At 39.9% G+C, this 56,055-nt stretch overlaps 1 protein-coding gene across 8 annotated transcripts; it reads left to right on the forward strand.

Moving 5' to 3' along the window:
- Positions 1 to 5,348: 5,348 nt before the first annotated feature.
- On the forward strand, positions 5,349 to 44,141 carry LOC116265698 (serine/threonine-protein kinase BSK5-like). 8 transcript variants are annotated; one of them, XM_031646503.2, is made up of 13 exons: positions 5,349 to 5,751; positions 5,902 to 6,102; positions 7,147 to 7,382; positions 7,469 to 7,686; positions 15,968 to 16,103; positions 17,192 to 17,325; positions 17,422 to 17,527; positions 33,956 to 34,041; positions 36,110 to 36,298; positions 41,049 to 41,213; positions 42,801 to 42,914; positions 43,319 to 43,580; positions 43,697 to 44,141. In XM_031646503.2, the coding sequence occupies exons 3-12, from the start codon at positions 7,307 to 7,309 to the stop codon at positions 43,565 to 43,567; spliced, it is 1,473 nt and encodes a 490-aa protein (XP_031502363.1). In that variant the 5' UTR covers positions 5,349 to 5,751; positions 5,902 to 6,102; positions 7,147 to 7,306; the 3' UTR covers positions 43,568 to 43,580; positions 43,697 to 44,141. The 8 variants fall into 8 exon arrangements, with proteins under 8 accessions (XP_031502363.1, XP_031502362.1, XP_031502361.1 ...); XM_031646502.2 differs by having other exon boundaries at positions 7,163 to 7,382; positions 43,319 to 43,585; XM_031646501.2 differs by having other exon boundaries at positions 7,163 to 7,382.
- The last annotated feature ends 11,914 nt before the right edge of the window (positions 44,142 to 56,055 follow it).

Genomic DNA, 56,055 nt, shown 5'->3' on the forward strand with positions numbered 1-56,055 from the left:
TTGATTCATACAAAATCACATTTATGTGTACTACAAAAATGTCTCAAACCATATAATTGATGTCTAACAAAAACAAGACATCAATACAATCAAACCAAGACGCGCCGGCACTACAAAAGAAAACAAAACTCAAAACCTCCCCAGTAGAACGTGAGTAAAGTCATCTGATCAACCTGCTACCCCTGATCTGCCAAAACCTGAAAAAGAAAACAACTGAAGGCTTAGTCTTCGCAGTATGGCAGCAAGCCAATAAATCCCCCAAACCCTTTAGGTATGGGCTCAACTATGAGAACAATCATAAACACGATCTATCATCATGTCGTGTCAGGGCTTAGCCACATCATTTGCCAAGAAAACCCCTAACATAGACCACGACATGTAAAGGCCACTCAAGGGCCACAGTAGCACAATTTCAATCACATGCAAGGCATGCTTAAACATATTATTTCATTCATATCATTCACATGCACATCAAACACATGCATCACATTCATATACTTTTCATTTTCATTAACTTTAGTGAATTGACAGTTCCTGTGGATGCAAACACAAGCACGTGCACACCACGGGCGGCCTACAGCCAAGAGACAATCTCCGTGGTGGCCCAGAACAATATGGATCCATTCACCCACTGCAGTGGTAGAGCACTCATCCATGGATGTGTGAATTCCAAGGAGAGATACTCAGTCTTCCATAAGACACCCAGGTTGGGAAGGCGGGAGCCCAACGCTCCAAGCACAACACATAACAGTACCCTGGGGCCTTGCACCGCCTGCGCTCCGAATAGGCGAGACCAGTGGCAAAAGCGGAACGTCTCCCAAACACATGGCCATATCTCACTGGCCTCTCATCTCTTATTCATTTTTAGTTAATATTATGGAAACACAATCACAAAATGACCAGCTAGCTCATGAGGTTTGTTCACTCCTCGAGTGCACTCATATCTCCAAATGCCTCCACACGATGGCTACACATATAATTTACTTTCTTAGCTAGCCATCATAGCAATACAGTACAACTACCCTCCAATTCATTCATTTGCATCATTGCCCACGGCAATGTGCATGCAACAAAACACAACATTCACATCAATTATCACATCAATCACATCTTTGAAAACCTTAGCCAAACCACATAGAGTAGTCTCGATTTGTGATTGCCTCGTAGCTTTTCTATGCAATTATCATTGTAGGATACTTTCTGATGCACAATTGGGGTCGATGAGACGCTCAACTTGATACCTCACCTCATCTGTTCTAAACAATTATCAATTCTAGCATGCACATGCAAATGCGTCACATTTTCAAAACAAACTACTAATAGCCTTTCAAAAACAATTCATATCATGTATCAAATCATGTGCATGCATACATACATTCATTGACAAAACAATCAATCAATTCACATCACAATCCTAGGATCCCACGATCCTAGGAATACACATTTGCCCCAGGCAGTGATTTGCCTGGAATGCCGTCATACTTGTGGCGCATTCACAAAACTCTTCAAAATGCCTCGAGCTTCGAATCTGGTAGCTCAAGGTCGATGGTACGTGCCCGGTGTACCTACAGACATAAACAAAAGATCAGATTTCTACTAATTAACTTATCGATCCAAACAAATATAAAACAAAATCATTGAGGCACATGTCATCGCCTCAAGAAGGTGTTGACAGGTAGTGTCAAACTACAAGCCTTCTAATAGGCCACCTCCCAACTTCTTGCCGTTGCCACCAAACGTCAAAACTCAATGCTTCGATCAATCCATTCTTAACACATTCTTAAATGTTTTATATAGTTAAAGCGTCTTCCTCACAAATACACCCAATTTACATGTTCTTCTCCAACTGACACCGCAATACGCCCATTGACAAAAGCTTGTGCCACATGCTCATCAAAACGATTCTAAATTTTCTCACCCACTTCAAATCTCTACCATGCTTCCCTATTGCTTCGAAAATTAACCCATCATACTTAAATGATTATTATAGACATGAATCAACGCTTCTCCAACATAATCCTACACTTTCCCCAAAAAGCAAAGTCGCTAACATGCATCCCAAATCATCAATTCTACCTTCTAGCATGCTCAAACAATAATTATACGTGTTTCAAAGAAAAATATACAATAAAATAGGCTCAATTATACCTTACTCACCCCAAAACAAGAGTCTAGACTGTTGTAATCCTTCCGGCAGCCACCTCACGAGTTAGAGAGGTCCTCAAACAGCTAAAATCATGCAATGCCGCCACCACAATGCCTTCTATTCGCTGCTATGAAGAGAAAGATGCAACCCCAAACTGCAATTCCAATCCAACAGCCACAACTAGTGAGAAAAGTAAAACTATGCTCAAGAGGAGGAGTTCGGCTAATGGATTGATTCTGTTGGGGGAGGCAAGGAACAACGAAGGAGAGGGAAGCTAGGACTGAGAGAGAGAGCACGGGAGCTGTGAGTGGGAGGAGGCTGGCGGTGTGGAGAGGAAGTGCAGTGAGAGAAGAGGGGGCAAGTAGAGAGGGTTCAGACAGTTGGGGAGAAACGAACAGAGGGAGTAAGAGAGACCGTAGAGGGAGGTGCAAGTGAGGAGCACGAGAGAAAAGAGGGAGATGGCCAGAGAGAGGGTGTTGACGGCGAGGGAAAAGTCTATGCAAGGGGGAGGAGGAGAAGAAGGGCGAGGAAGGAGGAAGAGGCGGAGAGATAGAAAGGCTTACCTGCACCACCGCCGCCACCCTGCACCACCACCGTCTTCTTCTTCTTCTCTGCGCTGGCACGAGAGGCATCCAGGAGAAAGATGGGGGAGAAGAGGAAAAGGCGAGGGAGAAGGGCTCTCACGTCGGGCGCCCTTCACGCCAATGATTTTGGGTCCGGGTCTGGGTCCCGATCTGACCTGCCCAGAAACAGAATAACGTTAGATCCTACCTTCCTTAAATAAAATTTCGTCCTCGAAATTTAGATCATACCTCAATGTAAGAACAGATGCAGGTACTTCTTTCGCATATCCTCCTCAAGTTCCCACGTGCTTTTCTTCAACCCATGGTGTTGCCATTCCACCCTTACTAAAGGAATTCTCTTCGTACGAAGCACTTGCTCTCTTTGATCCACAATTCTAATAGGTTTTTCTTCCATTGTCAAATCATTTTGCACCTGAATACCTTAAAAATCAATCACATGTGTAGGATCTGGTACGTACTTTCATAGCCTTCTAGATCCGCCCTCCATTCGCTTCCTTTCATTTAATATCCTTCCCTCCATTTGTCCTTTTCATGGGGTCATGTCTGGACGCTGTGACTTATATTATGTTAGAGACATATTTAGGAGGAGTGCAACAATAGGGTCTCAGGGGTACCTCCTCATCGTTGGATTCTACCGCATGCCTTGTGTAGGAGGATGTCCACTTTACTATTTGGCTATGGCACCGACTTTCGTTTCCTATTGGGTAACTCTACTACTCTGTGTATCCACTCTCTCCTTACCCCTCTTATTGTGTTGCTATCTTGTATATTTCTTTCTTCTATTTTGTTCTTGTAGTTTTTTCTTGTATCTAGGGGACTTCTTGTCATCAAATTTTGTTATAAATTTTCATTTTATCAACAATTCTTTTTCTATCTTTCTAATCTATGTTATTATAAATACAAAGGAAGTGTTATCACCTCAAATTTTTCCAAAAAGATTGTATTTTATTTTTACCCAAACGAAATTTTAAGTTATTTGGATTTAAATTGTCGATCCTCAGCCCAATGCTAGTCCAATTTTAGACCCAAAACAAAGTTGTGACTATTCGATCCAAAATGGATCTCTAAACCCATGTCTGAACATAAATAAAAAATTCAAATTCAAAACCCAACTTTAAACGTGAGATTCAAATCCAAAATCTATCTCCCGGATTTAAATTAAATCCAAAACCCCAAGTCTAGATCCAAATCAAACATTTTAAACTCAAAATCTAAAGCTAAGATAAAAACAACAAAATTTGATGTTATTGAGTGTCTTGTGTGCATGCACTGACCTTCTTTTTTTTATGTTTTTTTTTCACGTCAAAATGTGTTTTGAGCTTAATCACTCACTAGAATGCATCAACGACCAATTAAAACTAATCCAGATTTAAAACAAGCTGGGCGTCACTCAAAACAAAGTCAACCCTCCCATTTGTAACAAAACCTATTTTTATACACATTTTAAAAAAATGGTTTTATGCTTTTTATATGAACATCCCTTATTTATTTATTTATTTATTTTTATTTTATTCTTTTAAAAAAGAAAAGTCACCCGTCGTGCGGTCACGTGTTGCACAGTCGCACGATGCAAAGTCATGTGATGCGATCACGTGATGCTATAGCGCACGATCGTGTGCTCGGGCGGCCAATCGTGGCCCCACACGCGCGCAAATGCATTGAGCAAGGGCCTACACGCTGACAAGCCCCATTTTTAGTATAAAACTACTCTTTTGGGAGGCGGTTTTGGCTCTCTTAGGTGGACATTAGCGTTGCCCACACCCCAAAATGGTATTTGTAGGGCTAATGGCCAATCCTACTTGGGAAGGGTTTTCGTCCCTTGAAACCCTTTCTTCCATGGTTATGGTCAGGTACTTTTTTTTTATTTGTTTTCACACAAAAAAAAAAGGTGGATCATCTACGTTTCCATCAATGTATGGTGGAGTGTTATCAAAAGCAAAAATTTGAATATTGATTCCTCTAGTATTGTGCAATGATGAGATCTAATACACCCTCAAATACTTGCTCCTTTGTCACGGTGTCCCATAAATGTTTCAACTGCTAATGCCCTGAGGCATGGGTTGAATCATAGTGCAACCCATTTATTCCATATATTTCAAGCTATTCTAGACCATCCGAGGAATAAAAGGGTCTCTTAGATTGAATCTAATTGTTACCTAATCCAATTTTATAGAATAAAAATGAGGGGCCTTTGACGGCTATCATCAAAATTCTACCTTAGACTAAAATTGGAATCAAAATTTTAGTTCTAGTTTTGTTTTGTATTTAATAGTATGAATTTTGATTTAATACTTGAAAATGATGTGTTTGATACAAATGAAATTACAATTTTAAAATAAATGAAACCATCATGACATGTAACCTATTGAAAAACGGAAAAAATTCTATAATTTTGGGATCATAATTCGGCATCATAAATTAGAGTCATAATTTAGAATTCGGAATCAAATCTTCTTCCATCAAATATAAGAATTTTAATTTTAGAATCCTACGATTCATGCCTCATCAAACGCTCCGTAACATATTAATTGTTTTACGAATCTTATCTTAAATTGTTGTATATTCATGAAACACATATAAATATATGGATACGATGTTCCGTGTTCATATGATATATTTCATGACAGCACTGCTCTGTCTCAGCGCGAAGGACTACAGAAGCAGTAAAGCAAGTTGAGGAGTGCGGAGCGAAAGTGAGAGAAATAGGGTCTCTGCACTCGCCGGTTGGGAAGAGAAGAGGAGAGAAGAAAGGAGCGGCAATGGCATCTCCTGAATCGTCATTGCTCACCACAAGGGTAAGAGTAGACGGGACGAAGGGCGCGGGGAGCTTGTTGCTTATTGCTGGGTCGGTCGCCACTCGCTTAAGGCCGTCTGTGCCACGCTCTTTCCTGTCCTGAGGTTTTGAAACCGAGGCCGAAGGGAACCTGAAAGCAAGAAAACAAACGAAGAAAAGAAGAAGCGAAGAAAAAGGAGAGAGAGGAGAAGGAAAGCGGGACGGCGAAAGGGAGGTGCTTATGAAAGGTTGGTTTCTTCGACAGTCTCTGTGTCGTTCTCTTCCTCCTACCTGGGGTCTGGTGAAAAAGCTAAACCTCTGACTCCTTTTTCTTTTTTCTCCTTCTCCTCCTCTCTCTCTGTAAGGAAAATTCTAAGTCCCTTTCCTCTTTGTTGCAGCCTTTCACGCAGATTTCGTTGGGAATTTGAGAGGGAAACAGAGGAATTAGTTTCTCTTTCCCGGTTTGCTTTTGGAGGTAGTGGGGGTAAGGTGTTGGGAGGGGAACGACTTCGATCTGGAAAGAAATTCGACCAAGTGCAAACATGCCCCTTCCCGAATATCTGTCAGGATAAGGTGGAGATAAGCTAAGCCTTCTTGTGGTGAGACTCTTTCTCTCTCTCTCTCTATATATATATATCTCTCTCTTGACGGGCTTCTGTTCGGTTATGGTAGCTGCTATGCTTCTTAGGTAGTGGGAGCTTGGTTACTGACAAAGCTTGATCTGCATCGGAATCTTGCATGTAGACTAGCGAAATTTGATTATGAACTGCAAGGGACGTGCTTTATTTACCCAATGTTTAATCTCTCGTCTGGGAAAGCGGCCGAAGCTGAGGTTCTTACCATATGAAGTTTGACCAGGACAGAGTTTTTCTTTTTTTTTTTTGGTGGTGAATTTTATGTCAAAAACTGAATGAGTCAACTGTTTCTATTAGTTTCTAGGCTGGAGTTTCGATTAGGTGGAAATCAGCGGCACAATGGCTATAGAACGTCTAGTTTCATGGAAACCAGATGGATTTTGACAAGAGGGTAAAGAAGCTGGAAGCTGTGCGTGGGGTTGGCACGATTGCTGACCTTGAGAGTAAAAAAGTGGACTTTATGTTTATGTTTTTCCCCTCTGCTGAAATATGTTGTTGAGTGTTGTTTTGTCGTTTGCTTCTGATTAAATTCTCAGTGGCTTGTGAGATTTGCTGATCAAGAGCTTCATAGTCATCCGGTGTCGATATAGTTAACTCTTTTTGTGTGAATATCTTTTTGGGTAACTGTTAACTTCGTTCTTTATGGGGAGGAGTGGAGATCTTGATTTGATGGAAGATTCCAGATATTTTTGTGGAATTTACTTATTTGCATTGCAAACTTCTTCAACACTCAAATTCTCTCTCTCTCTCTCTCTCAAACACACACTCACACTCACTCACACACATTCTGTTTGCAGTAGGTCGTTTCTGTTTGATTGTGGGTACTGATAGTTAGTTTTGCTTGTCCTTGGTTTGGAGGCAATATTATGGAAAGAAGATGAGCTCCTCCTGTTGCATGGAGTTTCTGATCTGTCGTCGGATCATGAATGGGTTTCCTCCATGTTGGAAATGTTTTGAGCAGTGAGAACTTTTCTTCAAGGACATTGTCTTAACTCTTAAGGATTCTAGCTAATGATTGTTTCAGGTCAGTGCAAAGACTGGAAGAGGAATTCTATTTGAAGGAAGATGAGATCATCATACTTTTTTCTTCTGGAGAGTGGAAGACCTTAAATTTTTTGGATGGGAACTTCTCTTTTGGATTCATAATCTTTTTATAGATTGTGCAGAGATGGGTTGCCACAGCTCAAAGTTCACTTTATGCCCTTGCCACTGTAAGGGAGCTGTTCTTGAAGTTTCTGATGCTGGTTGGTATTATCTTGTCTGTGTACAATAGTATCTGTTGTTCGATATTTTGTTTTTGTGTTTATTTTCATGCTATTACTTCTTGCAGAGAATGAGGTTAAGGATGAGGAGGGTCACTTGCCTTTCTTTATGGAATTCTCTCTTGATCAACTCAGGTTTGCTACATCAGGCTTTTCTGTGGAGAACATTGTGTCTGAGCATGGTGAGAAAGGTCCAAACATTGTTTATAAAGGAAAACTGGATAATAAAAAAATTGCAGTCAAACGCTTCAATAGATCAGCATGGCCTGATCCAAGGCAGTTTCTGGTAATTAACCCTCTCCAAGGATCAGTGCAGCTTCTCTCCTTTGAATTGAGAGATGAAAATGTTTGTGAATGCAGTCTGTGTGTACATATGTTGACAGGATCCTGAAATCTTGTGCGCCACTCCTGCTTTCCAAGGTGTCAAGATTCATATCAGGCTGGAAATGTAGAAGAGGGAACATACTTATGCTATAACCAACAACAAGTTTGATAGAGTTGTCTAGTAAATATTATACTGTTTGTGCCATACTCTCTCAAGTCTCTCCTGGAAGCATGCAAAGTTGAACAAACAGGATCATTCTCAGCCAGTTCCTAATGGAAGTCTAGCATATCAAATTTTAAAATAACTAAATAAAATGACCTAGTAGGATGGGCTTGTCAGCTACAGTGTCTAACTCGGCTCTAAGTTAACCAATTTGACTGACTTGGTAATTTAGTTCATAGAGTGGCCAAATGAATGGGAAAACCAGGAATTGATAACAAACACAAAAAAACTATATAAATGATATTGATTTTTTCTTTTTATGCACACAAACTCATGCACATAAATACATACATATTCTATCAAAGTTTCACTATATTACACATAACAGATGCATATACATATATAGTGGTGGAGCATAGATTTTTTCAAGAGGGGGGCCATTATAATTTTCAAAATTTTTACTGGGGCCAAAATAAAATTTATTTAGCAGTAGAATCTATGTCACATGAGTGCGGGGTGCGGGTGCTGACGCTGTGTGTCCCAAAAAATTTGGGTGCAAGGGTGCGGCAAGGATGTATATATATAATATATTTATTATATATATATAAATGTATGTATTCATAATATATATAATTTTAGTTTGTTTCTTAGCTTAATTTGTCCTTTTTTTTTTACTTTTATTACTGTACGTAAAGAAAGAAAGAGGCAATGAGAAGAAAGAAAGAATAGAAAATATTTTGAACATGCATAAGAAAAGATGCGGTTGGGGTGTGTGTCAGAGCCGCACCCGTATCAGCACCAGCTCTAGCGTCGTGTCGACACGGGTGCGGCCCCTTTTTTGAAGAGTCCGTGTGACAGAGTAGAATTTTAATTTTTTAAAAACTTGGTTTCTATCATATACATACTTATACTTGATGTGAGAAAGGAAGTTACAGAAACCAGGCTATCACAGTTGATGTGGCGAGTCACTGGCCAATTCACTCAAAGTCAAGTCCCAACTCCCAAGTCATTCGGTTTTAACTTTTCAAACCTTGGTAAGCTATTTCAAGCTTCTACAAGATTGGGTTTAATAGTCATCTCTTTGTTTCCTTTTCTTTTTTGTTTTCCTTTTACACACCTGTGTTTGGTTTGTCAGTTTTTGGTATATCATATTCACTGCAGTTCTATCTTACAAAAACTGAGGAAGAAGAAGACAAGAGGAGAGAAGGGAGATGACTGCCATAACTTCATGCAGTCTCGACCTTAAACTTTATTATCTCACAGTAGATACAAGGCCAAAATAATAAACCAAAAGGGTACACCAAATTACTTCATATGCCATTAATGAAACATAAAGGCACGTAAGAAATAAAACAGAAATGAAACAACCTATTTTTGATGGGTTTGGTTCTGGAATAAGATCCAAACCCATCTGGTCATCTTTTAACATTCTCCCTCACGTTGTGCATGTTCCTTTTATCACGCACAAATTGTTCTTGAGAAACCAAAATTGATGACTAGTCAAAACCTTCGTAAGTAAATTAGCAACTTGATTATCGGTTTGAATGTAACATGGCTCAGTCTCCTTGTGCTGAACCTTTTGATGAATGAGGTGTTGATTAATCTCAATGTGGTTCATCCTACTATGAAGAATGAAATGAAAAGCTATGTTGATGGCACTTTGATTGTCACACAATAAGGAGGATCGAGTAATAGGCTCTCCTAATTCACCCAATAAATTTTTTAGCCATGTAGCTTCGGCTGGCCCTGCTGTTATAGACATATATTCAACTTCTGTACTAGATCAGACTATGGCTTTTTGTTTTCGACTACTCCAAATAACAAGATTTCTTCCAATAAAAATACAATAGCCTGAAACTGATCTCCTCTCATCTGGATCTTCTGCCCAATTTGCATCTGTATAAGTAATTAGCTCACGTCTTTTACAAGAAGAATCACTCTTGCAATAGACAAGCTCATCTCCAATTGTGCTTTTCAGATACCTTAAGATTCATTTAACAACGTCCATATGACTGTTTTTAGGAGCATGCATAAATTGTGACACTTGATTCACGGAATATACAATATCTGGCCGAGTGAAGGTAAGGTATTGTAACATGCCAACAATGTTGCAATACCTTGTAGGGTCATGATATAAATTCTCTTCCTCTAAGCTCAACTTTTGATTTGATGCACTAAGAGTACTAACAGGCAATGTTATAAGAAGCGTACGCTTCAAGAAAAAAAAAACACAACTCAAGGCGTTTTTGAGAAAAAACGCCTTGAGGCAGGGAGGAGCGCGCATCCCTGAAGCATGCGCCTCACTTGGTTGAGGCGTATGCCTCTACCTGTGGTACGTTCCACGCTTGAGGCGTACGCCTCAAGGACAAAGTCGGAATATTAGTTTTTTTAATTAAAAAAATTTATAATTAAATAAAAATGGTAAAGGGGCTTCACGTGTAGCCCTAATTTAACAGGTTTGTATTCCTAAATCTCTTATCATCAATCTCAAATCACCTGTAAATTCAACCATTCCTGCACCCGTGAAATTATTAGAGGGTGGAGGAAGTTGCGGCTGCCGGAGCCATCGCCAATGTCAAAAATCCATCATTCCATTGCAACTGTAAGTCTCTCTTGTCTCTTGTCTCAACACTTCGGTTCATGGCCGGCGCTGGCCATGGCCACCATCTTTCTGTGTGGCCCATGACTGGCATCCCTCCTGAAGCTATTTTCTCTGCCCTTTCGAGATAAGGTGTCTGATACCGCTCGGCTGTTCATGCCTTCTTTTTATTTCGTGGCCGAAAGAGAGAGGGGGAGGTGGAGGGGAGTTTCGGGGCCGCCCTCTTGAACCTATTTTCTTCACGCATTGCAGTCATATCCTTATCGATAGCAGCAGTGGACTTAGAAATTTGAATCTCCATTGTTTTATTTGGGTTGGGTGGTCTGATCCATTGTATCTGATCCTAAATCAGATTTGCTGTGCTTAGGTGCATAGGTTGATCGTGTTGGTGCATCGATGACCATCCAAATTTCTGTCTTACAAGTAAAGATTAAACGACCAGTTCAATGTAACCCTCCTTACAGTGAAAACAACATTCGGTTATCATTAGCCTGTCCCAAAAAGACAAAAGTTTGTTTTTATGTAAGCATAACAAGATTAACCCAACATCTCGACCTACAATGACGCAAAAACTGCTTGTACATTAGTATGGTTATCAAGTTAAAGAACATGGCGATGGTAATTGATTGATTGTGGTAGACAATCATTATATATTTAAATGAAGTTGATTAGTTATTTTGCATTTAGTTTGTCATATGTTATTACTTCTTAAAATAATATTGTAGTCATGTTGTGTATTGTTCTTTATTGATAGTCTTAGTATTGTAGTCACTTTTTTCAGTTTTGTTATTATTTTTATATTAATTATATAATTCACAAATTTGTCCGTGAAGCTTATGCTTCAATTAACGCCTCGCCTCGCCTCACCTCGTTTTCTCGCCTTTTACAACATTGCTAACAGGTCTAGAATTTATCATGCCTGTCTTGCTCAAAAGATCCAGAGTGTATTTCTACAGTGTCAATGTCAAGGTATCTTGTTGTCTATCAATCTCCACATCAAGAATATATCTTAACTCTCCTAAACCTTTCATTTTAAAACTCTTCATAAAAAAAATTATTTACTTCACAAATATGACTGTCACAACTTCCAGTGATAGCAATATCATCAACATATATGAGAAACCAAGTAGAGATGTTCTTGCTTTGATAAATAAAGAGAGAATGGTCAAAGTACTTCTATGGAAACCATATTGTTAAATTTGTTGGGAAAAACTATCAAACCACGACTGAGACGCTTGCTTTAAACCATAAAGGGACTTGCAAAGCCTACATACCCAATTTGCAGCGTCTTTCTCTGCATACCTGGTGGTTGTTTCATGTATACGTCTTCTTTCAAGTCTCCATGCAAGAATGCATTTTTAACATCTAGTTGGCTAAGCTTCCAACCATGATCCAACTGCCAATGAGACGATGATGTGAATTGAGCCCATTTTCACCACTGGACTGAAGATCACATCATAGTCTTGTCCAAACTCCAAACTGTTGTGTAAAACCTTTATCTACCAATACTTCCATTTGGTTTGTGTTTGATTTTATATATCCACTTGGAGCCAACTACATTCTTCCCTTGAGGCCTTGGAACAATTTCCTAAGTCTTGAATTCATGGAGTGCCTCCATCTCTTCATTCATAGCTTCTACCCATCTCTTCATTCATAGCTTCAAACCTTGGTAAGCTATGTCAAGCTTCTACAAGATTGGGTTTAATAGTCATCTCTTTGTTTCCTTTTCTTCTTTGTTTTCCCTTTACACACTTGTGTTTGGTTTGTCAGTTTTTGGAATATCAGTCTTGATATTCACCGCAGTTCAGTCTTGCAAAAAATAAGGAAGAAGAAGACAAGAGGAGAGAAGGGAGATGACTGCCATAACTTCACGCCTATGTCACACGGGTACTCCTCTTAAGGAGGAGTACCCGCACGGTACCGGTACGCCCGTGTGTGCGCCTCTAGTGCGGTCAACACGGTATCGGGTACGGTCAACGTACCAGGGTTCAATTTTGTCCAATTTCGGACTCGGTCAACTTTGACCGAGTCCATAGTTGTCCATTTTTTATTTTAATGATTTTCAGTTTTTAACGTTTTAAACATCATGTAACGTTAAAATGGTTGAAAACCCTAAACCCCAAAGACGTCTTCTTCCTCCTTCGACGCATTTCTCACCGACTGCAGCAATCTCTTTGGCGACTGGCAACTACAGTGGGCGAATGGCGGCGACGGCAGGCAGCGACCGGCGATGGCAAGCGGCGACGGCAGGCGGCAACCGGTGACGGTAGGTGGCGTTGGCGACGGTATTTTGCTTATTTTTTGTGAATCCTCTCGACTGACGCTTGTGTTTTCGATGGTCGGCGGCAACTTGTTCCTCCGGCGGCGATTACAACCATACGTTCGGTAGTTGGGCAAATCACGCAAGATTTAGGGCAGAAACTGAAAAGAGGGATAACCACGCCAGAAAGGAAAGAATTTAGGGCAGATTAGGGCTAATCACATCAAACTGAAATCACTCACCGGAGGACGATGCAACTTGGCTCTGATACCATGTTAGAATCTTCACAAAGAACTCGTCTCTCCGTATGCAAATCAGATACATTGAAAGGAGAGGATGAAAGAAGACGATGGAGGAAATGGAGCAGCCGGCTTAACACAGCCCTGCGTTCCTTGATCCTTTAATTAATCAATAACCCTAATAGGTTACAACAGATTTGTACATAAAAATATAAAATATTACAAGAGAGCCACCGCCTAGTAACTTTAGGCGTGTGGATATAAAGAGAATGGATCGGGTCTGAACAGACCCGATCCCCATACGCTAACAGCTTGATCTGGTTCTTCAAATCCCATCTTACAGTCCCTTTCTTTGTTTTATTAATCTATTGTATGTCGTTTTGATTTCGTTTGTACGTTTTTTTGTTTTCTTGTTGTTCGTTTAAAATTTTTAACGATGCATCTTAATTTGGTCTGTCTTCTGAATAAGTGAATGTTCTATGGACTGTTTTTATTTGTTTTCTGTCTCTGTTTTCTTGGTGTCGGTCATCAAGACTCTGCCAGAAAGCCACTCAAGGCTTATGAGTGCTGCTAAGCCTGCTATAAATACACTTAGAATAGAAAAATAGCATTATAGGCTATAATGCTATGTTTCTGTTCCAACTGTTATGTTTTTTTAATCATTAAAATGATTAAATCAGTAATTTTTGGCTGCAGCCTGCACCGACTTTTACTGTTTTACAGTTTGACTTGTTTATGTTCTGTTTACCTGTTTAGCATTTCCTCTTTAACCATGGCTTCTGTTTAGCTGAAATATTTGTATGTTAATTACTTCCACACTGAGTTTTGAATCATGATTTATGAATATGCTATTCTGTTTGTAATTTTTTGATATATATATATATATATATATGTGTGAATATGTTATTCTGTTTGAAATTTTTTGATATATATATATATATATATGTATGGCTGCATGTGTGTACGGCCGTACCCCCGCACCCAAATTTTTTGAAAATGGTCCGTACCCGCACCGGTACCCGTACCGGCACCCGTACCCATACCTATGTGACATAGCTTCACGCAGTCTCAACCTTAAACTTTATTATCTCATGTTAGATACAAGGACAGAGTAATAAACCAAAAGGGTATACTAAATTACTTCATATGCCATTACTGAAACATAAAGGCACGTGAGAAATGAAACAGAAATGAAACAGCACCTATTTTTGATGCGTTTGGGTCTGGATCAAGATCCAAACCCATCTGGTCATTCTTTAACATGGTTGACTTGTTCTCTTCATCCAGTTTGTTGTGTTTGAATTTTGAAATAAGATGCACTTTCACTGTGCATGAAGCAGCTGCTTTTCACATTTATCGGGCCATGACTTAACAATATAAATTTTAGTCCTATGTTTGACTTAAACGAACAAGTGTAGTTTTACATGCGTTGGCAGTTTAGCTGTTGTTTGGAGAAAAACTGGAAGAGGGAATCTTAATGGTTCGTCTGCGAACTAGACTCATTGGAGCAAACTTCAAACAGAGTTGTAGTCAAGTACTCTGATGGATGTGAATGGATGGTATACCTGTGTAACATGGACCCACTGAAAGACACACCATATCCATGTTTTCTATGTCATAACCAGATGCATGTTGCAACTAAGAGCACTTGGGTATTAATCAAACTCTGTTGACATCTGTGCCCATGCTCATGCAAAATAGGCTGCCACTCCTGTAGATATGGGACCTTTCGGGGATGTCCTAAATTTATGTCTAGACACCTCACTTCTGTGTTTTTCTAACTTGGAATGTTGAAAAAGGGGTTTATTTACCAAATGGGTGATAAAACTTCTTTCTTCAAATTACTTAAGAGGAAGAATCTCCTATTACCTATAAGACAGAGGACAAGCATGATTGCAGAATCATCAAGTTAAACTGTGTATGATGCTTACCATTTTCCACCTTAGTTGATATGGTCCTATTTGTTAGTCTTTTGTCATCCTTCCTAATCTTTCTTTCCTTCATATTTGATGTTTCTGATTGTTTGTTCCTGAGTGTTGAATCTCTCTCTCTCCCTCTTTGTGCATTACATGTAAGGCTGTAACAAATAAGAAGTTACTCTTATGCTTGGGAAAGAGGATATATGAACTTGTGTAACTTTTGTCAGTTGTCTGGGTCTGTATATATGCAATATGAAATGTATTGGGTATAAACATCTGCCTCGGTCCGCCACGGGTCTACATATATCACCATGTGTTTGGCTTAAAAGCCTTAAAATTAAAGGAGCTTGTGTTCATGTGTGGGGTCTGCATCCTTGCCATAACTGCTGGAGACATGTAGAGATTTTCATGCCTTCGAAGGGAGGAACTACTGGGAGTTTCCATGGAGATGGACAATAGGTATCTCTGGTTGGCAACCCAAACAAGTCTAAAAGGGTTCAGCTGCTTTCTCTTGGTCAACAAAGGATCAATGGACATCTAAATTGTACGTGTATAATGATACATACAGATTTTAATTGATTGTTTTTCATATGTTATAAAATCTTCTAGTTTGGTTGATTCTTTCCCTCATTTGAAAGCCCTTTCACTGAATTTGATTGAAAGGCAAAATTTGCATTCCGCTGATTGCACTATTGATCAGCGTTTTGTGTAACTGGTCTCAGTGGTTGGACTTTTCCTTAACATTCCACGAACCACATACTTCTTCTCGTGATTAATGCATACTTAGTGTTCTGTAAAGTAGTGTTATATTATTTGAGAATAAAAATTGTCAAATTCAAGCAAGAAAGGAAGTTGAAAGAGTGCAACTGCATCTACCAAGAACTAAAATGTGGCACAAACAATGCAAATATCTGAATAATTCATTGTCTGTTACATCGTTTTTATCTGGTCAAGCATGGTCTAGGTTTGAGTCCTCTAGGTTGCACCAATATTGAAAATAATGCTCTTTGTGTCATGTGAAAAAGGTTATTCTTGAATTCAGCATTTTACTTCTTATATACAGGAAGAATCTAAAGCTGTTGGTCAACTTCGCAATGTTAGACTTGCAAATTTGATTGGATGCTGTTGTGAAGGTGATGAAAGATTGCTTGTTGCTGAATATATGCCCAATGATACTCTAGCAAAGCACCTTTTCCATTGTAAGTTGGATTGCTTTGAATCAGTGTGATTCTTGTTCAACAACTATTGTGTCTTCTCTCCACATAATAAAAGTGGATATATGAAGGTGAACTTAAACTGCATGACAACCAACAATTTGCACATTATGTTTTAATTTCTGACAATATTTGTTAAACTATAAATCCTTCACCAGCACGTTGAAGAGGAGTCTCTTAGGATTCCACATCCTTGTAAAATATGTTAAGATATTTAATGTCCTTGTAACATGTGAAGAGTCTATAGTTAATATCCTTGTAATATGTGAAGTCTCCTAGGATTCTATGATGTAATTAATGTCCTTGTAGCTTATGAAATCTCTTAGGATTCTACGATTGGAAACTCTTAAAATTCTGGAAATGAGATTATAAATAGAGGCCGTGCAAACCATTTTGGTTATGGCTTCTTCTCCTCATCTTCTTCTTGTTCAATCTTTTTCTCTCTATATTCCTGTGTGAATGCTGATTTCAGAACTCAGATATTGGTGCTTGAATTTCTTACAATATTGTGTGTAACTGCTGCACTAAGTAATAGAGTTGGGCCTCATTAAATGTCATTCTACTTGTGTCTTCTTATCATCAGTTTCCCTTCTGTCAAAAATTCCTGTGCATATTCCTCAGTTTCAAGACTTATCTTGGCTGTAAAAATTAGAAATTTGTAGACTTTAATTTTGAGCATTATGTTGACCTTGTAATCTACTCTGTATATTCAGATGGCCAGTTTCTCATTTTTCTCTCCTTTAGTAACTAGGTACATGCTTTGCTTGCCTGAACATAGTCATAGAACTATATCAAGGTGATTTTGGGCCCTTGATGTATATGCATTCTTGGTGTTGCTTGTTCTTTAGGGTTTCAAATGACTAAACCAGTGTAACCCTATGGTATCTTTACATATAAATATGCTAGAACCATCCATAGCAGTTTTTACTAGTCTAGGAGTTGCTTGCTTCAACTCTTATATCGTTTGCTTTAGCTTTTACAATGAGATGCTTACAGAGTGCCTTGTTTGTCTGTTGTCCTGGTGTTATCCGTATATACAAGTTTGGAGATTTTGATCAGTTGTGCAAATGCAGGGGAGACTCAACCTATGCAATGGACAATGCGTTTAAGAGTTGCACTTCATCTCGCACAAGCTTTAGAGTACTGCGGCAGTAAGGGACGGGCTCTATATCATGATCTCAATCCATATAGAGTTTTGTTTGATGAGGTGAGCATCATTGAACGGATATCTGTGATTTGACGGAATATAGTTTTTGGGTTTAATTATTGTAGGATTATCTTATTGCATGTTAGCATTTGACAGGATGGTAATTCGAGGTTATCATGCTTTGGGCTGATGAAGAATAGTAGAGATGGAAAAAGCTATAGTACTAATTTGGCCTTCACTCCTCCTGAGTATCTAAAAACAGGTATATACTTCTGTTCAAAAGATCTTTATTGTGTCACATGGACCCAATACTTATATTCCCTTGTGCACAAGTGATTCTGGAAACAAAAAAATTGTGAAGCAACACACTTGAACAGCAAAAAATTATTAGAAAACATCCTTAATTTCCTTTTAGATTTTTAAAAACAAATCTCAGTTTTTCATGATTAATCAAAAGCAGCCATAAGTTTATTTGTGTCAAATAAACTTTACTCTATAAAAAAAGAATGTGAGAAATACGTTTCATTTTACAAATACAACTAAATCTTTGTTGCATAATTTTCTAGCATTAATGAAAAATCACTAACCAATTAATAGAAATGATGGTTTGGATATAGTTAAAAACAAATTGATAATATTAATGATACTTTGCATTTGTATTCAGAAATGTCATTCTTGGGTTCTTAAGAGTGAGGTTTTTCTTGGGTCTTTTTCAACAAAGCTGTTTTCCTTGGAAAAATTGGGGGTAGAACTCAACAAATTTTTGAAAAATTTAAAAAATATAACAAATGAGAAACTAATAATAAGACATTAAAAAACTAGATAAAATGATAAATATAATGTCTTAATGATGATAAGAATGATAATAAATAATTTATTGAAGTTTAAAAGTGAATCTGTGATGTCTCTAATCTCTGAAAAAAAGAAAAATGGAAAAGGATGGGACAAAACGTGATAAATATAACTTTTTACTTTTTTTTTTTTTCAAATATATCGTGAGTTTGAATGTAGTTGAACATGAATTGATAATGTTACTTCATATGGTTAAAAAGTCTAGCTAATACAAATTAATCAACATATAATTTGTTTATACTTAGGAATTTTAGTCACTATATGTTGTTAGTTCAAGATTGTGATGACCTAGGTTCAACTGATGGGAAGTTATTTTGAATAACATTTCAAAACTTAGGTGTTTTTATAATGACTGATAAATTAGGAGAAGATTATACTTTGATTAACCTCGAAATCTGCCCTAACTCCTCTTTATATAGACTAGAGGAGAGAGAGAGAGAAGATACAAGAGAACCATCTAAAGAAAAAGTTATTTACAAAAGTACCCTCTTAAACCTAAAACTGAATATAAACACATCTTAACACTCCCCCTCAAGTTGGAGCGTATATGTCAAATAGGCTCAACTTGGAACAGCAGCTTTGGAATGGTCCCCTTGCAAGAGCCTTAGTAAAGATATCAGCCGTTTGCCCTGTAGTTGAAATGTGTGAGGTACTTACAAACCCCTTTTGAATCATGTCTCTGGTGTAGTGACAATCTACTTCAACATGCTTGGTTCTTTCATGAAAAACCGGATTATTAGCAATAAACAGTGCAGCTTTGTTATCACATAACAATTGCATAGGAAGAGGCACTTCGACAGTAAGATCCACCATCAGGGATCTAACCCACATAACTTCAGCAGTACCCTGAGCCATAGCTCTATACTCAGATTCTGCACTTGATCTGGCAACCACAGTTTGCTTCTTACTCTTCCATGTAACCAAGTTGGATCCAATAAACACACAAAATCCAGTGGTGGATTTTCTGTCTGAGGGGCATCCCGCATAGTCGGCATCAACATACACAGATATAGTGAGTGAGGTACCATTCTGAAAGAAGAGTCCCGTTCCTGGTGAATTCTTTAGATACCTAAGAATCATCATAGCAGCATCCCAATGAACTTTCTTGGGCTTATCCATAAATTGACTCACTCTGCTAACAGCATAGGCAATGTCAGGTCGAGTAACAGTGATGTATAGGAGCTTCCCAACAATCCCTCTATACTGTCTCGCATCAACATCTTCAGTATCATCATCATATAAGCGGGTATTGATATCCATAGGCGTGGATGCAGGTCGACACCCCAGCATCCCTGTCTCTTGCAAAACATCAGTAACGTATTTCCTCTGGCACATGATAAGACCCTTTCGATTTCTGGCAAACTCAATACCGAGGAAATAACGTAGTTCACCAAGGTTCTTGGTGACAAAGTGTTGTCCAAGGACATCCTTGATGTTGGAAATCCCTTGATCATCATCCCCTGTAACAATGATATCATCAACATAGACGAGAACTATCACCGTACCTGTAGAAGTCTTCTTGACAAAGAGGGAATGATCGGCCGAAGAACGTCTGAAGCCCTCATTCTCAATATTCTCTGACAATTTCTGAAACCAAGCTCGAGGACTCTGTTTCAGACCATAAATCGCCTTTCGCAATCTGCACACTTTCTGACACTCCCCCTCAGCAACAAACCCTGGTGGTTGCTGCATATACACTTCTTCATGTAAGTCACCATAGAGAAAGGCATTTTTGACATCAAGCTGTGATAGGGACCAATTCTTGCTGACAACCACAGCAAGGAGAATCCGTAAAGAAGCATGTCGTGCCACAGGAGAGAAGGTATCAGAGCAGGTTCATGCTCCTAATGAACTTGATATGCCCATTGCTCAAAGGAAAGGCAAACGCAGTTGCACTTTGCATCCTATCTCTGGTCACTTATCCATGGATAGACACTCCCCCTGTCTATCCATGTCTCTGATACCATGTCTATCCATGGATAAGTGACCAGAGATAGGATGCAAAGTGCAACTGCGTTTGCCTTTCCTTTGAACAATGGGCATATCAAGTTCATTAGGAGCATGAACCTGCTCGTGACATTCTCCTGTGTCATCATTACATAAAAAATTGTCAGCAGAGTTTGTGTCAGGAATGACCTTGGGCGTGCTAGGTGAAGGCACAGGTGCACAGTGAGCAGGCGCAACAGGTTTAGTACGACGTTGGTAGACAGCCCCAAAGCGTGAATCAACTGGTTTTGGACAACTCATGAGAGGTAGAGGAAAATGGACTTCATCATTCACTTCAGGCGCCCTTAATTGAGTTCCATTTGGGGAGAAGAAGGAGGTTGACTCAAAGAATGTAACATCAGCACTCACATAATATCGACGAGTAGAAGGATCATAACATCGATATCCCTTTTGAGTGCGGGAATAACCAACAAAGATCGTTTTGATAGCCCGAGGAGACAACTTATCTCTCCCAGGACCAAGCAACTGAACAAAGGCAACACATCCAAAAACACGAGGTGGAACAGAAAACAAGTCTCTGTCAGGAAAGAGGACAGAGATAGGAATAAGGTCTCCCAACACAGATGACGACATACGATTAATAAGATAACATGCTGTGAGAACAGCATCTCCCCAGTAGGAATGAGGAACATGGCTATGTATGATAATGGTTCTGGCAACATCAAGAATATGACGGTGTTTCCTTTCAGCAACCCCATTTTGTTGGGAGGTATAGGCACAAGAGGTTTGGTAGATGATACCCTTATCCCTGAAAAATTGTTCTAAAGAGGAAGCACAGAACTCAAGAGCATTGTCAGAGCGCACAATTTTGACACAAGTATTAAACTGAGTCAGAATTTCATTGATAAAATTTTTGATTACATGACCCACTTCAGATTTATTCTCATAAGAAAAACCCAACTAACACGACTATGGTCATCGACAGCAACAAGATAATATCGATGACCTTGAAGATCAGGTGTACGACTCGGGCCCCAAACATCAAAATGAAGTAACTCAAACACAGAATGGCTACTTCTACTGGGCCGCGAAGGAAAGGATGACCGATGGTGTTTGCCCAACTGACAAGACTCACATTGAAAAGAAGACTTAGGAGACAGCTGAGGAAGAACATGCAGCAGTTTCTGAAACGGTAGATGTCCAAAACGTAAATGCCAAGTATAAGCCTAGGATGAGGATGACCCTGAAGAGGTAGACCCAGCAAAGGGAAAGGGATGCACTAGCCTGTAAAGACCTCCCTGTTCACGGCCACTGCCAATCACCCTGCCCGTCAGTATATCCTGAAACACAAGAGAAGAGGAGTCAAATATCGCACGACAGTTTAAATATCTGGTAATCTGACTGATAGACAGTAGGCTATGTGGGAATTCTGGTGCATGAAGAACATGTTGCAACGGCAATGATGAAGTAAGTTGGACCTCTCCATGTCCAACAACTGGAGAATATTTGCCATCTGCTAGAATAACCGAGCGACCAGGTGGAGTAGGGACATAAGAAGTAAACTGGGCCTTGTCTCCACAGAGATGTGTCAATGCACCCGAGTCAATGAGCCAATCTGTAGTGTCAGTAGCAGGAGTATAGTCAGAATACATACCAGATGAAGACGCACTGGCAGCAGTAGTGATAGTAGAGGTGGTCGGATCAGGAGCTTGTTGAGTTCTATCACCAATCAAGTTTCTCAACTGAGAGATAATATCATCTGCACGTAACTCACTGGAGGAAACAGTATGCTGATTCTGAGGCTGCTCTGGAGAATTAGTAAATACAGTCTGATTTGCAACAGCTGGACGACCATGTTTCTGCCAACACTTATCCACAGTGTGACCAATGCGATGACAAAACTGACATACTGGGCGCGAAGTGGTATTGCCACGACCACGGTATCCTCGTCCTCTGGCAAAGAGGGACCCACCTCTGCCACGAGTAGCAAGCATAGCAGAAGTGGTATCAAGAACAGTCGACGCAGGGATTGGAATTCTGCTTAGCCTACTATAAGCCTCATCAATAGGAGGAATCGAGGGACTAGTGAGCATCTGATTCTTTGCTGATTCATAAACAGAGTCTAATCCAGAGAGAAATACCCCTACCATAAGCATATCTCTATATGCCTTTTGTTGTTCACACTTACATGCAGGAAAGTAGCTATTTAGTCTCTCAAACATGGACTTGAGACTAGAATAATAAGTATGAAGAGGTCGACCATCTTGTCGCATCTGATGAATATCATGATGAAGCTGCATAATTCTTGTTTCATTCCTTGCTTGTGAATAGGTGGCTGCAAGGGAATCCCACATATCCTTTGCACTTTCCTTATGCAAGACTTCATTTGCAATGTCTTGAGAAAGAGTACCAACAATCCATACCATAACCAACGAATTATCTTTAAACCAAGTAGTATATTTTCCTACCTTCTGTACGGGCTCGGGCTCCAATATGAGATGTTCCTTCTCATGAGCGATCAAGGTTCTTTTTACCTGCATGGCCCACATCTCGTAATTTCCCCCATCCATTTTGGTGATAATGCTGGAAAATGGGGAATTCTTCATCTCTCCCGACGATGCAAAGGAAGAGGTATTAGCTCCACTGCTAATTTCAGACATCTTTCAACACAAAGGAGGACACCGAGCCACGGAATAAGAAGTGCAGGCAACAAGGAATAGAATCACATATGTAAAGACAACATGCTGATCATCAAGCAATAGCAGTCAAACGCACGGAGTAATCCATAAGGCTGATCGGCTGGAAGAGGAGGTAATAACAAGCTGACAACGCTGATCAGACACAAGCCGACGAAGAAGAACAAGGAGAGATACCAGAGACGACAGCGAAGCAGCGGTGGCAGGCAGCGGCAAGCAGCGGTGGAGAGCAGCGACGGTGCAGGGCAGCAGCGAAGCAGCGGCGGTGCAGAGATGCTGCGAGAGCAGGCAGAAACGACGGGCGAAGATGGCAGCGACGGGCGGAGATGCTGCGAGACGCGAGCAGGCGGCGGCGGGCGATGCTGGTCGTGGTCAGGCGGCGACGGGCGGAGAGAGCAGCGATGCAAGCGGCGGCGATGGGCGGAGATGGACTGGCGGGCGGAAGAGCAGCGACGGTCGTGATCAGGCAGCGGCTGGCACCGCTCAATCAGCGACGACGCGCTGAGGAGGAGGCGGCTGGAGCTCTGATACCATGATAAATTAGGAGAAGATTATACTTTGATTAACCTCGAAATCTGCCCTAACTCCTCTTTATATAGACTAGAGGAGAGAGAGAGAGAAGATACAAGAGAACCATCTAAAGAAAAAGTTATTTACAAAAGTACCCTCTTAAACCTAAAACTGAATATAAACACATCTTAACAATGACAATATAGAATAATTAGGTTTTGTGAGAATCCCCGAATCTTTAATATGTTGTTGAATATTCCCAAAGAAATATGTGTTTTACCATATTTTTCTTTGCGTTTTGTATAATTAGGTGATTTTTCATTTTTTTTTTGCATTATTTTGTTTGCATATTTTTATATTTTAAATTATGATATTTTTTGACATTTTTATAACCATATTTTGTTGAATGTTTTTTTAATAAAATGAGTAGAAACCTTAAACTGTCTTAAGTTTCTCTCTCTCTCTCTCTCTTTCTCTCTCTCTCTCTCTCTCTCTCACACACACACACACACACACACACACACATATATATATATATATATATATATGTAGTTTATGGAAACATATTTGTTTCCCTCTTTCTCACTCTCTCTTCTCCTTTAAAGGGTATTTCAGACTCTTAAGAAAATGTCTTAACTTCTTTATTTGCAACTTAATCTCTACTGTTTGATACCAATGCATCAACAGCCTAGATGATTCACATCAAAGTCTGGTATGTTGGGAAAACAAGTAGCTATTACACTCTAATTAATAATGGAAAACATATGGGTGTTCAATTCTAAGCAGATAAGACCGTAGAAATTAAGTTGATAAGATGGAAGCCAAGTTGTTTTTTGAAGAGACTAAATTACCTCTCAAAGAAGGGGAGAGAGAAAAAGAGAGAAGGAAACAAATCAGTTTCTTTAAACGACAACAATTGCCTCCTTTGAAGGGTATTTTAGTCTCTTGAACAAACAACTTGGCTTCTATTTTTTTCAACTTAATCTCCATCATTTGATCGGCTTAGAATTGACGACCTAGATTATTCTCATTGAGTCTGGTATATGAGTCACCTGGTTCCCAATCAATATTGTAGAAACACAAGCACAAAGAAAGAGAATACGAGGAACACGATGTAACGTGGAAAAACCCTCAACAAGAGGAAAAAAACCACGGATGAGGAGGAGCTGGTTGCCCATTAACCGCCAGACTCTCTCTCTCTTAAGATTTCATTAACCATAAGGATTAGGGTTACAGGACTTAAGTAATGCCCAACAAGGGCTACAAGATGGATCAGGTATGGATCCGGACCCGGTCCCGAGACCCGTTTAACATACTTCAACACTCCCCTTCAAGTTGGGCATACATATCAAACATGCCCAACTTGGATACATTTCTCTCGAACGAAGTCGAAGATAGAGCTTTAGTCAGAACATCAACTGTTTGGTCTTCAGATCTCATGTAAGGAAGTACAAGTTCTTTAGCATCAATTCTCTCTCGAATGAAATGCCGGTCAATCTCAACATGCTTTGTTCGGTCATGAAGCAAATGGTTGTTAGCCAAGTTGATTGCAGACTTGTTATCGCAATACATCTTCATTGGTTCTTCAACCTTTATACCAATATCAATCAACAATACTTTTAGTCATAAAAGCTCTGAAACTCCCATAGCCATTGCTCTGTATTCTACTTCAGCACTGGAACGAGAACAAACATCTTGCCTTTTACTTCTCTACACTATGAGATTCCCTCCCAAATAAATACAATAGCCAAAGGTGGACCTCCTAGTGTCAATACAGCCTGCCCAGTCTGCATCTGAATAACCTTCAATCCCGAGAGTGTCTTGCTTGACATACAAAAGACCTTTGCCAGGATTTCTCTTCAAGTAGCACAAGATCCTGTCAACAGCCTTCAAGTGGGCATCTGTGGGAGCATGCATGAACTGACTCATCACATTCACAACAAATGTAATATCAGGTCTAGTGAGAGTAAGATAAATCAACTTCCCTACAAGACATTGATATCTTCTTTTGGCCTCTTCGCAGAGAGACTCCCCATCTCTAAGACTTAGCTTATGACCAGCATCTAGAGGAGTAGAAGCTGGTCTACACCCCAGTTTCTCGGTCTCCTTTAACAAATCTAGAGTATACTTCCGTTGATTTAGCACGAGGCTAGTCCTAGACCTAGCAATTTCAATGCCAAGGAAATATTTCAACTTACCAAGGTCCTTGAGATCAAACTCGATCGCCAACAGTTTCTTTAACTTAATTATTCCATCTTCATCATCACCTGTGACAATCATATCATCAACATATACCAACAAAATAGTAACATTTTTCTCATTTTTCTTCACAAAGAGTGTATGATCTCCATTCCCTTGATGGTATCCACATTGTCTCATGACAAGTCTAAGTCGTTCAAACCATGCTCGAGGAGATTGCTTGAGCCCATATAAAGCTTTCCTTAGCTTGCAACATTTTCCACGTTCCTCATATCCTAGAGGCATACACATATATACTTCCTCTTCAAGGTCTCCACTGAGAAAAGCGTTCTTGACATCAATTTGGTACATCTTCCACTCCTTCATCATAGCTAAGGAGATAATGACTCTGACAGTCTTCATCTTCGCAACAGGAGCAAATGTCTCAAGTAATCAATCCCATATTTCTGACTAAACCCCTTGGCTACAAGACGAGCTTTGTATCTTTCAATACTTCCATCTGGTTTGTACTTGATGGTGTAGACCCACTTAGATCCAACCAAGTGAGCCGCCTCAGGAATCTTTACAACTTCCCATGTATGTTTCTTCTCATGGCTTCCATCTCTTTTTGCATTGCTTAAGTCCACTTGGAATCACTCTGAGCCTCAACAGCATTCCTGGGAATCATAGCCAAAGAAAGAGAAGATACAAAACATTTGTAGTCTTTGCTCAGTTTAGAATATGAAACAAAGTTACCAATAGGATGTTGAGTACATGACCAGACACCCTTTCGCAGGGCGATAGGAAGCTCTTCACTTGCAGCAACAGTCTGAATCTCTTCTTCAACAGGTTACTTCTGAGCACGACTTGGGTCATCCAGGGAAGGACTAACTGGATTGGGAGTAGAATTCTCACAACCTGTCATCTCATCTGTACAGACTCTTCGCCTAGAGTAAACTTGCCCAAACAAACGATTGCATTCCTCTTCTGCCCCAGTAGAACACTCTCCATTTTTCTCTTGTTCAAGCACCTCAATAGAAGGACCAACAGATTCACGCATGTAGTCCAAAAAATCTGTAAACTGAATTTCCTGACTCGGAGAATACTCTTCCTTTGACATAGAATTCTCCCTCCGAAGAGGATTTTCACCAAAATAGGAAGCATGTTCAAGTAAAGTGACATCTTTGGTAACATAGGCAAACACAGCCAACAACTTTTTGAGTGGGAGAATAACCTAGAAATATGCCCTTAATAGACCTTGGATCAAACTTTTTAATGTGAGGACTATGATTGTGAATAAAGCAAACACAGCCAAAGACTCTTGGTGGAAGAGAGAAAGGTTCACGATTCCCCGATAACATAGAGTGAGGCGTCTGCCCATTCAACACACGACTAGGCAAACGGTTTATAAGATACGCACTGGTCAACACAGCATTCCCCCAATACCTTTTTGGAACATGACGTTGAAAAAGAAGAGCTCAAGTCATATTCAATAACTGACGATTCTTTCGTTCAGCAACTCCATTTTGAGGAGGAGTATAACTACAGGAAGTCTCATGAACAATTTCCTTTTTTCGAAAGAAGCTATCAACAGACTGACACATATACTCACGAGCATTGTCAGATCGAAAGGTCTTAACAGATGCTCCATATTGAGTTTCCACATAAGCAATGAAAGTCTCTATGGCAGTAGGAACTTCACTACTGTCTTTCAACAAGTAGACAATAGTGTTACAAGAACAATCATCTATAAAAGTGATAAAATACTGAAAACCATGATAAGAAGGAATCCCTGAAGGCCCCCACACATCAAAATGAATCATGGCAAATACCTCATTAGACCGATGGCTAGACAAAGGATATGAAGCCCTAACATGTTTGGCCAGGTGACAGACATCACAAGACACCATAGTCATATCTAACTTGGAACATAAATCAGGAAACATTTGTCTAAGAATTCCAAAAGGCAGGTGTCCAAGGCGCTTATGCCACCGTAGAAGCAATTGAAGGGACTCCTCTCTGTTCTTCGTTGCTTGACTGACTGCCGTCATGAGAGCCTGAGCAGTATGCATAGGTAAGCGATATAGCCCGTCAGAAGTCAGACCAATCCCAATCCTCTTTCCTGTCACCAAGTCTTGCATAACACAGCGATCAGCAGAAAAAATGAGTTCGCAATTCAACTCTTTCGTAATCTTGCTAACCGACAAGAGGTTCAAGGGAAGATGGGGAACATGTAGAGCATTGTGGACAAAGAACTTGTTCAAAAGTGGGAGACTCCCTTTCCCAGCCACAGAGATAGAGGAACCATCAGCAAGAGAAACACGTTCTTTTCCTGACGAAAGCTTATACCCATGAAAGACTTTAGGATCGTCGGTCATGTGGTGAGTAGCGCCACTGTCGATGATCCGCTCTCCCATAGGGGAATCCACCATCACGTCGATCGAACACCCAAATTTCTCCTGTAGTGACAAAGGGCAGCCGCGGCAATGGGGAGCACGCAACAACTGGCGTGAGCAGAGGTGCTGGAACTCTGCAGCAGATCCCGCAGGAAAACAATGATGCAGGGAGTAGCGGTAGCGCTAGACGGAAAGGCAACACCAGGAAGCAGGTCGGGCGGCGGAAGACGTTGCTGATCAGGCGGAGCAGGTCGGGCGCCGATATCGATGGCGCAAAGGACGACGACAGGGAGCAGGTCGACGGTGCGGCAGCAAGGGCGACAACACGGCAGCAAGGGCGGTGACACCGGTGGCGGAGCCGGCGGCTATGTCATCAGCGTCGTCGGACGACGCAGCAGAAAGGTAACGGCGTCGGACACGGCGGCGGCGGCGGTGACAGCGGCAGCGGCGGAAACGACGACGGTGACAGCAACGGCGGCAGGTGAAGAAAACTCCACGATCACCAAAAAAGTCCCAATCTCGTGGGCTCTGATACCATGTAGAAACACGAGCACAAAGAAAGAGAGTACGAGGAACACGATGTAACGTGGAAAAACCCTCAACAAGAGGAAAAAAACCATGGATGAGGAGGAGCTGGTTGCCCACTAGTCGCCAGACTCTCTTTCTCTCTTAAGATTTCATTAACCATAAGGATTAGGGTTACACGACTTAAGTAATGCCCAACAAGGGCTACAAGATGGATCGGGTATGGATCCGGACCCGGTCCCGAGACCCGTCTAACATACTTCAACAAATATATATATATATAATTTTACATGCACGTTATCTATTGACACACAAAAGACACACAATCCATCTTTACCTGCTGTATGCAGGCCAATGGACATGTCACACTTCCCCTATTTTTTTCACAAATCCAACAATGTGGATGGATGTGTAATGTCCAAAAATATGTTGAAAAAATTGTCATGAAAATTGAATGTGTGGATTAGATTTTTATAAGAATTTTAAGATCAACACACTTATATTACTTATCTCATAAAACAGAATCCATTCTGGACTTCCAATTTTAGTATTGTTGAAATAAGAATGTTTATGTTTCTAGGTGGTTCTTTGTAATATTAAAGAGTTATAAGATCTCTTTAATATTTTCTTTATTTTAGATTGATGTAATCTGTAAATCTTCTTTCTACCCTAATCTCTTTATAATAGAGATTAGGGTTAGTGAATTAAACGTGTTCTTTTCTTCTCAACTCTCACGTCTTCAGCCCTCTCTCTCTCTCTCCACGTTTCAAGGCTGCAACATGGTATCAGAGCGGGACGTGACTGGCGACACAACTTGAACAGCCGGCGATAGGCTGCAGACGTCCGTGAATCTGGCGACGTGACGTGAACAGCCAGCGACCCTCCTTCTCCTTCTCAGGCTATCTCTTCCACCGTCTTGTTCTCCTTCCTCTTCTTCCGTCTCTTCATTCTTCTCTTCTCATCTATTCTAGTTGACTGATTATTTCCATCAACGGAACTAGGTGGAGGAGTCTATTCACGCTAGGAAGTATGCGTTAATAGACTCCAGTCGTCTGGACTCTTATGGGTTGATGTGGTCTATGATCAAGGCAGCCAAGTGGAGGACTGCTCTTTATGATTTTTTTTGTGGCAGTTTACGTTGACTACATTTATCTGATGTCGTTATCCATGATGTGTGAAAATTAATGTGTGGTACAGCTGCGTTAGATACATAAATAGACAAGTTGTTGGTTGGTTAAGACTGGATTTGCTTGTTTCCTGCTGAGATCGTGAGGAGGAGCTGCCCTGCCCTGTTCTGAAACAGCCCGTGACAGGCGACAGTCCAACTCCTTGCCTTGACAACGAGTGGACCTTAGGGTGGGCATTTGCCCCCCATCTTTTGGGCGTCTGTAGATAATCATCCCAGCAAGCTTCAGTCCAAAATTCAGCTCGATCCGAGCTCTGGATGAATTTTGGCGGATTTTAGAAGATTCAGCCCTGTTCTGCCTTGAAGCTGCCTGCGACCAGTTTTTTTTCAGATTGCTGTTTTTTGTTGGCCGTGGGTTGCTGTCAACAGTTGGACAGCGGTTTGCTTGCTCTTGTGCATCTAACGTGGCTGTGTGGGAAGTTTGGTCTTGCTGATCAGTCTCTTTTTCAATATATATATATATATAATTTCTCTTGCCTGTGGTGGTTGATCCCTTGTGGATAGATTTGCAATGGCTGAAAATCTCAGGACTGATTTTTCTCATGAGGTTAAACGTGGAGGAAACCCATTGTCTTATGGTTCTACGATAAAGTTAGATGGATCTAACTATGAGATTTGGTCTCGTGTGTTTATGATGTCAGTGATTGGACATGAGAAGGAACATGTTATAGAAGAAAATGAGCCTGTTGAAAAAAGTGGAAAATATGCTTCATAGAAGGGACATAATAATATTGTCATGTCATGGATCATGAATAGTGTACAAATAGTATCAACTATTGCATACTATACCTCGGCCAAACAAATGTGGGATTTCTTGAAACAAACTTACTCAAATGACAAGAATGTTAGCAAGATATTGCAGGTGGAGGAGGAATTACTTAATTTGCAACAGGGTGATCAAAGTCTTGCTCAGTACTTTGCTTCCCTCAAGTCCATCTATGAACGACTTAAAGCATTACGTCCCCCATGTCCAACATGTCATAAAACTCGTGGTGAACAGTCTATGGTTGCGAAGTTTTTACAGGGTCTCTCCCCTGAATATGCTGTAGCAAATGCTCAGATGTTGATTGGAGCAGAAATCCCTGACCTAGCCGACGCCTACAACAGACTCAGTCGTCTTGCTGTGACCCTTTCTCAGCCCTCTAGTGACTTACAGGCTTCGGCCTTGGTAGCCTCAGGAGGTCGTGGACGCGGTTCATTCAGGGGGAAAGGCATTGGTCGTGGGTCAGGAGGAGGTAGGGGAAGATTTCAGTGCACCTATTGTGGTAAAATAGGACATTTAGAAGACAGATGTTGGGATAAACATGGTCGTCCTTCCGGTGCATCCCTAGGAAGAAATGTTGCATCTAAGCAGGGCAAAAATTCTTTACCATCTCCTATTGGGTCTGTTCAGGCAGCTTCATCAGTTGTAGATGAGTCTTTATCAGTGTGGATGTCACATTCTTTGAGTCTCAGCCTTATTATAGCTCCTCTTCCATCCTTCCTGAGATGCCACCATCACCAGACCCACTACCTATTCCTCCTATTCCTTTGGAGTCGTTTCCTTCTGAATCTCCTTCTACTGTAGTGTCCAAGTTTCGTGATCCTCCGCTGGTCTACACACGTCGACAGGACCCTTCTCATAATCCTTCGCCAACGGTTTCTCAGGAGGTAAGTACATCTGAAGTGCATAGCCCTAGTCATTCTGATCCCTGTCAAGACTTACCTATTGCTCTTCGCAAAGTCTGGCGACAATGTACTTTACATCCTATATCTCATTTTGTGTCTACTGATGGTGTTGGTAAAAATATGCAACAGTTCATTCAAGCTCTGGCTGCTCATACGGTTCCTACGTGTCACCAGCAGGCTTTATTAGACACCCAATTGAGACGGGCTATGCAAGATGAGATGGATGCCTTAGTGCAGAGAGACACTTGGGAACTTGTTGATCCTCCTCCTCGTTGTGATATTGTTGGCTCAAAGTGGGTATTCACAGTGAAATATAATTTTGATGGTTCTATGGAACGATACAAAGCTCGGTTGGTTGCTAAGGGCTACACGCAGACCTACGGTGTGGATTTCTTTGAGACATTCTCTCCAGTTGCTCGGTTGGGAACCATTCGTCTTATCATTTCTGTGGCTGTCCACCATGACTGGCACATGTATCAACTGGATGTCAAAAACGCCTTTTTGTACGGTGATCTCGATGAGACTGTCTATATGCAACAACCACCAGGATTTGAACGACAGGAGGAGTGTGGCAAAGTGTGCAAGCTGAAGAAAGCTATTTATGGACTCAAACAGAGTCCTCGTGCGTGGTTTCACAAGTTTTCCGAGGTAGTCTCAAAGTGTGGCTTTGTGAGATCTCCTCTTGATCATTCTTTGTTTATCAAGAAGACTTCCAGAGGTATAACCGTTCTCGTGGTTTATGTTGATGATATTATCCTAACAGGTGACTCTGATCAAGAAATTTCTGATGCAAAACTGTTTCTTCAAAAACACTTTGTGACGAAAGATCTTGGTCCACTTCGATACTTCTTGGGAATAGAAGTTGCTCGCAATAGGGAGGGTGTTGTTCTCTCTCAACGGAAGTATGTTCTTGATTTATTGCAGGACACAGGGATGCTAGGAGCTAAACCGGCTAATTTGCCTATGAATCCACGTATACACCTTCATGTTGACCAAACAGAATTAGTGGATTCTAGATCTTATAGATCCCTTATTGGAAAACTACTCTATGTTACTGTGACAAGACCAGACATTAGTTTTGCAGTGGGGAAGCTAAGTCAATTTATGGAAAACCCACGGAAAGTTCATTGGGATGCTGCTTTGATGGTGGTTAAATATCTGAAATCGTCTCCTGGCAAAGGCCTTTTGTTCACAAAAGGCAAGACTCTGGAAGTGGAAGCCTATAGTGATGTTGACTATGCTGGCTCAGTCGAGGACAAAAAATCTACCACATGATTTTGTGTATTTGTGGGAGACAACCTCATATCATGGAGAAGTAAAAAACAAGGCGTGGTGTCAAGATCTAGTGCAGAATCTGAATATAGAGCTATGGCTCAAACTGCAACAGAAATGACTTGCGTTAGATCCATGCTATCTAGCCTAAGTGTGTCGATTCAATTTCCCATGAAGATGTATTGTGACAATCGTGCATACATTGTTAATAATCCAGTTTTCCATGAGTGAACTAAACATATTGAGGTTGACTGTCATTACATTTGGGATCTCGTTCAAGAAGGAACCATTGCCACTATTCATATCCCTTCAGAAGACCAAGCTGCAGATGTCTTCACCAAAGCTCTACCTATTGGTGATTTCTCTAAATGTTGTGACAAGCTGAGCATGTTTAATATGTATGCTCCAGCTTGAGGGGGAGTGTTGAAATAAGAATGTTTATGTTTCTAGGTGGTTCTTTGTAATATTAAAAAGTTATAAGATCTCTTTAATATTTTCTTTATTTTAGATTGATGTAATCTGTAAATCTTCTTTCTACCCTAATCTCTTTATAATAGAGATTAGGGTTAGTGAATTAAACGTGTTCTTTTCTTCCCAACTCTCACGTCTTCAGCCCTCTCTCTCTCTCTCCACGTTTCAAGGCTGCAACAAGTATCTTTTTTGATTCCTCCATTATTGGGCATGCCTAACCGATCTGAGTGATTAGAACTTAAAATGACCAAACAACACGGCCAGTGGACTTCCACACACACACACACACATATGTATATATATGTGTTTGTAATTTGTATGTAGATATATGTATATATATGTATGTACGTCCCTATGTGTTTATAAATCACTAAAGATTGAAAAACTGATATGTGAAATAACTGAAAAATTGAGTATATGAAATAAAGGCAAACATGTTTAGAATGTATAAAAGTTGATATAAAATTAACTCTGTATATGAATATATTACAATGAACACCTAATTGAAAACTATGCTTAATTGTAGAAGTTTTCATTTCCTCCTCTATGTGATATGTACTTTTTGAGCCACGAATATAACCATGCAATTATGAGTTCTTTTCTTGGTTATCTTAAAAAAAGGTCGCTTTCCTATGAAATGTTCATCGTGATGTTTTTATTATGATATCAAGTATGACATTAGAAGATAATCACAAAACGGCCCTACATTTTTCGAAAAAACCTAATATGTCGACGTTTCAGATTCAGTTGTTAGTAAGAAAAATATGATGATATTTAAAATATTTTCTAAATAGTATATTCCTTGATAGTCTCCTGATATTGTTGCAATGGAATCAGTAAATCAAAACCAATGAGTCTGAGATGGTTGGCCTTTTCCTGGCAATCTGATCATGATTTTGCCTACAAGCAGTCCAGTAAATGATCTTAGACGTATTTGTTAATCCTTCTCCTTTGGCAACACAAGGTTATGATTATCTCTCTCTCTCCAGGTCGAGTGACATCAGAAAGTGTAATATATAGTTTTGGCACGCTTTTGCTTGACCTGCTCAGTGGGAAGCATATCCCTCCTAGTCATGTAAGTTTGACATTTATATTGTTCTCTGATCTCATTATTAGGGAATGAATGGAAACTTTCCTTTAGTTGGAGTTGGCTAAACTGTAAACTGTAAAGTAAATGATCTATTGGTTTATATCAGCCTTACCATTTGTTTCATTTTTTAACTTCCATTTCTGTTTCATGCTTTTTTATGACAAATATCTTTCAGTGTATGACAAAGTCAACAATTTTGCCATACATAGTGCTTTCTCATTACCTGCTTATTCTTTTTCACATTCTGTCAGTTTCTTTTGAGGTCAATAATTGTTATAAGCTAGATGGTTGGAGCTAGCTTCCAAAAAAAAGTGCATACCATTTTACCCCCGGTCTTCTCGCGTGCCTTCGCGAAAGGGCTGGCTTGTTGATATGCTTGTAGCCATAAGGCATAGATGTCAAGTTTTGTGCCTACTTGTTTGCAAAGACTGGAGAACCCCCCACTCACTCTCCAGAGCTATTTTCGGCATTCTTAAGCTTCATCTTTTGTTTGTCTGTCCAACCATTAGTATTTGAGTTGCTATTTTAGTAAATCTGCTTGAATTTGTGTTTGTGTGTCTTCAATAACTGTATGTATCTCAAGGAGCACAATCCTTTGATTATATAAAGGACCATGGTGCTTTATTGTTCGTTATAAGCCATTTTGTCTGTCAATGAAGTACGAAGAGTGAAAAGATGAGAGATAAACTTGTCAAATTCTAATTCTTTCATCTGCATGAGCAGTATTTGAGGAATGAATCTTTGAGGTTCTGCCTTCTAACTTTTCTCTTTGGATCATGGTAATCAGAAGCTTCCCCAAATTTGTCAATGAAGTACAAAGAGTGAAAACAAAAGCGATAAACTTGTCAAGTTCTCATTCTTCAATCTGCATGATGACTTCTTACATTCCGGATTAGCAGTATTTGAGGAATGAATCTTTGGGGTTCTGCCTTCCATATTTTGTGTCTGGATCATAGTAGTCAGAAGCTTCCCCAAATTACATATTGTGAATTAAAAGGAATAGTCAAGATGTACTCAAGTGGAACCATATGCATTTCTTTTGTCCTCTATACTCATTTTAACGGTTGCCTCTTGTTCATACTCTTGGGCCTCCTAATTTCTTCAAACATTCTTATTAATTTTTTTCAAGTGCTCCCACATTTTTCTTCCTCTGCTTGTTATATACCCCATTTATTACTCTAACTATCTAATATTCGTGCATTTATCATAATACCAGAAAAAGGAAAAAACTAAAAAAAAGTGAAATTTTGCGGTACATTGAAATATTGTAAAAGAAATGTATCACGATAACATTGGGGGCATTCTTTTGTATAAAACAGGTTTTCTGAATAACTTCAGAAATGTCAAGAATATTTGAAAATGTTCTGTAATCTCTTGTGGTTTGTTTTCTTGATGTATCAAAGGAGAAAAGTGAAGAAAATAAGGAAGGAAGGTCAGAAATGAACGAAGTGAGGAAGAGGAAGAGGAAGAAAGAAAAGAAAAGGAAGGAAGAAATGAGGAAGGAGAAAAGAAAGGGAAAGAAATTTGGAAAAGGAAGAAGGAAGAAAAGGAAGAAAGAATTAAAGTAAAAAAGTAGGAAAGAAAGAGGAAAGAAAGGAGGAAAGAAGGAAAAAGAAATTATTTTAAGGCTGATTTAATTTTAAAATTTTCATTTTTTTTAACCTAAGACCTTCCCTGGAGAACAACTTCTTAAAAACTTCTATGAAAAACCTTGAGAGAAATTTTGAGAATGGCATTTGTAAATATGTGATTCTTCTTTTTGTTCTTTATTATTGTACGACCGCTGAAAACTGATCCAAATGCCTGGTCTGGTGGATATCAATTAGATGTGCAGCCATTTCAGTTTGCTCCCAGAAGGCAACAAACCGGGACATTTAGGGATATATGCCCCTTAAGTTTTGTCAAAGTCTTTGATATAAGCTATTCTTGAGACGACATAGAAGGTGTTGCAACACCACCATCAGTGCTGCACCTTTTTAGTAACAAAAGTGGTTTCATTTTGTCACTTTCTAGTTATTTTTTTGGTTCTCAAACTTGTTCTGAACTTCTACAGGCCCTTGACTTGATTCGTGGCAGAAACTTCTTGATGCTGGCAGATTCTTGCTTGGAAGGTCAATTTTCTGACGATGATGGGACTGAGTTGGTGCAATTAGCTTCTCGTTGTCTTCAATATGAGCCACGTGAAAGGCCAAATGCAAAATCCTTAGCAGTTGCTTTATTGTCTCTTCAGAGAGAAACTGAGGTGATTTTCCTTTATTTAGGTGGTTCATGGCAATTTCCGTGGGTTTTAGTCTGTGTATATATTTGATTTTACATTTTTCAGGTGAGCTTATTCAAGACAAAAGCATTCATGATCTTTTAAACACATCTCTTGGTTGGTTTTTGAGAGCATGAAGCATTTGCATGCACCTATTTCACTATTTGTACTTCCTTTTTGTTGCAACTTCTGAAACTCATTAAGCTGATGGATTGGGGTTTGACTCAAGGTTCTAAAATCTGGTGATTCAAGATTTGATTCAAAATCAGTTGACTCGTCACGCTGGGTCGCATGACTTGGCTTGGTTTTGGCAACTTCATTTTTCACATAAAGTATATATGCATATGTATACTCTAGTTCTTATTATTCATTGAACTATTTTAAATTATATATAATATGGATAATAACATATATACATATGTTTAAATAAAATATAAATGTTAGCACTGTATCTAATACAAATACATTATTTTATGCACATGCATCTTTTACTTTCAGAATTTGACTGAGTACACATACACAAATGTAAGATGCTTATCTAATATAAACACTTAGAGTGTATACATAAATCACTAGGTTAAACCAGCCTGTGGCGTGGCTGACATGGCAAACTTCCATTAACTGAAATTTGGACGAATCAGCCTGGTCATCCCATGGCTCGGCCAACCCACCAATTCCTTGGTTTTCATTTTCTTGTCTAGGTTGAGAACTAAGTCACTGAATCAGACAAGTCAACTAGATTGACTTGGTTGACGTTTGAACTCTTGGGTTTGACTTCCTTATGCAGGGAATTCCTCTTAAATTCATAATATCTGTTGGGGAAAAGGGGAAGAAGGAACAACTGGCCGAGTCACACAAAAATTTTATTGAAATTATTGCAAGAAAGTCTACATGTATTTGTTCATGTCCTTGGCCTCCAATGATCCATGTTCATAGAACTTGTCCCTAGAAAGTTGAAACATTTATTTCTTTTTTGAGAGATATAACATGCACGAATAAAGAATATGATACTTTGACAATTCTAGGGGCTCCAGTGTCAACATCCAAGACTATTTGACACTAACACTCCTAATTTCCATTTTTTCAAATATTGTAAGTGAAGAAAAATATGAACATGATGCTGCGAGTTTGACAGTCTTAGGTGTTATATAACACAAAGTGTCCACTATCATATATTTCATGTTCAATGCACTTAAAGCCTATTTTCTTTGATTTTCGCAATGGGCAATGTTGAGGGTCATATGTATATGCCTTTCTGGTTTGTTGGCCGGACTCTGGTCATCTTTCACAAACGTAACTGCATTGGTATGCCTGAGCTTATCCAGAACTGTCTCAAAAAGGAAAAATCACCAGCACCGATGTGGAGAAGAGATTTGATACATTCACCAAAATCAATGGTTTTATGTCGACAACACCATAAAACACAATATATATATATTCACTGAACCATGGGTAACGTTTAGAAGACAAGGAAGGGGGAGGGGTTTCTCCCTTTCCCGCTGCTCGACGACTGCACCACCCGACGGTTTGTCGGGTGGTGGGAGGGGAAGAAACCCCTCTGTCTTTGGAAAAGGTTTCCCCCACTCATGCCGCTCGACGGTGGTGCCCAGGCCCTCTACTGCGCCACCCGACGGTCTGCGTGCATCCAGCGGCATGGGCTGATGGCCTGGGCACCGCCGTTGAGCAGAGGGGGGGGGATCCTTCCTCTTTCCCTTGTGTTGAGAGGGAGAAGATCTATCTCGTTCCGCTGCCATCAGCGGTGGCGCCCAGGCCATCAGCCAGCGCTATCCGACGGTCGGTGACCGCAGGGTGGCACCAGACGATGGCCTGAGCGCTGCTGTGGGGCAATGGAGGAGTCATCTCTATTCCTCCTCCTCCTCCATAGCACGATCACTCACCAAAAAAATTAATAAAAAAATAAAGAAGTGAAGAAAAGCACATAAAAAGAAAGAAAAGGAGATCAAATGAGGACCCTCCATCAAAAAGATGGATGGTTCTCATTTGATGTCTCCAGATGTCACTTGAACTTAGTGTTACGGTTCAGTGATTATATATATATATATATATATATATATATATATATATATATATATATATATATATATATATATATATACATACATACATGTGTATGTATGTAAGCAAGGTTTAAGAAAGCAGCAATATATTTATTGCTCATATTTAGGGCTGTACAAGAGCTGAGTCAAGCTCAAGCTGGGATCGACTCACATCTTTCTTGCTCGAGCTCGAGTTGAGCTTTACAAGGTCGACTTGGGCTGACTTAATAAGCTGTGCCCGAGTTTGAGCTAGACTCAGCAGTCTGCTGTAACATCGTTGTGCCGACCCATCACTGGGAGCCTGTGATCTTGCCACTGCTACAAAAGAAGGGAGGGTGGGGATAGATTAGTGTTTTGGGCGACTAAAAGAATCAAAAGCTAAGTTGTTAAGAAGTCCATCGATGGAACAAAGAATTATTGCGTGTTCTCTATCTCTTGCTGCTGACTTTTGATGTCTTCAAGCCCTCTGGTTTGCAAAAAATGGTGTTTGTATCTCGGGCATAAAAAGAAGACGAGAGAGAGAGAGAGAGAGAGAGAGAGAGAGAGAGAGAGAGAGAGAGAGAGAGTGCCACTGCACGTGCCTGGGTGAAGCTTGTCGGTTGCCGGACATGGCCAGGGACAGACATCCATGACCATCTGAAAAAATTCCTGAAGAAGCTTCTGCAGAGAGAAGAGGGGAAAGTCCGTGAAAAAAGTGGAAATTAACTGACGGTTGGTGCAACGTTCTGAAGATCAGCATATAATGAAATTTGAAAAATCAATTGGGTTCAAAATATTGGACAATTTGCCTTTCCCTGTATATATATATATATATATAAGCAAAAGATAGCGGTGAACACTTGCTGGTAAGTTCTTTTGTTAACTAAGCGAGAAACCATACTTGCATCAGTCATCTGTTCTTTTGAAGCTTATTAAGCGTTTCAAATTTCCTTCTTGTATTAATGTTCGCTGGGAACCAGATTAGATATGTTACCGTCGCAAGTTTTTTCTTGATAAATTTCTAGCTCGATGTTCTTTGATTTGGCAATGCAGTAACAGGAAACAAAGAAACAGTAAAGAAGTTAAGAACAAGTAAAAGTAAAATTGGTGAAAGACAAGTTTATAATTGATTTTAGTCGTTTTATTGTCGAACTGTTTTTTTTGGGGTTAAATCTTAGATGGATAAACATAATGATTGAACCAAATTGAATTGTTAAAAGTGACTGAGCCGATTCATTTTACCGATCTGTTAGTGTCTTGTATGATGCAAATATGAAGATGAATTTCCACCTCTTATGGAATGGGTCAAGGTCTTGGTCGAAGAGTAAGAACTCAACAGGACCTCAAATGGCCCAGGGGACAAGGAACCACCCCTTTTTTTTCTAACTTTTGCCCTTTTGTTGTATTTTGCAATATCTTCCCTAGATGTTATCTGGAAAATTTACCACAATACTGATATTTTTTTACTGTGTAGTTATGACTCAATTTTGACTCATAATAATTTGAGGGAAAACCCCTGCTAACATTTAAGAATGTCTTTTGGGGCATTTGCTTTGGCAACCTTGTGGTTTTTGAGAAGGGGATATGGATAGCAAGATTTGAACCCTAGACCATTAATATTTTTTTGAGTGCATAGTTATCATTCAATTTTGTGACTCCTGATAATTTAGTGGAGAACAACTATTCTCATTTATGAATGATTTTTGGAGCATTTGCCTTGGCAACATTGAAGCCTTTTGTTTCTCACAGAATATTTACCAGTAGGTGAATGCCAATCTGGTGCAGCTTCAGGGTAGTTGATACACATTTGTTTCTATAGCGACCATAGGAAGGAAACCTTGAGGGGTTCCAAGGTTGTGACACTTTGGCAACAAACTAGTGGGAGAATTTGGTGTTTCCTCTTTATTCTTTTGTCTGGAGTAGAGTCTTCTTTGGGGGTGCATAAATTGAATTTTGCTTCTGAATTCTTTTGGCATATGACTAAAGGATGTGATTTGTCGGTATGCTGGTCTTGTTTAAACCAGTATATTCTTGACATAGGAAGAAGCTGTCTGGGAGGAGCATTGTCAAATTCCATAGAGAATCACACCATCCCTGCTTTCATCTATGTATAAACCGGTTGAATGTTCAGGGACCCCTTGTCGTGTATCCCTGGCATCCCATATATTCTTATATTTGTAAGTGATTTCAGACTGTCTCTGTGAAATTTTCAGGTAATTTAGGACATATAACCTGCAACAAGGCATGTCTTCAGTTAAGCAACAAAATGTTTGATTGTCTGTAGACTTTTGACATATATTATGAATTTTGTTATGTAGGTTGAGTCTAGATGACCTGCCCAGCCCTTTGCTATCTGAATATTCATGAGGTTTCATTAATTGCTGATCATTTCCAGAATACAGCATTCCACAGTTTGTCTCCTGAAAAATGCTGTCCTAACCTGATCTGTAGCTCTGTGCTCACTGATCTGATGGCTCCATTAACAGGCGTCACTAAACTTGGACTGTTACTCTGGATTGGAATCCTTTTATGTGCATATTATTATTTGTCTTTTTTTACATTCTATTCAGTGTTTCAATTTATTTCTTACATTTTAGAACCGGTTTCATGTATTCCATTATCCAACTTTTGTATTCCATATGCTCTCTCTGTTGTGCAAAATGCAACGACCTGATCATTGGAAGGCTCTTAACAAACAGGTTCCTTCTTATGTCTTGATGGGCATACCACATGGGTCAGTTTCAACATCGGAACAGATGACTTTGTCTCCTTTGGGTGATGCCTGCTCAAGAATGGATTTGACTGCAGTACATGAGATTCTAGAGAATGTTGGATATAAGGATGATGAAGGAACAGCAACTGAGGTCTCTCTCTCTCTCTCTCTCTCTCTCTCTCTCTCTCTCTCTCTCTCTCTCTTTTACTGAAAATCTTCTAGATCGCACACTTAATTTTTGATAAGCAAGACGAATAATATGCCCTGGCCAACTCAGCAAGATATTATGTGGTTACACCTCTTAGGTCCAAGTACCTATGTTCTTATTGGCAGGTAGGGAAAGGTACTTAGTGTGTTTTGAATCAAGGTTGGGTTAGACGAAGTCCAATCCAGTTCATTGAATAGTCAAAATTCTGAAAAAAAAAAAATCTTTTTGAACTTTTTAAAAATTTGAAATTATATATCTAGTCATGATTATATATATATACGTATAACTTCATCATTTGCTAAAATTAGATGTTTAATTTCGCAATTATATATGTGGTTACATTACTTCATACATATTTTTCTAAATCTAGTGCATGTGTACCAGCTGTAAGCATGCGTCACATTTTTCTTGCATTTGCTGCATTGTACCTTCCTCAATGATAATATGACAAAAGTCACATAACCATATGTCTATTTGATTTGACCCCCAAATTCTGAGTTTTTGGTCTTTGTTACATTTGGATGTTTTCTTGGTTAAAGAGGGAAATTTGGTAATCATAATGAGATTATGCACTCCTCTGATTTTATTCGTAAAGATAGGAAAAAGAAGAAGAATATTGACCGTTCCACTATTTCAGATCGAGCCGACTCGATTCTATGTCCAAACATCACATGCCAGCAGATGTGGTAACCATCATTGGTACTCAAGATATTGTGTCTGGAGAGGTAGATAGGTAGGGCTACTAGTTGCCCGATCAGGATAACGCTTTATTGTGAGCCAAAAGAATTGTCTCACGCAAGAGATCAGGTCTCGTAGAGAATGAATTGTTCCCTTTCGTTTGAATTCCCCCGCAGCGAATTAACCACTTTTGGGCCCTATGTCTTCCATCTCTCGAGCCCCGAAGAACCCCCCCCCCCCCCCCTTCTGAGATGCAATTTTTCTATTAAGGTACCCGAACTTGGTTCCAAGACTCTGAGTGTTCTTTTAAGAAAAGATGATGTGTAAAAAACTAAAAATACATGAGTCATCTTTTTGGTTTGGAAATTTCATATGTCCAACTTGACACAACCTGCTCAGAATAGGGCAGATGATGTAATCGGTAAGAGTTCAGAACAAATTGGAAAATTGCTTCTATGGAATTTACATTAAAAATGTACATATATTTAGTATAATAATAGTTGTTGTTTCCATAATTACTATCACAGCAAGAAATAATAAGATATAATTTATAGGTCAGATTTGGCACTTTCATTGGTCAAAGTTATTCATCATGTTCAATGTTGGGTTAGAACTTAGAAGACATGCACGGATGCATCTTAGACATAATTTTTGACCATGTCATAAATGTGTAGTGGATATGAACGCTTCCATCTCGAGATCCGTTAAATGTTTTGGTTTGCGATTATGTATCTCCTATTTTGAGGTTCTATTTGTTATCCAGTGATCAAGTATTACCTACTGAATTGTGGTATGCCTTTGATATGACATTCTTTGTCTATTTATCTATTTATTTACTTTTCTGTATCTCAGCTATCCTTCCAGATGTGGACCAACCAAATGCAGGACACTCTTAACTCAAAGAAACAAGGAGATGCCGCTTTCAGGCACAAGGATTTCAGGACTGCAATTGACTGCTATACCCAGGTTCTGTACTGATTTTTTTCTTGGAGATATTCTATCTTCTACAACTAAAGAAACCAGATTTTATTTTCACCAGAAACAGATAAGTTGATTTTGTTCATTCCTGTTTTATGAAATCATTTTTGTATGGGGACTTAATAAGCTTCTTGGGTATCTTATTGATTTTCTGAAAGGAAAGGGCATGTCATAGATTACCTCTGGCCATGCATTTGCTCTCTTCTGTTTAGAGAAGGTCGTTTGTCCTCTCTGCCTTCTGTTTCCTGTAGTCTTTAAGCATGTCCAGAATGCAAGGGTCAACAACATGGTTTACTCCATCTCTCTCGCATACACTGATACACATGCTGCATGTGTGCATGAGCTGCCATCTTGCTGTTCTCCTTGACCTCTCTAGCTTTTTGCTTTTTCAGTTTATTGAAGTTGGAACAGTGGTGTCACCAACGGTTTTTGCTCGCCGCTGCTTGTCCTACCTTATGAGTGATATGCCAGATGAAGCCCTTCATGATGCAACACAGGCACAGGCTATTTCCCCTGCATGGCCTACTGCATTTTATTTGCAGGCAGCGTCCAAATCTGCACTAGGAAAGAATGATGAAGCTCAAGAAGCACTTAAACAAGCCACTTTGCTAGAAGCCAGAAGGACCACAGGCATCAGCTGACATCAGAAACTTGGTAGGGTAATTTTTCCGCCCTCCATACTAGTCAATTCCTTCAAAATTTGCTTTACCTACTGTTATGCTTATGGCTGAAAGAAGCCTGTCTTTTTAAAATAATATTTCTTCTTCTAGGGTCGTCTTCATGATTTGGAGAGTTTGGGCGCCTTTTGCATCCCATGTTGGTGATATTCATATGATTCCAGTTGGAGGTTTTGTGATTTCCCCTGCAGAGTGGGTTCTCTTGGGGTTCGTGGTATATTTAACACATTCTGTGATGCTTGTCAAAAAGTTGTAAGCTTCTGTACAGAAACTTAATTCTTTTTTGATGCGTGTGGAAAAGCAGGAGCACTTTTTGATTTTTTGTATTTTTGCTTCTTTTCGAGAACAAGTGCATTCAACTGTATTTCTCTTTCCTGAAAGTAGGAAGAGTTTGTATTTTTGGTTCTTTTCGAGAACAAGTGCATTCAACTGTATTTCTCTTTCCTGAAAGTAGGAAGAGGGTGTGAACCTTCCAATTATGCAGTGGTGATTTTACCTTTGGAATAAACGGTGAAGAGGTGAATTTTTGTTTGTTTTCTATTTTGCATGAAACCTGGCTGAATCTTGTGGAGCGTGTTTTTATAGCGTATGTGGGTAACTAGAACAAAGCTCGGACAGAGGAGTGGACTGATCAAAGACCTATCTTGGTAACGTGGGCATGGTTGAAGTCTTGAAGAATGCCTGTTCGCCAGTTAACGCATGCTTCTTACCAGGGATTTCTATCAAGATCCTTCCTGGGTTTGTGATTTCGCATTCTGGATTAAAGTTCGACCATCCTGGCACGAGTTTGGAAGACACTTGCCGGGTAGTAAGCGCATGACTTCTATTACTAAAATAACCTCTTTCTGTGTACGACAAAAAAAGTGGATTCCACATCAAGATAAAAAACATTACAATGAAAGTTTTAGGAAATCCCAACACAGACCACATAGAAAACCTGCCGCAAGGCAAGGTGAGATGCTACTTCTATTTACATCCACTACACCCGTGAAAATACCAAAGTCCTCACATGGTGGGAGGATAGATGAAAACCGTGCCTCCATGAGTTCGGTTGGATTGGTTATTCCTTCGTTCTCCCGGTTTATGTTCTTGCAGTCTGAACATTTCATCCAATTGAGATTCTCTACTCTCTTTGATGGGTCTCCTCATTGTATGTGCAAACGTTGGCAGTTCTGACCTTGGGATTGTCTTTTATGTCCAAGTCCAACCGTACTTCTCGACCTACCCACTTTGCATATTAAAAATCTCTCAGGGAATTGGAATGTCAATGATTCATATTCGAATCGTTTATACCATTATCAGTGTCAAACTTTTTTTTAGATATGTGTCAAACTTTTTTTTAGATATTCACATATTAGTATTCAAATTTGGATTCAGATACGAACAAAGAAATGTCATATTTGAATCTGAATTCAAAATTCAATTTCATAATCCAAATCTGATTTCTATATTCAAATCTGAATCCAAATTTTAAACTGAATCTGATCGATCTTCAAAATGTAAGAGCATTGGATATAGGATATTTATTTAAAACTAAATGCGATCCGAATCCAAATATGAATATGAGTGGATATTTATGTAAATCTGAATTCCAAACTAATTGGAGGTCATTTTTTAAATCCGAGTCTGATCTAATTTTTTAATCTGATATTAGTTTTTTTTTTCCTATATGACTTTTTGGAACAGCTCAGCCGGACATTCATCCAAATCAAGTACATTGACATCTCTACAAAGGAGAATCGAGAAAGGTTTGTTGCAGAAGGGAGTGTTGAGAAAGATTGAGGAATCTGCCCATGAATAGAACTTGGCTGAAGAATCAGAAAGCAAGAAAGCGGGGAGGATGGTTTGGAAAGCTTCTTTGCGAACCTACTGGGTCAGATCAAGCTATGAGGTAGGAGGAAGGTGGTCGACTTTAGTCAAAATCTGGACAGCCTGCTCGATCCTCCTTCATGGAGGAATGAGAATCGGCAAGGACAATGCAGATAGGTTGTTGACCTCAAGAGGATGAGCAGTCTTAGATCCCAGGTGATCAATCTCTATTGCCTGAAATTGATTAGGCAAATTGGACTTGCCCAACAATTGTGATTTTTCATGTACTGGCCATGTTGACCTCCAACCGTCCATCAAGGGCGGGATGATGGCATCAAAATTTGCAGTAGACACCTGACATCTATCAGCAAAATGGCTAGTTGAACCACATGAAGGGCAATATTTGTCCATTTTCTACCCATGCTCTACCTCTTTAATAGGAAAGCAATCCAAAATTACTTCAATAGCATTTTTACATTTCTTAGCCTATGTAATCACTAGTAAAGAATTCTACCTCTAAAAACTTGACTCCTATCAAGGGGTCGAGGTCTATAAAAAACCCATCATTACATAACTTTGTTGGGAGATCTGGTAACCGCATATTCGAGCTTAGCTCGAGCAAGTCCGTCTGTCAATAAGGCAATTATTCTGCAATCAAACCTCGTTATTTCTCTATATAATTGACGATTGATTGACCCCAATTAACACGAGGATCTCTTTAATTTGCCACCAGGATCGCACATGTGAGGGAAGACCTGTACCTTCCATCAGCATCTTCTCCTCCTCCTCATCTCGCCTGCGATTCATTGCTAACCTCGGCGAAAGACACCACCATTAAGCTCCATTCATGCCTCTGTAGTGGCCGCACCTTTTGCCAGCTTTGTTATTCCTGCACCCAAGAACCCATGCACAGATGGCATTGCTGGAGCTGGTGGAGTTTCCCTTTATAACTGGACCCAAGTTCACCTAATTTCAACACTCAATTAAGGTTTCAACGAGGATGATCGCCCCCACAGATACTCCACCTGCCTGCACCCCTGGTGTTGATGTGGATTTCTATGTTCACTAGATTCAGTGAATACCCTTTTCTCATTTTCACAATATTTCTGTCAGTTTCTTAAATGCTGTCAACCCGTGTTCATAATCTTTTATCGATTTCTTAAAAAAATATCCAAGGGAAATAGTGGCTTCTCCTTAGCTCAAACTTCGTCATCTCTCCTTGGACGAGTTGAGCTCTTTTCTCCTTAGTTGAAACTAGTTTAGAAGCCTCCATCAGAAAAGGAACATCCTCTTCTCTCCTTGCTCGAAACGTGCTTCAAGAACCTCCTCCATCACAATGGGGGAAATCCACCTGTATTGTTATTTTTCATGATGGCAGGTAAGATATAAAATCACAACACTTATTTTAAATGGTGAGGACGAAGTCTCAGATTGGTAGCACACACTCTTGGATATAAAGGGAACATAGCAACATTGATGAGCAAAAATGAAGGGTAAATTGCACACTTGTTGACATTTTTTGGAACCAAAACAAGTGGTTGTCGCCTACCCTTTATAAGAATGGTCATTGTCTGTAAATTGGCAGTCGCAAAAATTGCATTGTCGATTAGCTGAGTAGCATGACCATCAAGAGTCTTAGTCCGCAAATAGTTAGCTGATAAGAGGATCAAACCATTTAACTTTAGTGTCACGAACCGATAATAATAATATGGTGGTTGTAGGTGCGTCCCTGGTATCAAATCACAATTGTAGTGTGGTATCAAAACTGTGATCTTAATATGGTATCAAGCGACAATTCTATTGTGGTATCAGATCGACAAAATTTTCACTTTCCAGACAATATAGATATGCGAACAACGAAATTGCATTTACTAAAGTTATGGCCATTGGTTTTATCTATATGAGTGGAAGATGTCAAATACTGTAGCCAATACCACTATGTCGGCATCAGACTTGGGAATGTTGCAAGTCCAGCTTGTGATTCAAATTATGGACATCGATAATTGCATAGGGAAGGAAACATCAAACATGGGCCATTTAGTTGAATATGTAAACAAAGTGCAAATTGCATACAACTTTTATAGTTCAGTAGGTGACAGTTCTATGAATGCAACCATACCTGAAAATTTCTGTTCAAACATGAGACATGTTTGAGATTCTTCAGTTTCTTGTTCATTTTTATATGAATATTACTCTTCCCCATAATGTCCAGTGACTCGTTATTGGCAAAATTGACTTCCCAAAACTATCAACAATATATTTTTGCACTCTCTTCGCAAGGTGCGAAATAGAAGGATGCTTCAGAGTCTAAAATCCACAACTCAATGGAGCTATGTGTGCTTAACACTGGAGCATCATGTATCTCCCCTATTGTGAAATTTGGAAACTCTTCTTCCTCTTTCTGCTTCTAATTTTTCCTCTTTTGTAGTCTACAACCTCTTTTACAATGGCCTAGTTCACCATAGTGCTAACAAGCATCTCTATGAGACTTGGATTGGCTTCTTCTCTTAGACTAAGACCTGCCTCTAATTTGACAACGTTGGTTAGTTCTTCATCTTCTTCCAATGTCCTTGCTTAGAATCGAATCTCAAACAACATCAAACTATGATTTTCTCAATCCAGAGAGCTACTTGCAATACTTACAGCAGGATCCCAACTTTCTGGTGGGGATGGTAACATAATCAATGCCAAGGCCTCGTCGCCAATTTTAATGTCTACTGAACTCAATTGAGTTGTGATGACATTAAATTCATTAATATGGTATGTAATATAAATACCTTCGACCTTTTTCAAATTAAGTAAACGATGCATCAAATATACCTTATATGAGGTAGAGAGTTTTAGATACATATTTAATAGTGCCTTCATAAGTCTAGCTACAGTCTTCTCCTACACATTAATGTTGAATGTATATGTGATGTTTCTTGCAAATGTTAATCGAATGGCTTCAAATGCCTGCCTATCTTGCAACTCCTGATCTGCGTCCATCATTCCTTCATGCTTCTTTTGAGAAGGGGTTGGTGTAGTTTCTTCTAGTAGAGATAATCTTTTGTCTCTTATAGAATCCAAAATCCTTGTCATTGAACTTATCAATCTTCACCTTTCCTTCTTCTACCGACATCGCTCTTATTGCTCTCTTTGAGCATGAACCTAGCTCTAATATGAGTTGTTAGGAATGATACCTTATTATACATACTATTGAGATCAAGCAGAAGAAAAGAAAATAAGACACATAAGAACACAAAGATTGAGGAGCACAACTGTAAGAGACAAAAAGAGAGATTATATGAATGTGGACCAGCAACTCTCTCTCTCCCTCTCTCTCTTTCTCTCCCGCGTGGTGTGAATTGTTCACTCAAAGTTCTCATGGCAGTTTAAAATGTGCTAATATCTACCCACCACGAAAGGGCAAAGCCAGAAATTTTTTGGCTAAGGGGCACTAATAATAAATTTTAAATTTTTGAGGGGCATCAGCATAAATGAAAAAAATTACCCTGAAGTGCCAATATAAAAGTAAGTGCTTTTTGTAGGTCTGTGTGGGTAAGTACCCACATATTGCCCACACTTGCCTGTACCCCAGCCACCATGGTTGTTCCCTAGGCAACCCCGCGGTGTATAGAAGTTATTGTCATTTGTGCACTCAATTTATCAGTTTTCAGATATGGATTAGATTTGTATTATATTCATTAATGAGACTGAATATGATCTTCTTAGGATTGTGAGAAGACCTTGAGAATATCGTGAGAGAAAGAGAAAGAGAGGACACGAGCAGAAGCAAATACTATAAGCTCTTCTATATTATGTATTGATTGGAATACAGCAAATATATATAGTACGTATGATGGGAGGTTACAACACAATATGGCAAGGGATTGACGTTGCCAATTAGATCCACAATTATAGGCTCGTCAATCATTATCCAAAACCTTCCTTAACAGTCTCCCACAATCTGAACGGCGGTTCTATGACGTTGAGATTGTTTCTGAAAGTCGTGAACGTTGTTCCTCCAAGAGCCTTTGTCATCCCATCTGCTAGTTGCTCTTTGGTTCGAATGAAGTTCACTTGTATATCTCCCTTATTGATATGATCTCTAACGAAGTGAAAATCAATTTCAACATGTTTGGTACGAGCATGAAAGATTGGATTTGCTGCTAGGTATAAAGCACCTATATTATCGCTCCATAGGACTGGTGTATCTTGTGAGGAGATCTTCAATTCCTTGAGAAGAGATTTTAACCATAATATTTCTGCAGAGGCACAGGCTAGAGATTTGTATTCAGCTTCAGTGCTGGATCGAGCTACAGTCCTTTGTTTTCTGGAGGCCCATGAGATGACATTATTTCCTAAGAGAGCAACAAAACCACCAGTCGACTTTCGGTCTTCCGGACTTCCAGCCCAGTCCGCGTCTGCATAGATGCTTAATTGCAATGAAGGCGATTGAGTCAAGCGAAGAACATAATGACTGGTGCCTTTTAAATACCGAAGTATTCTTTTAACCATTGTCCAATGAGCCACTTTGGGAGAGTGCATGAATTGACATGCACGATTTACCGCAAAAGTAATATCAGGTCGTGTCAGTGTAACATACTGTAATGCACCTATCACACTCCTATATAGTGTGAGATCCGAAAAGGAGGATTCTTCAACAACTGTGACATTTTTGGTAGTCACCATGGGAGACGTTGTGGGTTTGGCATTGTCCATCTTAGCTTTGCGAAGAATGCTATTAATGTAATTTTCTTGGCACAGGTATATCTCCCCGGGTTGTCGCTTGACTTCAATGCCTAGAAAATACGTGAGAGGGCCAAGATCTTTAACCGAAAAGGTGGAACCAAGCTGGGTAATGATACGAGAAGTGAGAGCTGGTGCTGATCCGGTAATGATCAAATCATCAACGTAAACAAGCAGATAAAGTTGATGCCCATCACAAGAGTAAATAAATAGGGATGCATCAGATTGAGACACAACAAAACCAAGATCAGTAAGAAAGCAACTCAGGCGATGATACCATGCGCGTGGAGCTTGCTTGAGCCCATAGAGTGCTTTATCTAATTTGCAGACATAATGAGGAAAGGTGCTATCTTGAAATCCCTCAGGTTGAGCCATATAGACATCTTCAGAAAGATACCCATTAAGAAATGCATTGTCAAAATCAAGTTGTCGTAAAGACCAACCAAAGTGGGCAGCAAGAGAGAGTAACACTCTGATAGTGGTGGGTTTGACAGTCGGACTAAAAGTTTCTTGATAGTCAATGCCAGCCGTTTGAAGAAAACCCCGAGCGACAAGTCGAGCTTTATGTCGTGCAATGGAACCATCAGGGTGATGTTTGATCTTGTAAACCCATTTGGAACTAATGACATGGAGATTCGGCTGTGGGGGTACAAGATGCCAGGTTTTGTTTTTCTGCAATGCTGAGAACTCATTTTGCATAGCATTAAGCCAACACGATGATTGAATAGCTTCTTTAAAATTCCCTGGTTCCTCTTGTGCTGTGATGGCTGAAAAAACTTTTGGTTTTGAAGAACCTGTCATAGAACGGGTTAGCATTTGATGAGATCGAGTGGGAGGATCAAGACTGGTGGTGGCAGCAACAATAGCCAAATCGGACGTAGTTGGTGTATCCAGAACAGATGGTGTCTCTGATGTAGGACTTTCAGTCTCATTGAGCGATAGACCGAGGTGTTCACGAGGTGAAGTCGTGGCTGAGGCTGTAGCCATAGGAAGAGGTAACATAGTATAGGTGGAGGCTGGCGTGGACTGTGTTGGATCACACATTGGATCAACTGGACTAGAAGGAGAGCCGTCGGTCATATTTGGCAGCCAACGAGAAACAAGTTCTTCTGTGAAATCCGCAGAAGAGTCCGATCCATCTGTTTGAGTTTCATCAAAGACAACATGTCGAGATATAAGAATGCAATGATGTCTCTTGTCATAGCATAAATATCATTTATGATGACTAGCATAACCCAAGAAAATGCATGAAGTAGTATTGGGCTGAAATTTGGAATCATTCATAGGCGTCAATAGTGGATAGCATGTGGCTCCAAAAACCTTCAAATGTGCATATTCTGAATCCTTGTGAAACAACATATAAAAGGGCGATTTGCGCTGCAACTTCAAAGTTGGTAGACGATTGATAATATATATGGCAGTGCGAAAAGCATCAACCCAGAAACTATATGATAATCCAGCATCATAAAGCATACTTAATCCTATTTCGACGGTATGACGATTTTTTCGTTCAACAATTCCATTTTGTTCCGGAGTGTAAGGGCAAGAAAATTGATGCATAATTCCATGTTCATCACAGAATGCAGCTAAGATAGAGTTCACGAATTCTTTTCCATTGTCAGAATGAATGGAGCATATATGTGCATTTAACTGCTTTTCAATCAAGATCTTAAAATTCTTGAAACAAGGAACAACTTCAGACTTAGTTTTCAGAGGAAACAACCATGAAAATCTAGAATAATCATCAACGATGAGTAGAAAGAACCTGAATCCCTCTTGAGAGGTGATCGGGGCAGGTCCCCATACATCCATGTGAAGCATTTCAAGAGGCCGTGAGGCTTGAAAATCAGAAGATGGAAAAGGTTGCTTATGTGCCTTTCCCAAAAGACAAGACTGACATACTCCTTTTGGAATAGGAGAATTTATTGATATGAATCTACTGGAATTTAAAAAACCGACGATCTTCTTGTTGGCATGACCAAGACGCCAATGCCATAGTTCGAATGGTGCTGAAATTTTATTGACGCCTGCTGGAAACCAACAACTAAACGCTGCTCCCTTGGTTGAAGATGACTCCATGTTTGACTTCATCGCCTTAATGGGATAGAGCCCATTACGCATCTTTGGTCCTTGAAGTAGAACCTTGCCCGTCTGTCGATCCTTAATAACAAAATTATGTGGTGAGAATTGAAAAATACAATCATTTTCAGATGTAAATTTTCCTACTGATAAAAGGTTGTGAGCCATTGTGGGCACATGCAAGGCATTGTTAAGATGAAACGAAGATCCTGAAGTATTAAGTAATAAATTCCCTATATGCTTAATAGAGAGACTTGAACCATTACCAATCATGATATTGTCCGATCCATCATATGTCGTCTTGTTGTGCATCATCTCATCATTGTTGACAATATGATTGGTTGCTCCCGAGTCGGGATACCAATATTCACTAGTGGATTCTTGTAGACTCATAGCAGAGAATGCACGCGGAATATCATAACATGTCCTTGCCGAGTGACCATTCCGTCCACAATATTGACATGTGATGATGGTGCGAGGATGACTTCCATTTCCCGTATTGTTGTTGGAGTCTCCGTTTTGTGGTGGTTGAGTTTGAATATGTGGTCCATTTCCTCTTCCTTGGAATCGACCTCCTTGCCGACCTCTGAAGCCACCTCGTCCTCTTCCGCGCCCTCGAAAAGTGTTGAAAGCAATCTGGTTTTCAACCTGTGGCAATGCTTGGATAGATTTGTGAGGATCGACCCTAGCTGATTTGAACATAGTAAGTCTCTTCTCTTGAGTGAGCAGAAGATCAAACAATTCAGAAAACGTAATTGAGGCATTTGACGAATTAGCACTAATGAGAGTCACAAAACTTTCATATTCAATAGGCAAACCATTCATTGTGATCTGTACAAGATCGCCATCTGTTGTATCTAATCCGGCCGCGGATAGTGTATCAACAAGAAATTTGATTCGCTCCAAGTAAGTTTGCATATCCATATTGCCTTTTTAAATGAAATGTAATTCCTTTCGCAGCAGCATTATTCTCAAAGGTGATTGAGAACTAAACGACTTTTTCAGCGTATTCCATGCCTCAAACGCTGATTTACTAGTCACGATTTGTCTAAGAACTGGTTCGGAGACGGTGGCCTTGATCCAACTTAGTGCTAATCGATCAGACCTCTTCCAAACAGTGAACTCCGGATTTACTTCACTCTTGCCATCCTTCACGATGGTTTCTGAAGGAGCGGGGAAAGTCCCATCTATAAACTGTATAAGTTCTTGAGACTCCATGACCGATTCCAACTGGGAGCTCCATAGTAAATAATTGTCTCGGTTAAGCTTAACAGAGACAAGAGCAGCGATAGCATTCCATTGAGTTGCCATAAGACTTCTAGAGAGAGAAGATGATGGTTACACATGGAAAAAAACAGAGGACGTTCCCCTGTTAGTAGCTGAAAAATCAGCAACTTCTCGCTGGACTGACGCCTCAATCAGCAGATCCGATCCACAGCAGAGTCGCGCCTAAGATGGACTGACGCCTCAGCCTGGATCACTTGTATAATTGCTGGAACAGGGGATTCCGTTTTGAGTAACAGTGTGTACTCAAAAATCCATAGCGCGTTAATGCCAAACCCAAAAAATCTGAAACTTGGAGGGAAGAAAGCCAAGAAAGAGACGATTCCGATGGATCCTTGCTCGACCCCAACCGTCGCTGGAGCTGATAACGCCGACGACCTGAAGTTGAGGCGGAACTCTGTTTAAACTCTAGAATATAGGATTCCGTCAGAACAGAGGCGGCCGGAAAAACGTTGATTCCGGTCGACGCCGTCGTCCGTTCCGGTTGAGCACCGGTCCGATGGAAGCGTAACTTCCAGACGAGGCTTCCTGTGCTACCTCAGATCGATTGAATGTCTGTGGAGATAGCGCCTGATTTTTGAAAACGGAAGACGGTGGTGGGTCGGTTTGCCTCTTTCACTGAAGAAGAGGGAAAAACTTAGTTCTTCACCACCAAGTCACACTGGGTGACTTGTGTGTGAAAAACAAAGACACCAAGATATTTAGACAGGAAAAGGGGAGACGTCAAACAGAAACACAGCAAGTGCAACTTGTTGGGTTGCAGACAGACGATAACAGAGACCTGCTCTGATACCATGAGAAGACCTTGAGAATATCGTGAGAGAAAGAGAAAGAGAGGACACGAGCAGAAGCAAATACTATAAGCTCTTCTATATTATGTATTGATTGGAATACAACAAATATATATAGTACATATGATGGGAGGTTACAACACAATATGGCAAGATATAAAATCTATCAGATCCACATCCACAATTATAGGGGATTGACGTTGCCAATTAGATCCACAATTATAGGCTCGTCAATCATTATCCAAAACCTTCCTTAACATATTGTTTCCACAAACTGTTTAATTTGAAAAAAAACACTAAAAACATGCTTGTGTTTGAATATTTTATGGTTAGCTGGATATGTGTTTTGTTTGAGTGTGCATGTGTGGAATGACACAGAAGAAATAGGATCGAGGCTTGCATAATGTAAGGATCAACGTTATCAAAATCGGTTTTGATTAAAGATGTATTTTAAATTAAAAAAAATAAAATAAAAATTAAACAATTAAAAATCAGTTCGAAAACGGAAGAAAAAATTCAACAAACACACTTTAATGTGGATTCTGCACCTGCAGTGCTAGCAACATTTTTAAAACTTGCATTCACCCGATTCTTATGAAAGTTGAATGATTTTTTATGGGCATTAGTGAATCGGCTTTCAAAGCGAATCAGTAAAGAACCAATTTGAATCGAATAGGCTAATTGAGGCCGATTCCCACTGATTTTAATAGCATTCATAAGGATTGTACAGCTTACCTTATCTGTGTGTCTCCGAGTGATGATCGTTTTATTCTTTCATTCATGTAATCGACTGTGCGCACTTACTAATTAGCGATTCGAATAAGACGACTCTTGAAATTTTTGCATAAATTAAGCTGCTAAAGATTTGTTGAACATTCAAGACACATGACAAATCTGCGGTGTGCACATCCACTTAGAAAAACTCAATCAAGGAAGGAAGCTTCCTTATTCATTTGTAGTTTCCAAAATCAAGCTCTCAGCATTCAACTAATTAAAGTATTGAGAGCTTCTTCATGGCTTTCATGCCTGAACCGAAGAACAAGGCCTCGAGGGCATGTCCAAAGATCTGTTACAACTTACAACCAAACAGTGTGTTGCGAAGGATGTAAAAAGTCTAAAATACTGTTGATTATGTGCACCAGGGTGCATCACATATATATGTTCCTCTAGCCCACGTTCAGGGGCTCTAGCTTACTTCCAGGGATAAGTGTCGGCTTGTGCACGATGCACAGAGCTTAGGACTAAAATGACGATAAAAGATGATAAAAATTCAGTGGCCTCAATTTGGGTTCAAAACGTGTTCATGGTCTGGATTCGCAAGTCGTGCGCCTTGGACGCTGGTGACCGCCGGATATGCCACTGGTGAACGTTTGAACTCTCGTGCCGGGAAGACGACGGGCGAACTTTACCAGTCATTTCGGGTTGCTTTGCAGGTGCCACCTGAGTGCTTGGGGAGTGAAACCTCGAAGATTCGCCGGTTTCTGGATTGATTTCTGCCACCGGAAAAACTGCCGCCGGCACAGGGAAGCGGCCTCCCTTAAAAAAAAAATAAAGTTTCTGAAAAGATTTGCAAGGCCGACGCCTTCCTCACCACCTGCAGCCACCTTTCCGCTCGCCGGGCAGCTGCTGCGTCGTCGCCGGTGAAAGGCAGAGTGGCTGCCAGTTGTGGAGGAAGATCTACCTCCTCTTCTCCAATGGCACAACAACGGGCGGCGTCGGGGAAGCCCGACGCTGCTGGCCTTTTTTTTTTTTTTTTTT

This window comes from Nymphaea colorata, chromosome 12, assembly GCF_008831285.2.
Source record: "Nymphaea colorata isolate Beijing-Zhang1983 chromosome 12, ASM883128v2, whole genome shotgun sequence".
In the NCBI taxonomy this organism is placed as follows: Eukaryota; Viridiplantae; Streptophyta; class Magnoliopsida; order Nymphaeales; family Nymphaeaceae; genus Nymphaea; species Nymphaea colorata.

What these genes read in the sequence shown, in the direction of transcription:
- LOC116265698 (XM_031646503.2), top strand. Translation starts at nt 7,307, where the DNA reads ATGGGTTGCCACAGCTCAAAGTTCACTTTATGCCCTTGCCACTGTAAG. An exon ending in AGCATATCCCTCCTAGTCAT is followed by an intron (nt 34,042 to 36,109) that starts GTAAGTTTGACA and finishes GAACTTCTACAG; the next exon opens with GCCCTTGACTTGATTCGTGG. An exon ending in CTCTTCAGAGAGAAACTGAG is followed by an intron (nt 36,299 to 41,048) that starts GTGATTTTCCTT and finishes CTTAACAAACAG; the next exon opens with GTTCCTTCTTATGTCTTGAT.